General features: G+C 45.5%; 2 protein-coding genes across 2 annotated transcripts; both read left to right on the top strand.

Moving 5' to 3' along the window:
* The first annotated feature begins 20,944 nt into the window (after nucleotides 1-20,944).
* Nucleotides 20,945-34,920, top strand: LOC133252681 (zinc finger protein 596-like). Its single transcript, XM_061425509.1, is given in 9 exon segments — nucleotides 20,945-21,383; nucleotides 23,960-24,044; nucleotides 25,965-26,183; nucleotides 27,851-27,933; nucleotides 29,853-29,979; nucleotides 31,162-31,257; nucleotides 32,024-32,115; nucleotides 32,588-33,763; nucleotides 33,766-34,920. Coding segments are annotated over 6 exon segments (1,533 nt in total). The 5' UTR covers nucleotides 20,945-21,383; nucleotides 23,960-24,044; nucleotides 25,965-26,183; nucleotides 27,851-27,921; the 3' UTR covers nucleotides 33,796-34,920.
* Nucleotides 34,921-46,160: 11,240 nt separating this feature from the next.
* LOC133253027 (RING finger protein 11-like) lies at nucleotides 46,161-46,592 on the top strand. Its single transcript, XM_061426184.1, has one exon. It carries the CDS (start codon nucleotides 46,161-46,163, stop codon nucleotides 46,590-46,592), a length of 432 nt encoding a protein of 143 aa, XP_061282168.1.
* Nucleotides 46,593-72,089: the final 25,497 nt, after the last annotated feature.

Genomic DNA, 72,089 nt, shown 5'->3' with positions numbered 1-72,089 from the left:
CTGAATAGCATAGGGAGCACTACTGAATACACTCTAACACACTCTAATACTCTATTCAGGAAAAGAATCTGAAAAAGAAGATACACATTTATGAACAACTGAATCAATGTCTTGTGTATCTAAAACAAACACAACCCTGGAAATCAATTCTACTTTAATATAAAATAAAAACTATATTTAAAGATTAAAAAAGGGGCCATGATAAATGCTGCCACCTTGTGGCTCTATCTGCTAAAAGAAAATGTAAAACCTGGGCTTGTGGGAGATTAATATTTACGAGGCCTGCAGGGCAGTCGAGAAAAAACACCTGCTTTCAAGATATGTCCTGGGGTATGTTATCAAAAAAGAATTCAAAACGGAGCAAACATTCAAGAAGCAAATCTCTCAAGATCTAAGTTTTACTCACTCTGTTAAAAAAAAAAAAAACATGAAAATATGTCAACATTGGTAAATATTAGAGAAATGCAAATCAAACTACAATGAAATATTTCCTCACACCATTAACTATGGCCATTGTCCAAAAGTCAACAAACAATAAATCCAGGAGAGGGTGTGGTGGAAAGGAACTCTCCTGCACTGTTGGTGGGAATGTAAACCGGTAACAGCTTCTGTGGAGGACAGTGGGGAGGCTCCTTAAACAATGAAAATGAGAGTGAGACTAGAGTACTCCCTAACATCATACACAAAAATAAAGCCCAAATAATATAAATATCTAAATATAAGGATGGATACTATGAAATTCTTGAGTAAAATATAGGAAGGACATGCTTTGACATAGATCATAGAAAGATCTTTTTGATCCACCTCTGAGAATAATGACAAATAAAAATAAACAAATGGGACCTAATTCAACTTAAAAGCATTGGCACAGCAGAGGAAACCATAAATACAACAAAAAGAGAAACCCCAGAATGAAACTAATATTAGTGAACAGAGACACCCCTGAGGAATTCATTTATGAAACATACTAACAGCCCATACACCTCATAACAAACAAACAACCAATCAAATAGGGACAAAAGATTTAAAGGAACGTTTCCCCAGAGAAGACACAGAGAAGGACATGGCCATGAAGGACATGAAAAGATGCTCACCAGCTTAATTATTGTTGTTGCTGTTCACAATAAATTTTATTTATTTTTACAGCTTCAACTAAAAATAAATTTAAAAATAATAATAAAAGACAGTTGCACCCCAATGTTCAGGGCAACACGATGTAGAATAGCCAAGACATGGAAGCAATCTATGTGGAGAAGGACAGATGAATGGGTGAACAAGATGGGGTGCATACACACAGAGAATATCACTCAGCCTTAAAAAGGATGACACCATGTCACGTCCAGCAACAAGAAAGGAAGTAGAGATGATCATACTAAGTGAAGTTAAGTGAGACAAGGAAAGACAAATATCTTAGGATATCACTTAGAGGTAGAGTCTAAAAAAGGATACAAGCAAACTTTTTAGCAAACAGAAATGGCTTCGCAGACATAGGAAAAGCACTTTACGATCACTAAAAAGGAAAGATCGTAGGCAGTGAAAAATGAGCAGGTGGATATGAACATATACACACTACTCTTTAGGAAATAATCAACAAGAACCCACTGTAGGATGAAGACCCCTACTCAATGCTGTATAATAAATTATATGGGACGATAACCTGAAAAAGAGCACATATACTGATGCAATGAACATGAACTTGAGCAAACTTTGGGAGATGGTGAGGGACAGGGAGGCCTGGCATGCTTCAGTCACTGGGGTTGCAAAGAATCAGACACAACCGGGTGACTGAATAACAACATACGTTTACGCATAAGTGAATCACGTTCCTGTACACTTCAAAAAAGAAAAACAGCAAACGTGCCACACCACATTGTAAGCTGCCTCTGTGCTGTGCTGTGCTGCGCTGCTCAGTCGTGTCCAGCTCTTTGTGACCCATGGACTGTAGGCCCCCAGGCTGCTCTGTCCATGGGGGTTCTCCAGGCAAGAATACTGGAGTGGGTTGCCATGCCGTCCTCCAAGGGATGTTCCCAACCCAGGGACTGAACCCATATCTCCCGCATTGCAGGCAGATTACCAGCTGAGCTACCAGGGAAATCCAAGTCATCTCTACACCAATATAAAATAAAAATTAAAAAAAAAAGAAAATGCTGACTCTATTTCCCTCAGGCCATTGTGACCTGGAGCCTGGGCAAGCCTGGGTTCCACAAATGGACTGTCTTGGCCTGATGGAGCTGGGGAAGATGCACCAGCCAACAAAACCTCCTTTGGGACCTGAAATGCCCATTCCCCTCTGCACGGACCCACAGCCTCCAGATGCAAGTGGTCCTTCTGAAGTAAGTGCAAGCCTATTGCACCCAAAGGACAGTGGAGCCTCCAGGCTAAGAGATTTGAAAAGTCCCCTGGTCTCCATGTGCTCTGGGCTGGGTTCCCACCTCCAGCCTGCTTCTTCGGGTCACCACACTTACAGATGACAGCAGCCTCTGCAGAGTGCTTTTGGAAGAACTGGGATTTGTCCAGGGGATAGGGGTAAGGAAGAAGGAATGGGACACAACCCCTGGGTGTTTCTTCTGGCACATTCCACTCTAGTTGACAATCCAGGAACAGGACTTTCCCTAAGGTTCTGGTTGCTCCTCTACACATGGACATCACCAGATGGTCAATACCAAAATCAGATTGATTATAATTTTTGCAGCCAAAATTGGAGAAGCTCTATACAGTCAGCAAAAACATGACAGAAAGCTGACTGTGGCTCAGATCACGAACTCCTTATTGCAAGACAGACTAAAAATGAAGAAAGTACGGAAAACCACAAGTGAAACTCGAGCCCTTTCCTGTTTGCTCAAGTACATTTCACTCTTTCTCAGCCCAAGAAGCCAGCTTGCCCTAAGGCTCTGATTGACCCCAGGAACCAAAGGTGGGCCGCCTGCGGACGTTTCCTGTAACTACAACTTGACCACCACGGCTTACTGAAGTTAAGTGATGTGAAGTTGCGCAGTCGCGTCTGACTCTTCGAGACCCTGTGGACTGTAGCCTACCAGGTTCCTCCGTCCATGGGATTTTCCAAGCAAGAGTACTGGAAACTGAAACTCCAGTACTTTGGCCACCTCATGTGAAGAGTTGACTCATTGGAAAAGACTCTGATGCTGGGAGGGATTGGGGGCAGGAGGAGAAGGGGACGACAGAGGATGAGATGGCTGGATGGCGTCACTGACTCGATGGACGTAGTCTGAGTGAACTCCGGGAGTTGGTGATGGACAGGGAGGCCTGGTGTGCTGAGATTCATGGAGTCGCAAAGAGTCAGATACGACTGAGCAACTGAAGTGAACTGAACTATATACCTATTAGCAAGCTGCTAATTAGAGAAAAGAAATGGCAAAAACTGAGACAGTGGCACCAGGCCCCTCACCCACAACATGTACTTTGAGAAATCATTGGCACAAGGTGAGTCATCCTGGGCCATACAGCAATTAACGTGAATATTGAAGAAAGGTAGATTACAAACAAATACATGGTCTCATTAATACAGCTTGAGAGAACATTTCCATGAATAAAACATACCGGTTTGTTGAGCCATTATCAGTTCTGAGTCTTAGGTGGAACCAACTTGAAGAAAGCCAGCTGCTGCTGCTGCTGCTGCTAAGTCGCTTCAGTCATGTCCGACTCTGTGCAACCCCATAGATGGCAGCCCACCAGGCTTCCCTGTCCCTGGGATTCTCCAGGCAAGAACACTGGAGTGGGTTGCCATTGCCTTCTCCAACAGATTAGGTTAGTAGTTCTAATTTCCAGGAAGTTGTGAAATGGTCAAAGAGACCGGAGAGTTTTGACCAAGAAAGGAGAGTTCAGACTGCACGCTCCATCCATCTCTGGCCACTCCCCCAGAGGAGACACTGGGTGCCTCTTGACATTAGCGGGTCAGTATAATTTCCCAACAGGGTTTCTTCCATAAACCATATGAGGTCACCATGGAACTGCAGATTAGGACACAGCTCTCGTTTCACACACGTGCATCTCTTTCAATCAGTCACAAACACAGGTAAACAGTAGAGTTAGTAAAGTACAGCAGAATACATGTTTGCTAGGAGAACAAAGAACTAGAGCTCCAAGTGTCCTTACTTTGTCCTGAAGATTCCTGAACAAGCTCCCAAGATGAAAGGTGGTTGCTGCTACCAGCCATGAACAATGGCTGGATTCTAGGTCATAAATGAAATGTATTCAAGGAGGCGAAACCTGGTAGACACTCCCCTCCAGAGCCCAGGACTGGAGCAGTTCCATCCAGGATGCACAGTGCAAGGCGGGCTATGCAGTAACGACAACAGATGAGACTGTTACACAAGGCTGGTCGGCACAACAGGCTGAGCTGTGGGCACGCAACCAGGCGCTAAGGGACGCCAAAGGGAAGTGAATTAACATCTACACTGACTCAAGGTACTCCTTTGCTACTCTACATGATCACAGAGCCATTTATAAAGATAGGGGACTACTGACAGCAGGGGGAAAGGAGATCAAAAACAAAGAAGAAATCCTTCAGCTGTTAGAGCCAGCCTGGAAGCCTTCCAAAATGGCTGTCATCCATTGCAAAGGCCATCAAAGAGAAACTGATCCAGTCAGCAGAGGGAATCAGTTTGCCAACCAGGCAGTGAAGGAGGTGGCAACCCAACTGAGTCCCACAGTGGGCCCTGAGCCAATCTCCAAGGTCCTCTTGGCATCAGAATTGCCTCCATCCCCAAGCTGTACCAAGGAAGAAGATCAATGGGCTTTAGATGAGGGAGGCACAAAAGGAAAAAAGGGCTGGTGGAAGCTTCCAGACCAAAGACTATTTGTTCCCAGCAACACAGCAGTCCAACTGGTGAACAGCACCATGAGACAACTCACTTGGGAAAACTGCGCTGGAAAGTTTGCTGAGGCATTACTATTCCACTCCTAAGCTCCCAACCCTGCGCCCAGATCAGCGCTAGGTGTGTGACTTGTGCACAAAACAATGCCAGCCAAAGAGCAAGACCCAGCCCAGGGGTGCAGACACCGGGGACACTGCCCTTTGAAGATCTAGAAGTGGACTTAACTGAAGTCAAGCCCTATAGGGACCATAAGTTTTCCTTGTGGTAGTCTGCACCTACTCAGGAGGGGCTGAAGCCTACCCCACGTGCACTGAATGGGCACGAGAGGTGGCCAAGGCCCTGCTAAGAGACATGATCCTGAGATATGGGCTGCCTGTCTCCATAGGGTCTGACAAGGGCCAGGCTTTGTGTCAGAAATAATCCAGACTTTGTCCAAGACATTGGAAGTCAAATGGAAGCTCCACACTGCTTACAGGCCACAAAGCTCTGGGCAAATTGAGCACATGAATCGGACCCTCAAGACTACATTAGCTAAGCTCTGTCAGGAGACCCAGTTATCTGGGGTTGACATGCTCCTCCTAGCCTTGCTCCAAGTCTGATGCACCCCAAGGTCTCAGGCTATTCTCCCTTTGAGATCTTATATGGAAGACCAAGCTTGACCAACAACTAGCTGACCTGGAGATGCCCCAATACCTCCAGGCCCTGGGAGAAGTATAACCCAAGAAACCTTAAAAAGGACTCTCATTCCTTTGGGCAATTGGGTTTATGCCTATCAGCCAGGAGATGAAGTATGGGTTCAAGATTGGAAAAAGGAACCACTTCAGCCAGTTTGGACAGGCCCCCATACGGTCGTCCTTGCAACCCCTACTGCTGTTAAAGTTACAGGCGTCACCCGCTGGATTCACCACACCAGAATCAAGGTAGCAGTGGCTCCCCTCGACAAGGACATCTGGAAAGCAGTTCGAGACCCTGAGAACTCACTCAAGGTCCAGATCCAAGTGACAGCCCTCACCCACAAATGACACCGAGCCCTGCTCCAGTCACGGGGAGCTGACTAGTCAATGCACAGCAGAAGCTTGAGAATTCTGCAGCCCTGCTCCAGCCACATCCCGGCAGCTGGTTGGTCGACACATGATGGAAGCTTGAGAATCCAGTCATTGGGATATAAATGGGCTTCCACGGACACCCCGGCTCCTTTCCTTGATCAACATTACTGCCGTGCTCTTTGCTATAGGAATATCTTCAGCCACTCCCCAGGACTGGAATTTGGCTCAGAAGCTGCTATTAGCTGTCTGCTATCTCATCATAGTGGGGAGTATCATCCTTATTAGGTACCTCTTCTAATCACTCCCCAGTCAGACACCCCCCTTTTTTCAACTAGAGACATCAGAGAGTTAGGGTTATGACCACACCCTGCTGAATGGGGACTGGTTACTCTACTGGCCTTGATGCCTTCTGTGGGTCAGACACAAGAGTATCTTGACTACAATCTACCTAAAGGTAGTGGGATTGTTCCGTAGAATCAAATGTTTTGGGTAACAGTGGTTTATATCCTGCTGAGCTGTAGTGTATTAGAAAGTAAAATAGACCCCACATGTATTTCATGCATTCGCATGACTAGATCAGGTCAGGGGGTCGCTTGGACCTTGCTTTACCATACTCACTTCTCTTGCCAAGGAGATGTCGAAACTTGTGTACTTAACAAAACAACCTATTCTATTTGTCAACACTAATGCCAGACATCCGTTTTGACCCCAGTTCCCCTCCCAGTGAAGACTGGTTAGAGGTTCACCACTTAGAAGGAGGGCTCTGGATGAACCAGACACAAATTACGAATTTAGAAAGCCCATGGTTAGAGGTTCGCCACTCAGACGGAGGCTCTGGGTCAGCCCGACATAGATTACGAATTTAGAAAGCCCAGTGATGGTGCACTTTGATGAGAGTGCTGCTCACAAAAACCCCAGTAACCCCAGTACTCTGAATGGTGGAGGCTTGTCATGGGAACAAGAATGCACATTCAATGACAAATACATGTGTAAGCCAGTATCCCATAACACTGGGTGATATGAAGGCCCCTTTCTTCACAGATTGACCTGGGCCTGTGTCAGATGAGCAACCTGGGAAAATATAGAGGTGACCTGGGAGAATAAGGACAAAGTAACACTCCTCCAAAAGGGAACTGTTGATCCCAAATGTAAGCTGGGGACGTGTAACCCAGTCAATTTCACTGTCTTCAACCCTGGGGACTCAAGATGGGAAGAGGGTCACCAGATCAGCATCTATATTAATAGGAGAGGTCCTGACCCAGGAACTGCATTGCTATTCCAGAGCATTTCTATTCCTCTCTGGATTTCCACACACAGGCTCTTCCATTCTTTTTATGAAGAGACTGAAAGTGGTCCTCTTCCTATTCCAGCCAAAACTAAAAATGTCTTTAGCCCTGGCAGAGACCATAGCCCAGATATTAATGGTTACTTCTTGCTATGTGTGTGGGGGAACTAACATGGGAGACCAATGGCCCTGGGAAGCCAAAGAATTAGATCACTAGAGACCCTTCAACAATTCAGGGGAATTCAAGAAGACCAGGGTCAGAATTTGGCATTTAAAGACTTCTTTAATTGACAAAAACTGTCTGGCATGGTGGGGCCAATTATTCAATGTTCCAGTAGGAAAACTCACTTGTCTTGGCCAAAAATATTATAATATTATAATATTCATACTTCTGGTTGGTGGGGATGCCCAAACTATACAGAGCCTAATCCTCACCCTCTAACAAGCATCCCCCATTTAAAGACGTGATGGGATGACTTGTCCACTGAAGGCCATTGGCCTCGTCCAGAAGGATCATATTGGATTTGTGGGACTAACGCACATACAATTTTACCAGCCAACAGGTCAGGAGCATGTGTATTGGGGACTATCTGTCCTTCCTTTTTCCTACTCTCCCTAGCCTAAGGTGAATCATTGGGAGTCCCCGTATATAAAGACAGAGGCCCCACCAAAAAGCGCAGGTCTCTACAGACTGGAGACTGGAAAGATGATGAGTGGTCTCCTGAACGCATAATCCAATACTACAGGCTAGCTACATGGGCAGAAGATGGGTCCTGGGGCTACCAAACCCCAATTTACACGCTTAACAGAATTATCCAGCTCCAGGCAGGGATTGAAATCATTACTAATGAAATGGCTAAGGATCTTAATTTATTGGCAGAACAACAAACCAGGATGTGTAATGCTATTTATCAAAATTGCCTGGCTCTGGATTACTTACTGGCTGCAGAGGGGGGCGTCTGTGGAAAGTCCAATCTTAGCAACTGTTGCCTAGAGATAGATGATAATGGCAAGGTTATAGAAGAAATAACCAGAAAGATGGCTAACATAGCTCATGTCCCAGTCCAGACTTGGAAGGGATGGAATCCCAGAGAGCTATTTGGGGGATGGTTTTCTTATCTCGGAGAATTCACAACTGTAGTGGAAATAGTCCTCCTTGGGACTTGCCTCCTCTTACCTTGCCCCTTGCCATTATTTGTGAGGACAACTTCCAGCCTAGCTGAGGCCATCGCAGACTGAAGGGCCACCACACACCTCCTAGCCATGAAAGGTTATCAGCCCCTGAGCCAAGAAGATCAAGAGGTTGATGCCTTATAAGATTTGAGGGACATCAAGAGTGGGGATTGAAGAGGAAATTTTAAAACTTAAACCCAGGTAGAAATAACTTCATGCTGGGTCTGCTTCTGTAAGTCAGCTTGCTCCTTGCAAAGTCACATAAGTTACATAGTTTGGGGGGAGGGGCAGGAAATGGAAACTTACAACAATGCTAGGAGCTGAAATTTAGCTCTCTCACCCTTGTCAATTACCCAGCCCCTGTAATCCTGCTTAAGCAAGTTTGTATAAAGGTCAGGCATCCCCCCTGCTGTGTCCTAACAGCTGATCCCAGAGCATGTTGGAAACCCCTAGTTTAAACTAGCCTATTAATAGTCAGCACTGCCCACTAAAGTCTGGTGTCATGCATTGCCTATAAAAACTTTGTAACCCCGTTGTTTGGGGCTCAGAGCTGGAAAGTGTTAACTCCTGTGGACCCACCAGCATAATAAACCTGAGTTCTCCAACTCTCTGAGTGTGGTGCTTGGTTTCTCGATGGTCCAAATTCTGCAACACTTGCAGCAGGCACCAGAGAAATGAATTCCAAACACAGTTGACTTATAGAAAGCCAACTGCCATAGGTAAATGGTCCTCACATGCTTTAAAGAAAAAAAAAAGAAAAGAAAAGAATAAACATACCCAAACCTCCACCACAAAACAATATGCTCAGAATCTCTTAATTGCTGCATGAACGCCAATCAAAAGGACAGTGGAAAATCAAAACACAACACTCACACTTGCCAACATCACCAGTCTAAGGCAATAAATGTGGGAGAGAATCTGGAGGGAAAAGATTCCCCCTAGGCTGTCAGTGGGAACACACATTGGAAGGACAGTCTCCGAATGCCTGAAAACAACTGTCAAATCAGGCTAAGCCTAGGATCTGACATTCCTGCACATTGGCCTATATCCAGAGAACACCACCAATCAAAAGGCACATGCACCCCAACAAACCTCCAGCACTTTTCCTTCTAGGAGCCAAGACACACAGCCTGCAAAGACCCCAACAAGAGATTAAAGCTTAACAAGACTATTTCTCACTCAAAAACAGACACCGAAGTTAGGGAACTATAACACTAGGAGCGGAGAAGGCAATGGCACCCACTCCAGTGCTCTTGCCTGGAAAATCCCAGGGACGGAGGAGCCTGGTTACAGTCCATGGGGCCGATACATAAGCACAGACTCCACAATCACGTAATTGGAGAAGGCACTGGCACCCACTCCAGGACTCTTGCCTGGAAAATCCCATGGACGGAGGAGCCTGTAGGCTCCTCCGTCCATGGGGCCGCTAAGAGTCGGACACGACTGAGTGACTTTACTTTCACTTTTCACTCTCTTGCACTGGAGAAGAAAATGGCAACCCACTCCAGTGTTCTTGCCTGGAGAATCCCAGGGACGGAACAGCCTGGTGGGCTGCCGTCTATGGGGTCACACAGAGTCGGACACGACTGAGGTGACTTAGCAGCAGCAGCAATACTAGGAGACACTGGGATGTACCTTGAAGGATGATAGGTAAAGTGAAGTCAGTCAGGCAGAGTAAAATCCTGATATATGTGGTCTCATCTATGAGGGCTTCCCTCATAGCTCAGTTGGTAAAGAATCTGCCTGCAGTGCAGGAGACCCCAGTTCGATTCCTGGGTCAGGAAGATCTGCTGGAGAAGGGATAAGCTGCCCACTCCAGTATTCTTGGACTTCCCTGTGGCTCAGTTGGTAAAGAATCTGCCTGTAATGTGGGAGACCTGGGTTCGATTCCTGGGTTGGGAAGATTCCTAGAGAAGGGAAAGGCTACCCACTCCAATATTCTGGCCTGGAGTATATTCCATGGACTGTATAGTCCATGGGGTTGCAAAGAATTGGACATGACTGAGTGACTTTCACTTTTTTTTCACTAGGTCAAATGAGAACAGATGTAAAAATCAACAAATTCACATCCCAGAGACTGTGAGAATCCAAAGTCAAACCATTTCAGAATAAATAAATAAGGTGGAAGGCCTGGAAAATTTAAGGGGGAAGTACCTAAAGCAACAACAAATCTGTACCTGTAATAAACCATCCACATGCATTATCTTCCTCTTTCCTTCCTTTCATCCAAATAGACTCAGAAATCCGTAGCTCTAAGAGATAATCCACAATAATTATCTCCTATCTTCCTGCTTTCTAGTCACGGAAAAGTGTTTCTGAGGTAGAAAATGCACGACTTGATGCTCACCACTCTGCTCGACCTCCTAAGGCAAAAAGTCCCAAAAAACCTATGAGATACTCCATAGATGACTTAATACCTGAATTACGCGGTTGTTCAGTGACAATAATCATAATATAGCAAATGGGATTCTGTGCTGCAGGGAGTATTGGCAAGATATTAAAGAAAAGCAGTGTCGACTGTATTAGGTCCGACCTCCCTGACTTGGGATGCTATCCCATCTCTGGAGGGTGAACAGGCTGGGATCCCACTGTTGAATGGGGGTGAGGTTGACACAGCCTGGCAAGGTGACCTACATTGAACACTTTTTAAAGGTATAGTGAGTGCTTTGTCTGGCTGGGACAAGAGTTTCCCGTGGCATCAAGGGCCTGAGAAATTTCAAGGCAAAATTCAGCTAGCCTCAACCTCTCCTGGTGCTTGGAATCCCAGCACACGCCTCCTTCCTGAGCGCGCAACCTCCAAGCACCTTAGCGCCCTCAGCAGTGACCCTGAAGGGATTAGTCTGGACTGGGTGTTTGTGAGATGTGGCTCAGCTGGTAAAGAATCCGCCTGCAATGTGGGAGACCTTGGTTCGATCCCTGGGTTGGGACGATCCCCTGGAGAAGGGAAAGGCCACCCACTCCAGTGTTCTGGCCTAGAGAATTCCATGGACCATATAGTCCATGGGGTTGCAAAGAGTCGGACACGACTGAGCGACTTTCACTTTCACTTATATGGTGGGTAAAACTAGTGAGACTGAGCCCTCGGCTGTCTCCTCAGGATATTCCACTCTTTTTAAGCTCAGGAAGCCAACTGCCCCTAAGGCTCCGGTTGCCCCCAGGAACCAAAGGTGTGAATGAAGAGTGCTGCCGCCTTGAGGACATTTTCTGTAACTACAACATGATCACCCTTGCTGCTGCTGCTGCTGCTGCTGCTGCTGCTAAGTCGCTTCAATCGTGTCCGACTCTGTGCGATCCCATAGACGGCAGCCCACCAGGCTTCCCCGTCCCTGGGATTCTCCAGGCAAGAACACTGGAGTGGGTTGCCATTTCCTTCTCCAATGTGTGAAAGTGAAAAGCAAAAGGGAAGTCGCTCAGTCGTGTCCGACTCCTAGCGACCCCATGGACGGCAGCCCACCAGACTCCTCCGTCCATGGGATTTTCCAGGCAAGAGTACTGGAGTGGCTTGCCATTGATCACCCTTGCTAACAGGCAATTCACAAGGTCTGGGGTTCCCTTAATGACAGTTGCCCTCAGGAAATGTCCTGCAGCTGATTCCAGAGAAATAAATTCCAAACACAGCCAACTTTCAAGAAGCCAACTGCCAAAGGTAAACTGTCCTCCAACCATTTAAGGGAAAAAAAAGAAGGTATAATCACACCAAACCTGCCCCACCAAACAAGATGCTCGGCATCCCTAATTGCTGCTGGAATGCCAATGAAAAGGAGAAGGGGAAATCAAATCCCAACACTCACAATGGCCAGCATCACAAGTCTACAGACAATAAATGCAGGAGAAGGTCCAGAGGAAAAAGAATCCCCCTAGACTGCCAGTGGGAATATACATTGGTAGCAGGCACGAGAATGGACAGTCTGTGAATGCTTGGAAAAAGCCATCAAGTTGGGCTAAGCCTAGGATCTGACATTCCCTCAGCTTGGCCTATATCCTGAGAACACCACCAACCAAAAGGCACAGGCACCCCATCATATACCTCCAGTACTACTTCCTTCCAGTAGCCAAGACACACAGTCTGCAAAATCCCCAACGAGAAATTAAAGCTTAAACAAGATGTGGTACATATATCTGGTAGACTATTTTTTACTCATAAAAAACAGACACTGAAATTAGGGAATCATAACACTGGGAGACACAAGTACGGACCCTGAAGGATCATAGGCAAAGGGAAGTCATCAGGCAGAGGAAGACCCTGGTATATGAGGGCTCATCCAGGTCAAATGAGAGCAGATATACCAGTCAACAAACTGACTACCCAAAAGAGACTCTCAGAACTCAAAGCCAAACAAATGGTATCGGGAAAAAAATAAATTAAGTGAAGGGTCTGGATTAGCGCAAAAGTACCTAAAGCAACAACGAATCTGTACCTTTAATAAATAATCCACATGGACTATCCTCCTCCTTCCTTCCTTCCCTCCACAAATACACAGAAATCTGTAGTCCTAAGAAATGATCCTTAGAAATTTTCTCCTCTCATCCTGCTTTCTAGCACAGAAAAGTGTATCTGAGGTAGAAAAGGCATGAGGATCTGATGCTCAACACTCTGTTCCACCTTCAAAGGCAAAAAGTACCCCCGCCAAAACCATAGAGTACCCCACCGATGACTTAATGCCTGGATCAGGCAGCGATCTGGTGACAATTATCACAGTCTGGCAAATGGACTACGCTGCTGGGAGTATTGGCAAGATGCTAAACAAAAGGGAGGGAAAGCAGGGCCTACTGTTCTATGTCCAACCTTCCTGACTTAAGATGCTATCCCATCCCTAGAGGCCGACCAGGCTTGAGTCCCACTGTCGAACTGGGGTGGGGTCGAAACAGCCTAGCAGGGTGTCCCTCGTTGAACACTATTTAAAGGCCTACTGTGTGCTACGTCTGGCTGGGACAAGTGTCCGGCGTGGCATCAAGGCCCTGAGGAATTTCAAGTCAAAATTCAGCTAGCCTCAACCTCTTCTGGTGCTGGGGATCCCAGCTCAAGCCTCCTTCCTGAGAGTGCAGCCTCCAAGCACCTAAGCACCCTTAGCGGTGTACCGTCGACCGGGCTGTTAGTGAGATGCTTTAGGGGGAAGACGTAGTGAAACTCAAGCCCTTTCCTGCCTATTCAGGCACATTCCACTCTATTTCACAGCCCAGGAAGCCAACTTGTCCTAAGGCTCTACTTGCCCCCAGGAACCAAAGGTGGGCATGAAAAACTGCTGCTGCCTGTGGACATTTTCTGTAATCACATGGTCACCGTTGCTAACAGGCACCTCAATTCAAGTGGCCTGGGGTTCCATTCATGACAGCTGCCCTCAGAAAATGACCTGTGGCCAGCACGGGAGGAAAACGTTCCAAAAAATCAACAATCAGGAAGTCAACAGTCTCCGAATGTCTGAAAAAATCTCTCAAGGGAGGCTAAGGCTAGAAATTGACATTCCCACAGCTGAATTTATATCCCAAAAAAAAAGTATCAGTAAAAGGTACATGAACCCAAACGAGCACTGCAGCACTAGTCTCGATAGCTAAGACAGAGAACCAGCAAAGATTCTGACAGATGAATTGCAAAACAGGTTGTGGTACATATCCATGAAAAACCAACACCAAAATTAAGAAATTATGACACTGGGAGCCACAGGGATGGACTTTAAATAATCATACACTAAGGGAATTCAGTCAGACAGAGGAAGCAATAATATACCATGTCCTTTCTAGGCAATATTTTTAAAAAAGAGAGAGAGAAAGATACAAAAGAATGAATGTACAACTCAACAAGAGACTCAGAATTCAAACAAAAGGATCCATGAAAAAAAATAAAACACAGTGAACAGCTGGGAATAAATTAGGAGTTTGGGATGAACATAGACACAGAAATCTGTATCTGTAGTTTATCATCAATAAGTAGTGTCCGACTCTTGCAACCCCATGGACCTGCCAGGCTTCTCTGTCCATGGGATCCTTCAGGCAAGAATACTGGAGTAGGTTGCCATTTACAAGGATTATCCACTTGGGTCCTTCCTGCTTCCCTGCTTGCCTGCCTTTCTCATATACACAGATACCTGTATCTCTAAGAGATTAAGCACAAGGGTTATCCCCTTCCTTCCTTCCTCACTTCCTTGTATACACAGAAAACTGTATCTGAGATTAGATAATCCGAAAGGGCCTGATGCTCAACACTCTGGCTCCACCTTCTATGGGAAACCGCCCTCCCCCCCAAAAAAAAAGCCTAGAGATGCCTCATGGATATGTGACACCTGAACTGGGTGGCCACACACCGAGAACAAGAGCAACAGTACTCCAACACAGCACTGGCCTGGCGTGAAAGGAGAGGACAGAAAAGCAGTTCTGACTTGACTCCCTCTGATCTCCCTAACTGGGGCTGCTATCCCATCCCTGGAGCCCGAACAGGCTTGGCGCCCACTGCTGGCCTGGGGTGAGGTCCAGACTGCCTGGCAAGGTGCCCTTCATTGAGCCCTTTTTAAATCTCTGCTGTCTGCTTGGTTCTGCCTGGGACCAGAGTCCAGAGGTAGATCAAGTCCTCGAGGATACTGGAGGCAGTGGTCACCAAGCTTCCATTTTTCCTGGTGCTGGCATCCCCAGCTCAAGCCCCCTTACTCACAATGTAACCTCCTAGGCAGCTTAGCCCCCTCAGCTGGGAGCTGTGGCCCCCACTAGGATTAATCTGGGGGTTAAGGGTGTGAAGCTTTAGAGGGAAGAAGTACTGGGACAGAAGCCTTTCATGTTTGCCCAGGCACATTCCACTCTATTTCACAGTCCAGGAAGCCAGCTTTTCCTCAGGCTCTGTTTGCTGCAGCAACCAAGGGCAGGTGTGGAGAAGTACTGCTCTTTGTGGACACTTCCTGTGACTGCAGCGTGACACTGGTGCTTCCTGGCACATCTAACTCCCAAGGCCTGGGGCACAGCTGTGCAGCTGCCCTCAGCAAATGTCCTGTGGCAGAGACTGTCGAAATAAATTCCAAACATGCCTGACTGTCTAAAAGTCACTTGCCACTGGTGTCAGGGGACTTCCACTTTAAGGGATCCAATATGTTCTTCTTTTGTGTGCTGTTTCTCAAGGACACTCTATTCCTTATCAGTTCCTGGAAAACAAGAGCCAGCAGAGCTGCATGCAGTTCTCAGGACTGAGATCATGAGAAGGGGCACCTGCTTGGATTCCCTTCAGTGACCCTTCAGTGACCCTTCAGTGACTCCCTTCACTGACCTTACTTAAATTTAATCTATTCAGTTATGCCCCTCTTACTCAAGATATTGAATGCTTTCTGGCCCTTTGAAGATTGTTATTTGCTTGGCGTTGTTTTTGCTCCATTTTTTTTTTTTACTGCCTAAAGCTGTCTTGTATGAAGATATATAAACATGCATTTCTGCAAATAAACCACCCTTGTTTCACTTGAGACTTGGGTCCCCTGTGTCCCTCTTCTCATCAACTCCAGTCCCCAGGTCCCGGTCTACAAAGACCATGACACACTGGTAAATTTTTCTCACACTCTTTAAAAAGAAATTAAGTAAAATACCACACAGCCTCATGGGACATGATGCTCAGCATTCCTAATTGCTGCAGGAATGCCGAACAAAATGGCAACGAGAAATCAAATCCCACCATTCAAAATGGACATCCTCACAAGTTCACAAACAATAAAGGCAGGAAAGAGCCTGGAGGAAAGGGAACACACGCACACTGTCAGTGGGAATGTACATTGGCAACAGCCTCTATAAGGGACAGAATCTGCAGGAGAGAAAAAAAAACTATCAAGAGCTAAACTAAAATCTGAACTCCTATTTTCATAAAGGAAATATAGAAAATAAAATGTCCACATACAGAGATACACACCCATATTTCACATAGAAAATACAAAAATCTGATTTTCTTGAATGGAAATATACACCCATATTTTCATATAGGAAACATAGAAATTTTGATTTTCATATATGGAAATAGTTCAGTCAATCAGTCATGTCTGACTCTTTGTGACCCCATGGGCTGCAGCACCCCAGTTGTCCCTGGCCATCACCATCTCCCAGAGCTTGTTCAAACTCACGTCCATTGAGTCAGTGATGCCATCCAACCATCTCATCCTCTATCATCCCCTTCTCCTCCCGCCTTCAATCTTTCCCAGCATCAGGGTCTTTTCCAATGAGTCAGCTCTTCCTATCAGGTGCCCAAAGTATTGGAATTTCAGCTCCAGCATCAGTCCTTCCAATGAATATTTCAGGACTGATTTCCTTTAGAATTGGTTGGATCTCCTTGCAGTCCAAGGGACTCTCAAGAGTCTTCTCCAACACCACAGTTCAAAAGCATCAATTCTTTGGCACTCAGCTTTCTTTATAGTTCAACACTCACATCCACACATGACCACTGGAAAAACCATAGCCTTGACTAGACGGACCTTTGTTGGCAAAGTAATGTGTCTTCTTTTTAATATGCTGTCTAGGTTGGTCATAAACTTTTCTTCCAAGGAGTAAGTGTCTTTTTATTTCATGGCTACAGTCACCATCTGCAGTGATTTTGGAGCCCCCAAAAATAAAGTCGGCCACTGTTTCCACTGTTTCTCCATCTATTTGCCATAAAGTGATGGGACCGGATGCCATGATCTTCATTTTCTGAATGTTGAGCTTTAAGCCAACTTTTTCACTCTCCACTTTCACTTTCATCAAGAGGGTTTTTAGTTCCTCTTCACTTTCTGCCATAAGGGTGGTGTCACCTGCATATCTGAGGTTATTTATATTTCTCCCAGCCATCTTGATTCCAGCTTGTGTTTCTTCCAGTCCAGCGTTTCTCATGATGTACTCTGCATAGAAGTTAAATAAGCAGGGTGATAATATACAGCCTTGACGTACTCCTTTTCCTATTTGGAACCAATCTGTTGTTGCATATCCAGTTCTAACTGTTGCTTCCTGACCTGCATACAGATTTCTCAAGAGGCAGGTCAGGTGGTCTGGTATTCCCATCTCTTGAATTTTCCACAGTTTATTGTGATCCATACAGTCAAAGGCTTTGGCATAGTCAATAAAGCAGAAATAGATGTTTTTCTGGAACTCTCTTGCTTTTTACATGAGCCAGCTGATGTTGGCAATTTGATCTCTGGTTCCTCTGCCTTTTCTAAAACCAGCTTGAACATCTGGAAGTTCATGATTTAGGTATTGTTGAAGCCTGGCTTGGAGAATTTGAGCATTACTTTGCTAGCATGTGAGATGAGTGCAATTGTGTAGTAGTTTGAGCTTTCTTTGGCATTGCCTTTCTTTGGGATTGGAATGAAAACTGACCTTTTCCAGTCCTGTGGCCACTGCTGAGTTTTCCCAATTTGCTGGCATATTGAGTGCAGCACTTTCACAGCTTCCTCTTTCAGGATTTGAAATAGCTCAACTGGAATTCCATCACCTCCACTTAGCTTTGTTCATAGTGATGCTTCCTAAGGCCCACTTGACTTCACATCCAGGATGTCTGGCTTTAGGTGAGTGATCACACCATCATGATTATCTAGGTCATGAAGATCTTTTTTTGTATAGTTCTTCCATATATTCTTGCCACCTCTTCTTAATATCTTCTGCTTCTGTTAGGTCCATACAATTTCTGTCCTTTATTGTGCCTATCTTTGCATGAAATGTTCCCTTGGTATCTCTAATTTTCTTGCAGAGATCTATAATCTTTTCCATTCTATCATTTTCCTCTATTTCTTTGCATTGACCACTGAGGAAGGCTTTCTTATCTCTCCTTGCTATTCTTTGGAACTCTGCATTTAAATGGGTATATCTTTCCTTTTCTCTTTTGCCTTTTGCTTCTCTTCTTTTCACAGCGATTTGTAAGGCCTCCTCATACAACCATTTTGCCTTTTTGCATTTCTTTTTCTTGGGGATGGTCTTGATCCCTGCCTCCTGTACAAAGTCACAAACCTCCATCCACAGTTCTTCAGGCACTTAGTCTATCAGATCTAATCCCTAGAATTTATTTGTCACTTCCACTGTATAATTGTAAGGGATTTGATTTAGGTCATACCTGAACGGTCTAGTGGTTTTCCCTACTTTCTTCAATTTAAGTTTGAATTTTGCAATAAGGAGTTCATGATCTGAGCCACAGTCAGCTCCTGATCTTTCCCATTCTATTCAGCCCAATCTCTCTCACCCAATACAAAATCCCACTGTACTGGTTCCTTTACAAGTGTTGACAGAGCCCACCCCAAAATAAAATCTTCTTTACTGTGCTTTGTTGAGGAAAATTCAATTAAGAATTAAGAAGAAAAGAGGGAATTTTTATTGGAGTCATACTAAAGATTATAAACTGGGAAGCAGATTCTCAGAAGCTCTGAGCCTGTTCTGCCTGTTAGAAATTGAGGGCATAGTCATATACATTTTTGAGACAGAGGATCATGCCTCAAAATGATACACTGATATTTTACAGAAAGTTCACCAAAGATACCTAGCCAGGTAAACTCAAACATAGCAAGCAGCAACTCATCATCGCCCCCTACAGAGCCAGAAAAGAACACTATTCTTTTAAATAGAATAAATTTAATTTAATAAAATTAAATTAATTAATAATTTATTAAATAATTAATAATTTATAATTACTTTTTATATATATTAATTTATATTTATATTAATATATAATATGTTTTTTAATTTATATTAATATAAAGTATAATAATTTGTTAATAATTAATTAATTAATTTAAAGTTAAATCAACCCTTAAATATTCATTGGAAGGACTGATGCTGAAGCTGGCCATCTGATTCCAAGAGCCGACTCCTTGGAGAGGACCCTGATGCTGGGAAACACTGAGGGCAGAAGGAGACGCAAGCATCACAGGACTAGATGGTTGGATGGCATCACTGACTCAATGGACATGAGTTTGAGCAAACTCAAGGAGATAGTATAGGACAAGGAAGCCTGGGGTGCTGCAGTCCATGGGGTCACAGTTAGACATGACTTAGTGACTGAAAGTGAAAGTGAAGTCGCTCAGTCGCGTCCGACTCTTTGCAACCCCAAGGACTGTAGCCTCCCAGGTTCCTCCATCCATGGGACTTTCCAGGCAAGAATACTGGAGTGGGTTGCCATTTCCTTCTCCAGGGGATCTTCCTGACCTAGGGATCAAACCTGGGTCTCCCGCATTGTAGGCAGATCTTTTACCGTCTGAGCCATCAGGAAAGTCCAACTTAGTGACTTAATAATAATTGCTAGCTTCAGAAGAAAAGGGAAAAAAGCAATATTGTGGTTGAGCAGGCACTCCTATCTTTGAGGAGCTCTGGCTAATGTGCATGCAAATTCACAGGCACATTATGGAGGGAGAAGGCCCAAACAAACACAGAGAATTTTATGTTTACAAATTTTATTTTATCAGCTTTAACAAATGTCACTGATGTTTCTTCTTTAACACTAACAGTATTTCATGACAACTTTTTCTGACAACATTATTTTCCGACGTTTCCAACAAAGAAAGGTCCATCTAGTCAAAGCTATGGTTTATCCAGTGGTCATGTATGGATGTGAGAGTTGGACCATAAAGAAAGCTGAGCACCGAAGAATTGATATTTTTGAACTGCGGTGTTGGAGAAGACTCTTGAAAGTCCCTTGGACAACAAGGAGATCCAACCAATCCTAAAGGAAATCAGTCCTGAATATTCACTGGAAGGACTGATGTTGAAGCTGAAGCTCCAATACTTTGGTCACCTGATGCAAAGAACCGACTCACTGGAAAAGACCCTGATCCTGGGAAAGATTGAAGGCAGGAGAAGGGGACGACAAAGGATGAGATGGTTGGATGGCATCACCGACTCAATAAACAAGAGTTTGAGCAAGCTCCCAGAGTCGGTGATGGACAGGGAAGCCTGGCCTGCTGCAGTCCATGGGGTCGCAAAGAGTCGGACACAACTGAGCGACTGAACTGAACATTATTTCAGATAGCCGTGGGAATACAGATAAGGTCAATGTGAAAATACAATGTATTTATAAATCAATGACTTGAATTAGGAGATTGTCCACACTGTCATGGACATGACATGAAGTCCCCGGTGGTGAGCTCAGGGCTCGTGCTGCCTCCCTGGTGAATGGGGACAGAAAGGGAAACCCTGTTCTTTTTGGTTTCCATCGCCAGCGCAGACCACTTCCAGCGCAGGGAGGGCAGGAACCGCAGGGCCCAGCTGGGCCCAGCCACGTTCCCGCCGGAGGCCGAGTCCTGACAGGAGTCTCCAGGAGCGAGAGGTGATTTCAACTTAACCCGTTTTCCACACGGTAACAGGGAAACATCCCAGAATTCACTAGGAAAGGCCTCACAACTGTCAGCTCCGACCTGGAGTTGCTCGAAACACTTATCCCGAAGCCAGGAGGAAGCAGCCCCAGCGCCCGCACAGCCAAAGGCTGAGACTGAGATGTGTGAGCCCGCACCGGCCCGGCGGGAACCCGCGGAGGGCAGGGCGGGGGGAGTCTCCGGCCGCGCCCACAATGTCCACCGAGAGGACACGCCCCACACCGCTCCAGCCGCCCACCGCGCTCAGGACACGCCCATCCTGGGCGAGGCCTTCCGAGGCTCCGCCCAACCCCGGCCCCACCGCCCCCTTCGGCCACGCCCCCCCTTACCCGGAAGCGGGTGTCGGGAGCACAGGGCCTCTCGGTGGGTGCTGTCCTGGGCACTTCTCGCGCTCCTCGGCCCCGCCCCACCCCTTCCTTCACACCGGGGCCCGAGTCCCTGCCGACGTCACAGACCCGCTCTCGCGCCGCTGGCCCGGGGCTCCCTGACACTCGCGAAGCCGGGAGCTCCGCTGCCGGGTTCGAGTCGCATCCGTTTCCGGGTCCGAGGCCATCCTGGTCCGACCTTCCGGCCTATGGTCTCTTCACGGGGTCCCGCCCCGTGTCAGGTCCCCACTCGCAACGTGCGCTCTCGCCCTCTGTGCCTCTCGGGGCCGCACGGGACTCCGCGCCCTCCGGCGGCTCCAGGAATTCGCAGACCCCCGTCTTCTCCAGAAGCGGCCCGGCCCCGCCGCTCGCTCCCCTCGGCGGTCACCGCCTCAGTAAGGCCCCTGAGCCCCCTGGGGAAGGGTATCGGCCCTGTCCAGTGACGCCCCGTGACCTTCTGTCCCAAGTCCTATCCTTTGCCGGCACGGGTACCGCTCCCTCATGGGACAGTGTCCTCCTGGGCAGAGCATCTTTGCTCCATTCCATGGGTGTCGAGTGGGGCGGGCAGGCCGAGACTGAAGGAAGGAGTAAAGGAGAGTGAGGACTTGAAAAGCAAAATAGAGGAGGGAGGGAGGTGGGTGCAGTGGGACTGGAGAGACAAAATACCGGTAAAAAAGGAAAGTGACTGAATAAGTAGCATTGTGTGTGAGGTGTGAAAGTCGCTCAGTCGTGTCCGACTCTTGGCGACCCCATGGACTACAGTCTAGGGGATTCTCCAGGCCAGAATACTGGAGTGGGTAACCTTTCCCTTCTCCAGGGGATCTTCCCAACCCAGGGATCGAACCCAAGTCTCCCGCATTGCAAGCAGATTCTTTACCAGCTAAGCCACCAGGGAAGCCATAAGAGGCATTATGGTACATGAAAACAGACAAAAAGGAGATCAATACGGAGATGGCCAAGGACAGAATGGAGGCGGGGACTTTCACCCGCAGTAGCAGTTGGGGAAAGTAGAAGGATAGATTCCAAATTCATTCAGTTCAGTTCAGGTCAGTTGCTAAGTCGTCTCGGACTCTTTGGACCCCATGGACTGCATGTGCTCAAACTCATGTCCATTGAGTCGGTGATGCCATCCAACCATCTCATCCTCTAAAATTTTCCAAATTACTTTAAGTGTATTGTGTCAGATTCAAATCATGAGACCTTGGTCCTTTTCTTGTCATTATTGTGTACTAAAAGTATTCTCTGGTGCTTAGTAAATAATTTGTACACTATTTCATGTGCAGTTGGTAGGGATATTAATGATTTTTGTCTTAAAAGTCAGTACCAGGTAGTTTAAACTAGTGGTCCAGTGTTCAACAGCATTCTTTCTTCTGTATGTGAGTTTTTAATTTATTGGTCTGTGATCTACAGTTTTCAACTAAGTATATGCTCTCTTCAAATTTCTTTAATTTTTTTGTTTGTTTTGCAAATATTGAATGATAGGCTGGATGATTCTAGAACTTGTTCTCACAGATCTCATTTGTTCATGATGAGTACATTACTCAGAGCTGTTTCCATACCTGAACGTTTGTGTTTCCCAATGCCGTTATTTAAAAGTGTTCTTAATGTTATACTTTTTATATAGTCATAGAATTGTGTATTTTGATATCTATTGTGGAAAATAGAAATTAAATGGTTTTAATCAAGATGATTACAACCATGAAAGACAACTTGCCCTTGCTCAGGAAAATGAAATGAGATCTGGAATCTTTAGGGGCAGGAGTGAGAATGATCCTGGACCACCCGGTGCCTGTGAGGCCAGTCATGGTTCCTCTTTCCTGTTCATGTGTCTTTCCACATGCCCCAGGATACATTCTCGCATAGTCAAAAGGCAACTGGTAGGGAAAGATCAAGAGTGTTTAAGCACAAAACAGAGGTATTTCTCCAAGGAGGATGTGGCACTTGGTTCAGGAAAGGGAACTTGGAGGAGAAAGGGTGATCCACTTTGGATGTTAGAGAGTGAAAAAGAGCCTAGGAAGCTCAGCAACAGGAGAGGAGGAGACCTCTTCCCATCCTTATCTGGTGATGCTGTGCTCAGCAGGTGCTGGAAGACACTGTGAGGATTGACTTGAAAGGGAGGGTTGTACCAACTTGCCTTCCCATATCTGCTGTGTGATGTGTGGGCTTTACAGCATAGAGGGGCAGAGAAACTTAGCTGTTGATGCCCATGTAGGAGTTTATTGGCCCTGTTCCCTAATAGTTCAGCAGATGCAGAGGACCATTTTTTCCAAATGTTTAATTTCTCCCCTACATGTGTGGTTGTGGCCAGAAAGGGGAGAAGTTATTTGAAGACATGAATGGCACATTCCCAACACTGAAGAGTGACTTCTGGCCTGAGCAAGACACTCAGAGTAGGGGAAAGATGAGGAGTCAGGAGTAAATCTTTATCTGGGAAAGCTCATATTATCTGTTGCTTGATCTGCCCTCTCTTTCCTGTAATGCTGTTCTCAGGACTTGCTAAAATCTGACTCTCAGATGTCCTGCCTAAAACGTTTTCTCACTCATCTATGGCCTCTCCTATCTCCAGACCAATTCTATCTCACTGTCACCCAGTGACATGGAACTTGGGACGTGGTTCCATTTGGGGGATCATCATGAGCAATGCTGCATGCCCAGACATTGACTAGAGACAGGAACTGGACACCATGCAGTCAATAAGATTGCCAGTTGGGACTGCATAGGCACAAGAGGTGGATGTAGACCAAGATGAAAGAAAGTTGTGGAGAGGGGAAAAGTGTTCTACCTGGTTGTACAATGTAGCTAAAGCTTAACAACATAAATCTTTTTATTTGGCCTGTAATTAGAGACTTAGCCATGACAAATTAAGGTGGCATTTCATCCACATCATGTAGTATATTTTATTCTGTAATTGTTTAAAAACACAATCAACCCAAAATGTCTAATAGTAAGAGGATTTTAACATTGTTCACAGCACACCTGTCCCAGGGAGATGTTGGTGTTCATGGATTTGTAAAGAATTGACTTGTCTGCAGATACTGAGTGTTCCTCCTCTTTGGGTAAGTTGTGGTTTTGTTGCTGAGCCAATAGATGGCACATTTCATTTTGTAACAGGTTTTGGCACCGTTCTCTGCACAAAGTACGCAGTTGCCAAGAAATCCTCGTCTGTCTGTCCCCTCGTGCCTTAACCAGGATTCATTTAAATATGTGTGTATAATTGTAGATTTGGATAAAATGACAACTCTTTGTTCCTAATTTCCATTTTACTAATGATTTAAGAGACTGAGTAAAGGTTATTCTTTATAGACATGTATATATAGAATGAATTTTCCTACTTATTTTTCTAATTTATGGTTTAGTTACATACACACAGACACTTTGATAATGTTGATGCAATGAAACCAAATCATGGCCTTTGCTTTTTTTCCCTTCGTAAGGTGTCACCTGTTTCACAGTATAAAATATTACGTTCATTTAGTCCTAATATATTGTTTAATATTGTTTATTTCAACTATTTAATTTGAGCTATTTTAAAGTTTCAAATAATATAGGTTCAAATGTAACTTGACTGATCTCCAGGTGTTTTTGTTTTTTGTTTTTTTTTTTCTTTTCACAGTTATTTTGGCTATATCCTCATCCCAAATCAAAACTGAGACAAAAATCAACTTTTCGGATGTTTCTCATTTTTTATGTGAAATATTGCATATGATTTTTGGAGGGTATACTTGATTTACAATTTTGTTTTATATGTACAGCAAATTGGTTCAGTTATACATATATATACACGTTATTTTTCAGATTCTGCATATGACTTTTAAATTTGAGTTGCACCACATTTCTGCAGTCACAGATTTTTTTGTCACCATGTCCTCTAGTCTAAGAATTTGGTTTGGCAGACTTTGTTCATGTCACATTTATGTCCTTAAAAAGTTTTAAAATTTCTTTGCATGAGTTTGCAAATTTATTTGAAGTTAGAGTCATAGTATTTGGCTATTATACATACAGACTGGCTTTCATGTGTTTACTTAGGTTTTAAACTATTGTTACTAAATAGGAAACATTGATTTTAGTACATTAGGGTTGGATTTGTCCACTTTAAAAAGTATTATTAGGTATGATAGTTAAAATGGATTCTTATATATATTTTTTTAGTTTGAAATCGTATCTTCCAAAAATCATTACAGTTTCAGCTCCTTGATACCATTTTTGAATTTCATCTTTTTCCTCTCTTTTCTGGGTTCTGTCTCAAGCACCTGCACTGATTTCTAGGATACTTCTTACTTCTATTTTGGCACAGCCTGGTGGTTTCTTACTTCTATTTTGGCACAGCCTGGTGGTTTCCAGGCATTGGGAGGAGAGGGGAATGGGGACTGGTTGTTTAGTGGGTGCAGAGTTTCAGTTTTACAAGATGAAGAACATTGAAGATGGTTGCATAACACTATGAATGTATTTGACACCACTGAACTACACACTTAAAAATGGCTAAGATGATAAATGTTATGTGTATGTTTTATTTTACAATTTAAAAAATTAAATTCTGTGTACAATAAAAATCAGTCCTGAAACTAATCATTTATTCTGGAAATCCTTAAATTTTGTGGATTGCAGAGTTTTTCAGTTATTAGGATAACAACTAGGTCTGACTTGAAGAGACATACACTGAGCTTTTTCTTGCTTGGGAGTAAAAATGAAAGATATTTCTTTGGATAGAGATTTACTCAGCATAAATATTTACACTTATGCAGAGTCACCACTCTTCTGTCCTCAGTCTGTGAATATTGTTGTTAGATTACAGATCCTCTTACAAATAAAACTAAAGAGGAGGAAGGATTCATTTGCTGCAGATTCTCAGTGCTGCCCAGAACAACCAAAATCATAAAACACTGAAGTCTGAGAAAAGGCATAAAGTTTCCTTTTGAGACTTTTAGAGGACGCAAGAACTTAAGAATACAATTTGTTGTCCTTAATTTCATCTACAGGGTCTGCCTAATTTCCTGATTTTATCTTGATTGGGACCCACTTAGTCAGATACTGTCCTTTGGAGTAAAACACTGATGAGATTATCAACAGCATCAAAAGAGAATTCATCAATATGATGCATTTTCTGGAAAGAGAAAGATGCTCTGAACTCTGGAATGTTGTGGCAGTGTCCTCAGTGAATATTTGGCTTTACTGGGTTTTCCGTCTGTTTAGTTCTGGTGAGTACTGGAGACCATGTTCACCAAGAGTGAAGTATTCATTTTGGTGGGAATTCAATGAAGGGATCTCTGAGGACCTGACACTCAAACAGATTGAAGGAAATAAGTATGGGGTAGCAAGTTGTGTTTATGTATTTGAGTGGGAATGAAGGATGCTAGTGAACAGTGTAGAAGTAATAGCAATGCTAAACTGTATTTGTGATGTTCTGAGACAGCATCTAAAATGTTTACCTTTGGATGTCTGGTGGAGAAATTGAAAAGATTAGAGACTAGGTAAAGAGTAATATTTGGGGAGAATGAGAGATGATGTACTGAGATGTAGTTCATTTCTAGTATATATTAGTTTTGGGGGGGAAAAAGTGGTAAGCCCAGAAATGGAATTCAAACATGAGTTTTGTCACTTTCAATTTAGAAAAAGTAATGGAAGGAATCGAAGTAACTGTGTAAATATGTAGGCATACTTGGGCAATGCACATAAATAGAGAAAAATGAAGGAGGTAGGGTGGAGTCTTGAGATCTTCCAACAGTATCACTTGAGAAGTCCTTGGTAAGTGATACAGAGTTAGAGTGACAAGATTACTCTGAAGACTGTAGACTAAGAGAAAGTTAGGGAAAGTATGTTCCCCAAAAGAGCTTGACTTCCCATGCGGCTCAGCGGTAAAGAACCGCCTGCCAAGGCAGAAGACACAGCAGATTTGGGTTCAGTCCCTGCCCTGGAGAAGGAAGTGGTAACCCACTCCAGTATTCTTGCCTGGAGAATCTCATGGACAGAGGAGCCTGGCAGGCTTCAGATCATGGAGTCACAAAGAATTGGACATGACTGAGCACACACACACATTGCAAGTAGGTGCCGTTGATTCCTCCAAATAAAATAAGTACCTAAAATAATTAACCCTGTCAAAATATATTCTTAATTCTCTTAGTTCACAACTAAATGCAGAAGAAATCTAAAAGTGATTGTCACTGGAAATTCTTGGAAGAGACAGTGATTCCAGATGAGTATATGAGGGGCTGAGAAAAGCAGGGATGTTTCAAGGAACTAGAGGGGTGGAATGGAGCTGGAGAAACAGTGCACAAAGTAAGAATAATTAAACCTGAGAAGTTCATGGTGGTTACTCAAGGTGGAGACACACGTGGCATGAGTCATTGATCCCTGTGATTTGGAGTTAGGAGGGAACTGGACACTTCTGAACATCGTGAGCGAATTAGCATACCAAACTCAGTGGTGTCCACGTTCTACTCTAAACTGAGGGTGTTTCTACCTTCTTTGGGCTTCCCTGATAGCTCAGTTGGTAAAGAATCCACCTGTAATGCAGGAGACTCCTGTTTGATTCCTGGGTCAGGGTAATCTGCTGGAGAAGGGCTAGGCTACCCACTCCAGTATTCTGGCCTGGAGAATTCCATGGACTGTATAGTCCATGGAGTTGCAAAGAGTCGAACATGACTGAGTGACGTTCACTTTTATGCCTTCTTTACTAAGAACAATAGCCATGCCTTCTTACTTTTGATCCTAGGAGAGCTCTACCCGTATTTTGCGTGGAGCACACTGCATGTTTCTTTTGGTTGTCCTGGGAGCTACTTCCAGGTGAAGGGCTGGGGCTTCATGACAAGTGAATATGGAGGTTGCAGACAGCTGAGAGGCTCACGACTTTTTTCTTCTTCCTCAGCTCTGCTTCCTGTTGCCTGGACTGTGTGTAAGTGAAAACCCAAAAGACAGTTGGCAGCTGAACTAGTTACAATGGAATCTCAGGTGGGTAGGAAATTACTCTTTCTACTGAAATTGGCAGTAGAAATTGCTTTCTAATCTCTATCGCCATTGCTGGTGGTGGGGTATATGCTCAGATTTGTCCGGCTCTTTGGAACCCCACGGACTGTAGCCCACCAGGCTCCTCTGTCCATGGGATTTCCCAGGCAAGAATTCTGGAGTGGGTTGCCATTTCCTTCTCCAGGGGATCCTCCTGACCCAGGGGTCCAACCCGAGTCTCCCTCATTAGCAAACGGATTCTTCACCACTGAGCCTTCTGGGAAGCCCTATTGCCAGTGTATGGACATAATTCTCCTACAGGCACACATGTTCTAAGTGCACTTGAGAGGTTGTTCAAGGATCTGAGCTTCAGTTAAGTTCCCCGGAATTCTGGAATGGTCATGTTGGGTCAAGGACTCATCAAATGGTCATTCCTTCCCAACATTATAGTAAGATATTCCAGTCTTTATTAATGCCATGTATTCAAGAAGAGATAAGAGAGGTTTTCTTTTCTTCATGCAGCCCATGGCCCACTTGGCAAAAAAAAAAAAAAAAGATTGTCATTAACCATTTTATTAACTGTGATGGGCTTAGGATTGAGATGAATACAGGCAATGGAGATGAGTAAGAAGGAAAACGTTGCAACCCACCCACTGGAGAGACAGATGTTTCCACAGATGACATTGGTGAGTCCAGTGTTAGGTACTGAGGGAGTGCTGACTAGTGCTAAGAGAAAACAAATGATTATGCAGGAGAAGGCAATGAGGAGTCATTAACTTACATTTTTTCAAATTTAAACTTCTTAAAATTTTGATAAAGTATATTTGTGCTTTTCAAAATCTTCTAAAAAAGAAAACTAAATTTTCATTATTACCAATGTCCCAAGTCATAAATTTTTCCCTCTTTGTAATTTCTGCTTTTTCACATTTCATAACTGGAAACAGTGTATAGAGAATAGTGTTTTCTTAATTTGAGCTGTGATTCAGAAGAAAGAATATAGGAGGTAGAGTACTACTTTAAGCCCTGAGGAAGTTTTCCGTGAATGAAAGAGGCCAGAGCAATCAGGTGGCTTCAGATGTACTTGAGTAGAGAGACAAGACAAAGAAAGAAAAGGACAATAATAACTGATATTTGGAGATCCCAGGGTAGTTGAGAAAGGGAGACCTCAGACATAGGAAGGTCGGGATAAGACTGTCCTTCCCTGCAGAAGTCTCAGACCTGTGGTGTGAGCTGCTGACTCATTTACCCTCAGCTTTGTAAGATGAAAGGTGGTACCTGCTGATCCCAAGACCTGTATGAATGCTAATCAGTTAGGCAGAATTCTGGATGTTGCTTCAATATTCTCTACCATTTCCTGAATAATAAACCTAAAAGTTATATTTAAGAAATGGCTGCTAGATAGCCCATCACACATTAAGTCATTAGATCTTTCAGAACTGATGACACATTATTAAAAACCATTTCACTGAGGAAGAAACTGAGGCCATATAGAGCAATAATCTAACCACAGTCATGTTTTAAAAGGGGCATATCATGGATACGTCATCCCTTGTGATGATTCTTAGATTTACTTGAAATTGAATTGAAGACTGTTCAGTTTTCAAGTGGAAATTTTATAATCATGATTTGGAAGTTGTAATTATAAATCTATTGGGAAATCTCCACGGTTTGTTACACCATGGAGATTAGTAACAAAAGACTTGTATTGTCTTTTTATAATGAAGTTTTCTGTATTCAGAGTGTGTGTGTCTTCGTAGGTTGCTGAAAGTCAGAGGTTTGTGTCAACGATGAGAATGATTTGATTGGACCCAAAGTACTGTTTGAGATTCTGTACACTCACCTGCCACTTCCTTAGTGCCTTATACCTGTACTGTCCTCCCCTGGCAGAGATGGCCGTGTCTAAAACGATTTCTGTGATGTTTTAGGAATCAGTGACCTTCCAAGATGTAGCTGTGGACTTCACCCAGGAAGAGTGGGCCCTCCTGGACACCTCCCAGAGAACACTGTTCAGAGAGGTGATGCTGGAGAACATCAGTCATCTGGTCTCAGTTGGTTAGTCAGTTACTCTTTAATGACTGGTGTATGTATTCATTCAACAAGGATGGAGGAAAACTTTCCCATTTCTCACTCCAGATTCTGTTTTGACTCTTTATCATAACTCTTGGAACTACCTTATCAAAATTTTCTTTAATTTCTATATTTTTGGGGGCTTCCCTGGTGGCTCCCCTGGTAAATAATCCACCTGAAATGCAGGAGACCTGGTTTGATCCCTGAGTTGGGAATATCCCCTGGAGAAGAGAAAGGCTACCCACTCCAGTATTCTGGCCTGGAGAATTCTATGTACTGTATAGTCCATGGGGTCACAAAGAGTCAGACATGACTGAGTGCTGCTGCTGCTGCTAAGTCGCTTCAGTCGTGTCTGACTCTGTGTGACCCCATAGACGGCAACCCACCAGGCTCCCCCATCCCTGGGATTCTCCAGGCAAGAACACTGGAGTGGGTTGCCATTTCCTTCTCCAGTGCATGAAAGTGAAAAGTGAAAGGGAAGTCACTCAGTCGTGTCTGACTCTTAGCAACCCCATGAACTGCAGCCCACCAGGCTCCTCCATCCAGGGGATTTTCCAGGCAAGAGCACTGGAGTGGGGTGCCAGTGCCTTCTCCACACGACTGAGTGACTTTCACTCATTTCACTACTTATGTATAGTTTGTCAATCCCACTACAATGTAATCTTCCTTACACAACTTTGAGTCTTCGTTGCTACTCAGTCTCTGATGCTCAAGCAATGGTGGGAACTCACTATTTTTGTATGGGTAAATAAATGTGATTTCTTAAAATTTATTTTACAGCAAGGACTGTGGTTTGATCAGATCACAGTGTTAAAAATAATAGATATATTGTTTTCCACATAGAACTTAGATTTTTCTGGTGGAAGTTGTATGTATTGGATTCTTTGGATATATAGTATTAAAGCACTGTGAAATGAAAATATTGCAGATTCCATAATCTGTCTTTGAACTTGGGCATGGGCATTAGTGGTGATAGGTCATTAATGTCTTTGGGAACAAGTTGAAGAGTTATCATTTTGCCAGTCAAAGCCTGTACATGTTGTTTTCAACATACTCTTCTCTGTTCTGACCTTTAGAGGTTACTGTATTCCTCATTAGTCTGCTCTGTGATCATGCACTGTTATGAGCATGGAACTCAAAATCCACATATCTTTCTCCTACAAACAGGTAATCAGCTTTACAAATCAGATGTGATTTCCCATTTGGAGCAAGGAGAGCAACTTTCAAGAGAAGGGTTAGGCTTCCTGCAAGGTCAGAGTCCAGGTGAGTTCCAAGAACCTGTACTTCAATAGGAGGAGGAGCCTGGTCAGTGAGTGAATAGGCCCTAAGAAATCAAGTGAAAGTTGCTCAGTCGTGTCTGACTCTTTGTGACCCCATGGACTGTAGCCTGCCAAGCTCCTCTGTCCATGGAATTCTCCAGGCAAGAATACTGGAGTGGGTAGCCGATCCCTTCTCCAGGGAATCTTTCGAACCCAGGTCTTCCACATTGCAGGTGAATTCTTTACTGTCTGAGCCACCAGGGAAGCCCAAGAAAACTGTTGGGTAGCCTGTCCCTTCTTCAGGGGATCTTTCTGACCCAAGGATCGAACTGGGGTCTCCCGCATTGTAGGCTGTTTTTAAAATTTAGACAGTGTCATGGGGAAGCATTTTTCAGATGTTATCATACATTGAAGGCATCAATTTTCTATTCACAAGGCTTTCTGCCATTGTCCTTGGCTTTACACAAGGTGAAATTTGTGTACCCACTGGAATTAATAAACATTCACAAAACATCCCTTTTCGTGGTCCTGTTCTATGAATAGGATCTTCTCTTTTCTTCCCCAACTTGCCATATTCATTTTATCTTCCTCATAATTCAGTCCTGAGAATGACAGTTGTTACATGTGTTTCTTCTCTGTTTACAGTATTCCCTAATTTGACATTCTTTCCCATCTGTGTGTTAGTATTTGAAACAGACACAAATGAGCATTGAGTCACTTCAACATTTTACTTCCACTGATATCATTATAGTAATTTATTTTTTTTCTAGTCATTTCAGATAGAGAAGATGATCCAAAAAAACAGGAGATGTTATCTATGCAACATATCTGCAAGAAGGACGCACCTCTAATTAGTGCAATGGTAAGCTTCACAAGTGTAAATATGTTCCTCCAGATGAAGACCTGGGACTTGAATAAGTTGGAAATTTGGCATACGTACCTGGTTTAACTAAAGTTGGGATCATGGACTTCCACAGGAGAAAATTTTAGTTAGTCTGGTTTTAAGGAAGAAAAGATTAACCAATAGTCAGAACTATAAACAGTTTATAGTCTTATAAACAGACAGTTATGTAATTATGGATTATATTCCTAAACACTGAAACATAATAATGTCTTTAAAATTAAATAGGTATCTCTGCAGTTGGGATATTACAAAAGGTAAATCTATGCTTGCAAGAGAGTAATAGCTCATGTTTATGTAAATATTAAAAATACAGAAGCAATTTTAACTGGAGTCCATCACTGAATGATTACCCTAGAATTTATATGTAGAGAAAGGAAGGAATAAATAAATTGGGCAAATTTGTAACAATCTGTCATTTCATTTCAAAAAGCAGTGGTCTCACACTCAAGAGGATCCTTTGGAATGCAACAACTTCAGAGAAAAATTTACTGAAATCTTACCATTGACTCAGTATGTAATACCTCAAGTGGGAAAGAAACCCTTTATTAGCCAAGATGTTGGAAAAGCCATCAGTTACTTGCCATCCTTTAATATACAGAAGCAGATTCGTTCTAGAAGTAAATCATATGAATGTCATCAAAGAAGGAATACCTTTATTCAAAGTTCTGCCCATAGGCAACACAATAATACTCAGACTGGAGAGAAAACATTTGAATGTCATGTATGTAGGAAAGCCTTCAGTAAAAGTTCTAACCTTAGACGACATGAGATGATTCACACTGGAGTGAAACCACATGGATGTCATTTTTGTGGAAAATCCTTCACTCATTGTTCTGACCTTAGAAAACATGAAAGAATTCACACTGGAGAGAAATTATATGGATGTCATCTGTGTGGCAAAGCCTTCAGTAAAAGTTATAATCTTAGGCGACATGAGGTGATTCACACCAAAGAGAAACCAAATGAATGTCATCTGTGTGGGAAAGCCTTTGCTCATTGTTCTGACCTTAGAAAACATGAGAGAACTCATTTTGGGGAGAAACCGTATGGATGCCACCTGTGTGGGAAGACTTTCAGTAAAACGTCTTACCTTAGACAACATGAGAGAACTCACAATGGAGAGAAACCATATGGATGTCATCTATGTGGGAAGGCCTTCACTCATTGTTCTCACCTTAGAAAACATGAGAGAACTCACACTGGAGAGAAGCCATATGAATGCCATCTATGTGGAAAAGCCTTCACTGAATCTTCTGTCCTTAGACGACATGAGAGGACTCACACTGGGGAGAAGCCATATGAATGTCACCTGTGCTGGAAAGCCTTCACTGATTCTTCTGTCCTTAAGCGACACGAAAGAACTCACACTGGAGAGAAACCATATGAATGTCACCTATGTGGGAAAACCTTCAATCACTCTTCTGTCCTTAGACGACATGAAAGAACTCACACAGGTGAGAAACCATATGAATGCAATATATGTGGTAAAGCCTTCAATAGGAGTTATAACTTTAGATTGCATAAGAGAATTCACACTGGAGAGAAACCATATAAATGTTACCTATGTGGAAAAGCATTCAGTAAATATTTTAACCTCAGACAACACGAGAGAACTCATGCTATAAAGGTAATAAATGAAGATTCACCACCCATACCTTCAAAGTATAAACACTCTTGAGGACTCACACAATGAAGAAATACTATGTTTATTTTCAATGTGTAAGAGTCTTTATTCATCCTTATTAATTAACTAAAGTTAATTCACAGTAGACAGAATCCATATGTATGTCACCTGTGTAACAAAACCTTTAGCAGTGGACTCGTGGGAGAACAAACTGCAAATGGAATGAATGTGGAGGAATCTTCATCCTCAGCTGTAACTGTTAAATGGATAAATCACATTTCAGAGAAATTCCAATAATATATCTGTAATTAGTGTAGAAATACCTTTGGTTATGTTATCCTTTAAGTAAACCACAGAGGGGAGAAACTGGACCTGTAATCACTGTACTTGTTTACCTTAGCACCACTCCTGGCACGCATCTGAAGATTCGGTGTCAGGTAACTGCTAGTGGAAACAAACTAGGACATGAAAAATATGGAAGGCATTTGGAGTATCCCCTTCTGGAATGCCTGACATACATGTAATGAGAAAAGTGCTGCCCCTCCTAGTGATGCATGAAACACCCAGAAAGCAGGGAGAGCAGAAGCAGCCATGGTCCCCTGATCTTGCCCAGATTGCCTTGTCAACAGCCATGAATCCACAGATCCCCAACTGGGAGTGAGATCCAGGAGTTCAGCCCCTCCCATACACAAACAGAAGGCTCAGAGAGGGGAAGGTGGAGCTTCCTTCCGCCAGGGTAACGAGAAGGCCTGGGCCTTGGTACCCATTTAAACATGTCTATTACCTATGTGTCACAGGTGGCAAAACTGAAAACACAGATGTTTGTAATCAATTTATCCCATGTTTTTCTGGGACATACATATGGACTCGAAGGGATGGAAAACATACTCCACATAAATGGAAATCATAAGAACAGAGGTAGCCATGTTTACATCAGACGGACTAATTAAAAACTGAGTTCATCAAGAGGATATGTAACATTTGTAAATATGCCATACAATATAACACCCGGACTAAAGTGCAGAAAATACCTTATAGTGATCAAATAGAGGAAGCATTCCAAAATAAAGGGAGATAAGATGAAGGAAAGATTTGTATTTTATTGTATTGTATAAAAAATATAACTAAGATGAATCAGAGTGCACGTGTTCATGTATGTCTATATGTGTGTGTGCACAATAAAACTACAGAATATAAAACAGTATGTGAAGTTACATGAAAAATTGGTCAAGTAGGAAAGTTAATTTACATGTCAAATAAAATGCATTAATCAGTCATCAGTGACATGGAAAGAGGAAAACCATATTCATCTTTTCACATGCATAAAAAGTAATGTAGTGTAAAGTCCTGTTTAAAGCTGAGTGAAAAGCCCACCTCCTGGTTGTGGATGAGAATAGCTTTAGGCAGTGGGTAGCTTACCGATTCAATGGACGTGAACTTGGGCCAACTCCAGGAGATGGCGAGGGGCAGGGAAACCTGGCATGCTGCAGTCCATGGGGTCCCAAAGAGTCTTGACACAACTTGGCGACTAACAACAAAGCTTGCCAAACTATCAAAATATGAATACAGCCTAGTTTGAATCAGCAAATGAACTCCAACTTGCCCAAAGCAGAGGAAAACTTAGACTTCTGCAGATAAATCATTCTGCTCAGAAATGGCCACTAAGAATTCCTTATGAAAAGAGTGTATCTTGAGATGGATGAGGGCTCAGGGAAGGCCATGAGTGACTGAGCAGATGTGTGAGGCAAGATACAGGAGAGAGATTAGCAGGCCCTGGGGAAAAAGGACACGTTAGGAAGAGAACACACCAACCAAAAGAGACGATGCTTCCTAAGAAGCACTCCTGACTCCTGCTCTTCTCATCTGAGCTCTCTAAGGCAAGATCAGCCTTAACTGGTCACTCTTGGGAATTGAAAATACATCTTTCAACATACCTCGTTCCTGTGACACAAGCATATACATAAGGACAAATTCTCCTTGTGGGTGTGATGGTCATCCGCTGTCCAGTAAAACACTGGGAACTCAAAGTCTATAAGCATGGAACCCACAGATCGGTTTTTCTGTCCTTCAGTTCCCTTTGCTAATGAAACCCACATGTTGCTTGGCAGCAGTGGGTATAAGAGAGGGACTGACCTACCTGTGAATTGGAGACACTGAAGATGCTTCTAGTCCCTGATGAACAGCATATCCAGGAAAGGATGGGCAAAATTTTTCATTTGCCCTAATTCTCCCACCCAATCCTAGCTCCTTAATCCTCTACAGTGTTCTTTTCATTCTCCAAGCCCAGTTCACATAGCCATGTGGCCCCTCCAAATGGGAAAGGTAGTATTGTTCTCTGCTTAGCTTTAAAAGTCTTGGTCCAGATGACACCCGCACTGAGCACTTGCCTTGAAGCAGCTGAGGCATATTCTAGATAAAAGATATTCATCCTCAAGCAGCACCCTTTAATAACTAAACAGTGTCTCCCTTTGCAGGCACACTGTAAGTGAGAGTCCTCATTCATAAGTAAGTAGGAGGATAAGAGAGAACCCAGACCCCGGGGTCAGAACCCAGACCCACACCCTGGGCATCTCTCTCGCAGTGTGAAATTTTGCTAGTTTGGACTCTTCCTCTGAGGTCACATTTGCAGGACAGAGAAACGTTGCTACTTCACTGGAGGTTGTCGTGGGGAATTATGGTTACTGTGCCACCAGGCAATTGTTTCATAAATAAAGACCTTCCCTTCTGGACAGGCCAAGCTCTGCCTTCACATCTGCAGTGGTGATGTCACCAAGCCTCTGCTGTGAGTGAACTCCTGCCATGGATGCTCTGCCCACTCTTGCTCTGACTGTCCTGGCCCCACTCTCCTCGGACACGCTGACCTCGCAGCTCCTCATTAACTGTCTCCCTGACTTGGGCTCCTATTGTTGCCACATAATTAAACTATGATTTCCTTTTCCACTTCCATCTCTTCAAACTTGCTCCCCCATACCTCTGAGCTGTGGGTCAGAGCGAGCTTGGGCTGGGAAACAGGGCTACTGGGCTCTGAGGTCTGATCCAGGCTCCAAGCCTGTAAGTGGCTTCTGGCCACCCCTTTGTGCTCCAGTACTGTGCTCTGTCTCCTCTCATCACAGCAGAGATGGGCAACTGGGGGTGTCCCGGCTCCACACATTCTCAGGTGCTGGATGAGAGAGAAAGGACCTTGGCCTTCAACCCCTGCCAAGGGGTTTCCTCGGACCGCAGGGGGCCCTATAGCCAGAGGAGGCTGCTTATTGAAACCTGAATGGATGCAGTGGAGAAGGGGCTGCATGTGTCCCTGTGGCTGGTGGGGTGAAGGGGGTGGTCCTGACACTGTTAAAGAGCAGGCAGCCTGGTCCTGTTTACACTGTATGTGTCCTGGGATGGGACACAACCAGGCTGCAAGCCCCTCCCAGCCCTCCTCGTGGGGTCAGTACAAGGCTCTCTGGCCAGTTCTCTGAGGGGCAGAGAAGACCAAGGAAGACAGCGGGGTGTGGGGATGCTTGAACTCTAAGCAGTCCCCAATCCCCAAACCCTAGAAGACTAAAGGCAGATAGAAGAACTTCTAGAAGGATTGGAGGGAGTGGGGGGGTGGGCTGCATCTAGGGAGTGGGCGAGGAGGGAGATGGGGGAGGAGCTTGAGGGCTGCAGGGAGGGTGGGAACTTGATGGGCCCTGTTTGTGATTGATCGCCTGAGTGGACACAGGCCACGAGATCAGCAAGGGGACCCGCCCCTCTGGTCTTCCACCCGGTGGCCTCAGCGGTCACCAGGGGCAGGGCAGCAGCCCAGGTGCAGAACCCCTCCCCTGGGGAGGAGGCTCCCCACCCCCACCCTCCCGGTCGCCCCCGCCACACAGCACTGCTCTGACCAGGCACTGACGCGCTCCAGGTAACGCATCCCCAGACAGGCTTCGCTGCGCTGGCCAAAGCCTAACCAGATGAAGAATTTAGTTCTCTTTGAAAACATTGTACTTTAGGCTAACATACTAATGTAATTTGTGGTTTAATAGCAGTTTATTTAGATTTTAAATACATCAAAGGCTAAAAACTACAACTTTTCCACCACTTTATACCCAGCACCCACAGCAATGCCTAGCACTGCCTCATTCATGGTCAGTAACATCAGAAAAAAAATCACTTTGTCGGTTCTACTTTCCTCTTTCTCGTCCATCCATTGCCTCCCTAATATTGTCTGTCATGTGTTTCTTAAAATACAATAATACCCTGTTGAATTAATTCACAATTAATTAAACTCATCTCACAAACTAGCAAAGTAATGCTCAAAATTCTCCAAGCGAGGCTTCAACAATATGTGAACCAAGAACTTCCAGATTTAGGTGGATTTAGAATTGAAGCTGGACTTAGAAAAGGCAGAGGAACCAGACGTCAAATTGCCAACATCCGTTGGATCATTGAAAAAGCAAGAGAGTTCCAGAAAAACATCTACTTCTGCTTTATTGACTACACCAAAGCCTTTGACTGTATGGATCACAATAAACTGTGGAAAATTCTTCAAGAGATGGGAATACCAGACCATCTGACTTGCCTCCAGAGAAACCTGTATGCAAAAAAAAAAAAAAAAGAAAGAAAGAAACCTGTATGCAGGTCAGGAAGCAACAGTTAGAACTGGGCATGGAGCAACAGACTGGTTCCAAATTGGGAAAGGAGTATGTCAAGGCTGTATATTGTCACCCTGCTTATTTAACTTATATGCAGAGTACATCATGAAAAATGCTGGGCTGGATGAAGCACAAGCTGGAATCAAGATTGCTGGGAGAAATATCAATAACCTCAGATATGCAGATAACACCACCCTTATGGCAAAAAGTGAAGAACTAAAGAGCCTCTTGATGAAAATTAAAGAGAGTGAAAAAGCTGGCTTAAAACTCAATATTCAGAAAACGAAGATTACGGCATCTGGTCCCATCATTTCATGGCAAATAGATGGGGAAACAGTGGAAACAGTGTCAGACTTTATTTTTCTGGGCTCCAAAATCACTGCAGATGGTGACTGAAGCCATGAAATTAAAAGACGTTTGCTCCTTGGAAGAAAAGCTATGACCAACCTAGACAGCATATTAAAAAGCAGAGACATTACTCTTCCAACAAAGGTCATATAGTCAAAGCTATGGTTTTTCCAGTGGTCACGTATGGATGTGAGATTTGGACTATAAAGAAAGCTGAGCACCAAAGAATTGATGATTTTGAACTGTGGTGTTGGAAAAGACTTGAGAGTCCCTTGGACTGCAAGGAAATCAATCCCAAAGGAAATCAGTCCTGAATATTCATTGGAAGGACTGATGCTGAAGCTGAAACTCCAATACTTTGGCCACCTGCTGTGAAGAGCTGACTCATTTGAAAAGACCCTGATGCTGGGAAAGATTGAAGGCGGGAGGAGAAGGGGATGATAGAGGATGAGATGGTTGGATGGCATTACCAACTCAATGGACATGAGTTTGAGCATGCTCAGGGAGTTTGTGATGGACAGAGAAGCCTGGTGTGCTGCAGTCCATGAGGTTGCAAAGAGTCGGACATGACTGAGTGACTGAACTGAACTGAAATAATTCACTCCATTCCAAAGGGAAAATCTCATTCACAAAACCAAATGCAGTTATATCATTAATTCACTCAGTGGTTTCCACATGCCTTTGACGGAGAACCTCTGGACCTGTCATGACTCTGGGCCCAGAACCCAGTCCTGCTGCCCTGCCCAGGCCAGCACCCCCACCTCTGCCCCACAGCCCCACCGCCAGCCTGCCCTCAGCTCCCGGGCACAGCGGTTCTGTTCACCACTGACACTTTACCCAAGTTCTGACACCATGGGGGGAAGAAACTGTAAAACTTTAGTCCTATTTCCAACTGCTGAAATAAAATTTTACTAATTTCACTACTGTGTGTTTATTATTTTATTCCCCAGCTCCACAAATGTTTTCCTTCAGAATCATGTCTAGAGGGTATTTTTGTTTCCTTAAATTTTCCCTTTTAAACTAGCCTTTAAACTCCAAAGTAGTTGAAAATATGTCCTTCCTATATTTCAGGCTAATTCTTCCTAAATGGCATGGGCCTTGTTCAGAGTCTTCTGGCTTATATATTAATTTCTAGGAAAAAAAAAAAATCATTTGCCTCACGAATGCTACAGCTTAAGTCAGGCTGTAAAGACACAGGAACATAAAAGCGAACCATGTTTGTTGAGCATAGATGACACGAAATGGTTGCTATGAATACAATACACCCTACAGGGTTTTATAAAATGATCTGCCTGGAATCAAATATCTGTATCTAAAATGAAAACCGCTAGCAAGCTAGCAAGCACAGGCAGCTGCGACAGCGCACAAGAGTGGCCGAGAGGAGGTACCCCATGCCTGAGGTCAGGGGCCATGGCTGAGAGGAGCTACCCTATGTCCCAGGTAAGGAGCAGCAGCTGCACTTTGCTGGAGCAGCCGTGAAGAGATACCCCACATCCAAGGTAAGAGAAACCCAAGTAAGATGGTAGGTACTGCGAGAGGGCATCAGAGGGCAGACACACTGAAACCACAATCACAGACAACTAGCCAATCTGATCACATGGACCACAGCCTTGTCTAACTGAATGAAACTAAGCCATGCCATGTAGGGCCACCCAAGATGGACAGGTCTTGGTGGAGAGGTCTGACAGAATGTGGTCCACTGGAGAAGGGAATGGCAAACCACTTCAGTATTCTTGCCTTGAGAAACCCATGAACAGTATGAAAAGGCAAAAAGATAGGACACTGAAAGATGAACTCCCTAGGTCAGTAGATGCCCAATATGCTACTGGAGATCAGTGGGGAAATAACTCCAGAAAGAATGAAGGGATGGAGCCAAAACAAAAACAACACCCAGTTGTGGATGGGACTGGTAATAGAAGCAAGGTTCGATGCTGTAAAAAGCAATATTGCATAGGAACCTGGAATGTCAGGTCGATGAATCAAGGCAAATTGGAAGTGGTCAAACAGGAGATGACAGTGAACGTTGACATTCTAGGAATCAGCGAACTAAGATGGACTAAATTGGTGAATTTAACTCAGATGACCAATATATCTAATACTGTGGGCAGGAATCCCAGAGAAGAAATGGAGTAGCCATCATGGTGAACAAGAAAGTCCAAAATGCAGTACTTGGATGGAATCTCAAAAACAACAAAATGATCTCTGTTCATTTCCAAGGCAAACAATTCAATATCATGGTAATCCAAGTCTATGCCCCGACCAATAATGCTGAAGAAGCTGAAGTTGAACAGTTCTATGAAGACCTACAAGGTCTTCTAGAACTAACACCCCAAAAAGATGTCCTTTTCATTATAGGGGACTGGAATGCAAAAGTAGGAAGTCAAGGAACACCTGGAGTAACAGGCAAATTTGGCCTTGGAGTACAGAATGAAGCAGGGCAAAGGCTAATAGAGTTCTGCCAAGAGAACGCAATGGTCATAGCAAACACCCTCTTCCAACAACACAAGAGAAGACTCTACACATGGTCATCACCAGATGGTCAACACTGAAATAAGATCAATTATATTCTTTGTAGCGAAAGATGGAGAAGCTCTATACAGTCAGCAAAAACAAGACCGGGAGCTGACTGTGGCTCAGATCATGAACTCCTTATTGCCAAATTCAGACTGAAATTGAAGACAGTGGAGAAAACCACTAGCCCATTCAGGTATGACTTAAATCAAATCCCTTATGACTATACAGTGGAAGTGAGAAATAGATTTAAGGGACTAGATCTGATAGACAGAGTGCCTGATGAACTATGGAATGAGGTTCGTGACATTGTACAGGAGACAGGGATCAAGACCATCCCCATGGAAAAGAAATGCAAAAAAGCAAAATGGCTGTCTGGGGAGGCCTTACAAATAGCTGTGAAAAGAAGGGAAGTGAAAAGCAAAGGAGAAAAGGAAAGATATACCCATTTGAATGCAGAGTTCCAAAGAATAGCAAGAAGAGATAAGAAAGCCTTCCTTAGTGATCAATGCAAAGAAATATAGGAAAACAATAGAATGGTAAAGACTAGAGATCTCTTCAAGAAAATTAGAAATACCAAGGGAACATTTCACGCAAAGATGGGCTCGATAAAGGACAGAAATGATATGGACCTAACAGAAGCAGAAGATATTAAGAAGAGATGGCAAGAATACACAGAAGAACTGTACAAAAAAGAGCTTAATGACCCAGATAATCATGATGGTGTGGTCTCTCACCTAGAGCTAGACATCCTGGAATGTGAAGTCAAGTGGGCCTTAGGAAGCATCACTACAAATAAAGCTAGTGGAAGTGATGGAATTCCAGTTAAGCTATTTCAAATCCTGAAAGATGATGCTGTGAAAGTGCTGCATTCAGTATGCCAGCAAATTGAGAAAATTCAGCAGTGGTCACAGGACTGGAAAAGGTCAGTTTTCATTCCAATGCCAAAGAAAGGCAATGCCAAAGAATGCTCAAACTACCGCACAATTGCACTCATCTCACACTCTAGTAAAGTAATGCTTCAAATTCTCCAAGCCAGGCTTCAGCAATACGTGAACCATGAACTTCCAGATGTTCAAGCCGATTTTAGAAAAGACAGAGGAACCAGAACTCAAATTGCCAACATCCGCTGGATCATCAAAAAAGCAGGAGAATTCCAGAAAAACATCTATTTCTGCTTTATTGACTATGCCAAAGCCTTTGACTGTGTGGATCACAATCAACTGTGGAAAATTCTGAAAGAGATGGGAATACCAGACCACCTGACCTGCCTCTTGAGAAACCTATATGCAGGTCAGGAAGCAACAGTTAGAACTGGCCATGGAACAACAGACTGGTTCCAAATAGGAAAAGGAGTACGTCAAGGCTGTATATTGTCACCCTGCTTATTTAACTTCTATGCAGAGTACATCATGAGAAATGCTAGGCTGGATGAAGCACAAGCTGGAATCAAGATTGCCGGGAGAAATACCAATAACCTCAGATATGCAGATGACACCACCCTTATGGCAGAAAGTGAAGAAGAACTAAAGAATCCCTTGATGAAAGTGAGAGAGGAGAGTGTGCCGAGGTCCAGCCCCGGCTTATCCAGGGAGTTCGAAGCGGGGACGGCATCGGCGAGGATCAGGATACAATAGCTTCAATTAGATATTAATTAGAGATGTAAAGAGTAATAGAATGAGGATAGCTCAGTAGGAAAATTCAGTGGAGAAAAGAGGCTGAGTAGCTTGGTTTACGCGGGAGACCAATAAAACTTCAAGACAAGAAGTTTGCACCACTTACATAGGCTGCAGGCGTCCTTCCGTTCTCCCGAAGGAGAGGAGACACTGAGGCCTCCCCGGTCGGATCTTAGAAGCCCAGGCAAAATTAGTAAGCTTGGTGGGTTCCGTGCTCCAGATGGAGACTCGGCCAGAGTTTGAGAGAGAGAGCGACATGGGGAGACTGGTATTTCGAGAAACTGATCCCAATTCTTTATTTTCCATGGTCTACTTTTATACACTGAGATGTTATGCAAAAGTCACATGGGGTCAGCAGTCCTGACTTTTATCAAAGTCAGGTGCTTCATACAAATGTATACAGAGGTCTTAGGGGTATTACATCATCTTCTGGCCAGGGGGCCTGCTGACAATTTATGACCCTCTCCTTGTGACAGCGGTCAGTCAACCAGGACACTTATTTCTCCAGGGGTGATTATTCTTAAAAAGACTCCACCTTCCGAAGGTACCAGATAAAGTTACATTCCTATAGGGTGAGGGTGTAGTGGGTTTTAGTTAAGGAAAGAATTTACTTAACCTAAAGTCTAACGTGATGGTCCAACGTGATTAATATCAAAGGTTAATACTTATTTCTTCTATATATTCATTAATGTGTGTAAGGGCAGGGGATGTGGAGACTTAGCAACAAACATTGGCTCAACAAATGAAAAACCCTTCACCAATACAATTTCTAATCAGCCCACTACTTATACTAATGGTTTTCTAACTTTTCTAAGGAATCTGTTTTTAGAAGGTTTAAAGCATCTCGTGCCTCTCACGGTTGGGAGGCTGTGAGCAATCACATGTGGCCGGACAAGCCTGTCAGGCAGGCTAGAGAACCTTCAAAGGAGTTTGTAGGTTAAAACACTCTTGTCATGCCCAGGAGTTTTTATTAACTGGAGCTGTAAGTTAATTCCTTCTCCGAAAGAGGTGGTGGGGGACAGCCCCCCGTAAAGTCAGAGGTGTAGGTGAGAGCACAAAGTAGTAAAGTAGGCAGGCTCTGGTTATGGGGGTAGATGCTCGAGGATTTCCAGGGGGACTCCTGAGACTTGATCCCGCCTTTGCGTATGTCGAGCCTCCTTCCTCATGACCTTTTCCATGGGTGGAGGTCCTCACACCGGCTCCCAACAAGAGTGAAATAGTTGGCTTAAAGCTCAACATTCAGAAAATGAAGATCATGGCATCCAGTCCCATCACTTCATGGGAAATAGATGGGGAAACAGTGGAAACAGTGTCAGACTTTATTTTGGGGGGCTCCAAAATCACTGCAGATGGTGACTGCAGCCATGAAACTAAAAGATGCTTACTCCTTGGAAGGAAAGTTATGACCAACCTAGACAGCATATTCAAAAGCAGAGACATTACTTTGCCAACAAAGGTCTGTCTAGTTAAGGCTATGGTTTTTCCAATGGTCATGTATGGATGTGAGAGTTGGACTATAAAGAAAGCTGAGCATTTGACTGATGCTTTTGAACTGTGGTATTGGAGAAGACTCTTGAGAGTCCCTTGGACTGCGAGGAGATCCAATTGGAAGGATCTATGTTGGAGCTGAAACTCCAATACTTTGGCCACCTGATGCAAAGCGCTGACTCACTGGAAAAGACCCTGATGCTGGGAAAGATTGAGGGCAGGAGAAGAAGGGGACAACAGAGGATGAGATGATTGGATGGCATCACTGACTCAGTGGACATGGGTTTGGGTGGACTCTGGGAGCTGGTGATAGACAGGGAAATCTGGCGTGCTGGAGTGAGGTCGGACACGACTGAGCAACTGAACTGAACTGAAAATGAAAAGATCTAGCTTGATTTTTCTTCAAAGGTAATTTATGATTTATTATTTAACCTGTGTCCTATGATTGCCAAATTTTTTAATATTATTGGAAAATAAATGAGTTGAAAAATGACATTACAGGAAGATCAATTATACAACTAGATAATTTATTTCAGGATTCTGCAGTATTTTGAAGCTTGGAGAATATTCTGGTCCTTAGGTACAGCAGCTAAGTGTGATCTGAAGAGACCCACCCCGGATGGTTTTCTCAGACTTAGAGTACGACATGGGGTGCTCCAGAGCCCTGAAAACTGTATCTTTTTACAGCGCCAGCATTTCTCCTTTTGCCATCCTGGCTTGAGAGGATGCTGGTAGCTTAGGTGTTGTCTTGGGAATGAGGAGTAGGATGGTTCTGCTGCTAAGAACTAGTAACAGTCTCTAGCTGCATCAGGACAACACAACCTCACAAAGCAGTGAGGCCACTGGCCACTCACAAAACAGAGATGGCCACTCTGTCTGGCAGACTGAAGGAGCAGAATTCCAGGAAATGCCAGTTTTCCATAATTGTATCATTGCCATGTTCTGTGCCTGGGGGACATACTTTATTAAAGAGGTGGGGTCGATTAGATTTGTTCTGACTGGTATCCAGGTGGGTTACTCAGGTGGCTGCCCTGGATTACCTGCATGATGAGATTATGTGACCCAAAGGGTTCCATACCTGATGAGGTTATATCAATGATGGGGTTAAGCTGCATATAAGAGCTCACCATCTGAAAGGGGCTTAGTTTCTAGAGAGACACTCCGTGGTGACAGTGACCCCAGCAGAGAACTGGCTTTGTCATCTTCTCTATAGATTTGGATCCTGGTAAGCATTCAAGACTCCCTGGTAGCTCAGCTGGTAAAGAATCCGCCTGCAGTGCAGGAGACCGCGGTTCAATTCCAGGGTTGGGAAGATCCCCTGGAAAAGGGATAGGCTACCTACTCCAGTATTCATGGACTTTCCTGATGGCTCAGATGGTAAAGAATCTGCCTGCAATGCGGGAAACCTGGTTTGATCCCTGGGTGGGGAAGATCCCCTGGAAGAGGGCATGGCGACCCACTCCAGTATTCTTGCCGGGAGGACAGAGGAGCCTGGGGGCTAAAGTTCATGGGGTTGCAAGGAGTTGGAAGACTGAGCCACTAAAACAATAACAGAATGGAGCTGATAGCTCTTCAGTCTAGCTAGAGTCCAGACGACAGTTCTTTCCCTGTCAGTTTAGAGACACAGGTAGGAGAAACTGAAGTAACTTGAGTCCTTCTTCTCCAGACCTGGGAACCAGGAGGTGTCCTGCAGAGCCGGCTGTCAGCAGCGGACAGGGACCTCACCCCCAGGCCTGAAAGATGGGGAACTGCATCGGCTCCAGCACCGGGGACGACCGGCCGGTCCCTCGGTTTCCGGCCCCCCTCCAAGAGCGCAGAGGCGGAGACGGCCCGGGGGCGGGGGGACCGCGGGGTCCGGAGCGGCGCGGGGCGGGGGCAGCCCCGCCGGGAGCGCCGCTGACCTTCCGTCGAAGGATCCGCCTCATTCAGAGCCCACCTCGAGACGTGTACGGAAGGGATGGATGCGAGACGAAGACCACCGAGTGCGCGGTCTGTCTGATGGACTTGGTGCCCGGGGACCTCATCCGGCCTCTGCCCTGCAAGCATGTGTATCACCTGGACTGCATCAACCAGTGGCTGACCCGGTCCTTCACCTGCCCGCTCTGCCGGGGGCCCGCGGACGCCGCGCAGCCTTTGTTTGAGGACGCTCTTGAGCCCAGACCCCTGGTGTGATTGCAAGGGACCCATCATTTTTACTGATTTCCATGTTCCGTACTGTGCCCAGATAGCCAGGGATTAGGAATTTAAATCGTGCACAAAGGTTTATTAAAAGTTCCTGGAATGTGGCAGATGTCCGGGAACCGTTTCTAATGTTTTAGAAAGATAGGGAGAAATAGCGGGTGAACCTTGACCAAGTGCTGAGAGGTATAATGACGTCTTAGCATTGTCCTCTTGCTAGAACTGTGCACCCTGTTTCAGCAGCTCTACGTGTTGCATTGCATCTGTTGAACGTCAGGGAAAGATAGTGGTTACTCTTCCTAAATGAAATCAGATTCTTCTCCCCCATCCAACTTAAAAGTTGCTGGCATTTAGGCCACAGTTTTATGAAAAGTTACAGTTTATACAACTGAACTAAAATAAAATCAAAGTATGTATGAGTGAATACCTGAAGAATGTTATTCTCAATTGAGCCTTCTAAATGGTCTTATCCGTTTGTTCTCCATCATTTTGAGACCCTTAACCCTTTCCTCTTATAAATCCAAACCAGGTGAACAAAGTGTTCCAGGGAAGAACAGTCCTGAGCAGGTTTATTATCTGTGTAATCAGGGCGTGTCCAGGCACTTTAGCTGTGTTTGAAAGTGAAAGTGAAGTCGCTCAGTCGTGTCCAACTCTTTGTGACCCCATGGACTGTAGCCTATCAGGTTCCTCCGTCCATGGGATTTTCCAGGCAAGAGTGCATTGCCGGTTCCTTCTCCAGGGGATCTTCCTGACCCAGAAATCAAACCCGGGTCTCTCACATTGCAGGCAGACGCTTTACCATCTGAGCCACCAGGGAAGCCCAAGGGAAGATAGTTCTCCATTAAACTGGAAGTCAGCCAGCTTCACTCCAGTTCCACTTTACAAGCCTTATCAATTTACATTTTCCTACCAAAGCAAATACTTAAAGTTTGAACTTTCAAAATTTTCTACTTTTTATTTGTCTTTATCTCTTATGGTTGTGAAGAGCTAATTCATTGGAGAAGACCCTGATGCTGGGAAAGATTGAGAGCAAGAGGAGAAGGGGGTGACAGAGGATGAGATGGTTGTGAAAGGTTGTTGTTGAATCACGCGAATACACCGGGATTCTTGGCCCCCGGAGGAGAAGAATTCAATCCGGGGCCAGAGACGAGGCTTGATCGCTCAGAGCTTTTGTGTAGTAAAGTTTTATTAAAGTATAAAGGAGATAGAGAAAGCTTCTGACATAGGCATCAGAAGGGGGCAGAAAGAGTACCCGCTTGCTAGTGTTAATAATGAGGTTATATAATCCAAAGAATGTCTGGAGGTTGTAAAGACCTCCTCCGACCTACTCCCATAATTTACATCTTAAGATAACACTGTCCTCAGGCAAGATACATCCTTGTAAAGACCAGGTATACTCCCATAATTAACTTTTTAAAATAACAGAAGGTTGAATCCAAAGACTGTCCTTAGGCAGGATACATTATTGGTATATAATCCTAAGGAATGTGGAGAAAGAAAAAAAGTTTGTCCTTTTTTCCTCCTTGAGAATTCCAGACCCCTCTCTCTTTGGGGACCCCTAGACTCCCTATCAACCTGCCTAGGAAATGACTCTCTCAGTTGGATGGCATCACTGACTCAATGGACATGAGTCTGAGCAAACTCCAGGAGTTGGTGATGGACAGGGAGACCTGGTGTGCTGCAGTCCATGGGGTCGCAAAGAGTCAGACACGACTTAGGGACTAAACAACTCATGGTTGTAGCATCATAACTCACACCCATGTTACATTTTTGTGCAGGGGATTTTTTCTTTTCTTTTTCGCTGAGCTGCGTCTTTGTTGCAGCTGAAGGGCTCTCTCTAGCTGTGGCAAGCGGGGGCTACTCCCTTCTTCTGGTGCACAAGCTTCTCAGTGTGGTGGCTTCTCTTGTTGATGCTGGCTCATGGATTTAGTTGCCCCGAGGTATGTGGGATCTTAGTTCCCAGACCAGGGATCAAACCCATGTTTCCTGCATTGGCAGGCGGGTTCTTAACCACTGGATAAGTAGGGAAATCTCTGATGCAGTGGATTTTAAGAGGTAAATTTGCAGGTGGGTGCTGTTGTTCCCACTTAAGTCACTGAATATTGAATAAGTCATTGAAATAATTCTATGTAATAGATTCTGGTGACATTTGGTTGCTAAGAGAATCTACAAAAAAAAAACAAGATAAAAAAGAGATGAGGGTGTGATACCGCTGGAGACCCCAGTGCAGGAGGGAGTCAAGACTGTTCAGAATGACCCCTGCAGAGGTTTGACTTGGATTTGCAATGATGATTTAGAACCATGGAGCAAACTGAAGCTTCTGATCGCTGTGAGCTAGCAAGCATATACACCTCCATATTTTCCTCATTTTTATCTCACATGAAGGTGTTCCTACATCATTCATCAGCAGTAATAGTCTTATTGAACAATTTGCTCTGGAAACGAACAGAGATCATTACGTTGTTTTTGAGATTGCACCCAAGTACTGCATTTCAGACTCTTGTTGACTGAGGGCTACTCCATTTCTTCTAAGGGAGTCTTGCCCACAGTAGTAGATATAATGGTCATCTGAGTTAAATTCACCCATTCCAGTCTATCTTAGTCCGCTGATTCCTAAAGTGTCGATGTTCACTCTTGCCATCTCCTGTTTAACCACTTCCAATTTACCTTGATTCAGGGACTTATCATTCCAGGTTCCTGTGCAATACTGTTCTTTACAGCATTGGATTTTACTTCCATCACCAGATACATCCACAGCTATTATTTTTCCTCACTAGGGTCTGACTCCTCTAGTCCTCACTGGGCCCTGATACAGGTCCTCACTACAGCCTGACCATTGTCTTTATATGACCTGACACAGCTCCTCACTAAGACCTGATTCTCATCCTCACTAGGGCCAAACACTTGTCTTCTCCACATCCTGACACTCGTCTTCTCTGGATGCTGACTCTGGTCCTCTCTGTGCCTTGAGTCCTCTCCTCACTGGGCCCTGACTCTGGTCCTCACTGGGGCCTGACCATTGTCATCACCATGGACTGACTCTGGCCCTCAACAGGGCCTGACTGTCAACGTCACCATGGACTGACCCTTGTCCTCACTAGGGCCAGACTCTCATCACTGTGGACTGACTCTGGTCCTCTCTATGGCCTCACTGATTCTCACTACAGCCTCACCCTGGTTCTCAGTAAGCCTGTCCCTGGCACTCACTACAGCCTAGCCCTTGTCCTCTCTATGGCCTAACCTTGGTCTGCTCTTTGAACTGACATTTTCCAGCCAATGGCCTGACTCTTTGCCTCACAATTGCCTGAATCTTTGCCTCACTTTGGTCCGACTATTTACCTCACTGGGTCCTGACTCTTTCTTCACTGGGGACTGACAGAGATCCTCACAGGGCCCTGATTCTGGTCCCCAAAGGCCTGACTTTGGTCCTCACTATGACTCCTCACAAGCACCTGACCCTTCTGCTCACTAGGGCCTGACTCTGGTCCTCACTATGGATCACTCTGTGCTCACTATGGATCACATTGTCCTCTCTGTGGATCACTCTGTGCTCACTACTGATCACTCTGCTCATGGTGGATCACTCTGTCCTCTCTATGGATCACTCTCTCTCTGTGGATCACTCTGTCCTCTCTATGGATCACTCTCTCCTCACTGTGGATCACTCTGTCCTCACTACAGATCACTCTATGCTCACTATGGATCACTCTGTCCTCATTACAGCCTCACTCTGTTCCTGTCTATTTCCTGACACTGCTTCTCGATGTGCTCTGACAGGCTCCTCACTGTGCACTGTCTCTGGTCTCCCTGGGCCCTGAGTATGGTCTGCACTGAGCTCTCACACCGGCTTTCTCTATGGCAACAGTGGTGCTCTCCTACTGACTCTGGTCCTCACTGCGCCTGACTGCCTCACTGGGCCCCGAGTCTGGTCCTCACTGGGTCCTGACTCTAGTCCTCTCTACGACCTGACCATGGTCCTCTCTATGACTTGACTCTGAACCCACTACTGCTTAACTCTTTCCCTCACTATGGCTTGACTCTTTGCCTCACTGGGCCCTGACTCTGGCCCTCACTGGGTCCCGAGCCTGGTCCTAACTGGGTCCTGATTCTAATTCTCTCTATGGCTGACTCTGGTCCTCCCAACGGCCTGACTCATGCCCTGTGTATGTCTTGACTCTCCTCTCTGCCTGACTCTTTTCCTCAGTGAGCCCTGACTCTGGTCCTCACTGGGCATGTCTCTGGTCCTCACTATGGCCTGACTCCTGTCCTCACTAGGGTGTGACTCTCACCCTCACTAGGGCCTGAATCTTGTCCTTCCTTCAGCCTGACTCTTTGCCACCCAGCTGCCTAATTTTGCCTCACTACGGCTTGACTCTTCACTTCACTCAGGCCTCACTCTTTGTCTCACTGGGGCCTGACTCTTTTCCTCACTGGAGCTTGACACTGGTCTTCACTGGGCCCTGGTTCTGTTTCTGACTATGGCCTGACTGTGCTCATTGCAGCATGACTTTCATCCTCATTAGGGCTGTCTCTCGTGTTAACTAGTGCCTCCTCTCGTCTTCATTAGGATCCATCTCCCACGGTCTTAGTGACTGACTCTCGCCCTCACTAGCCCTGGGTCTGATTCTCTCTGGGCCCTGATGCTGGCCGTCTTTACAGCCTGACTCTGCTCCTCTGTACGGCCTCAATCTTTCCCTCACTATGATCTGACACTTGGGCTCACTGGGCCTGTGGGACCACACTGACTGTGGTCCCCACTGGACCCTAATTACAGTGCTGACTACCGGCTGACTCTGATCCTCACAATGGCCTGAATTGACACTAGTCCTCACTAAGGCCTAATTATTTGCCTCACCATGTCTGACACTTTGCCTCACTGGGCCTGAATCTGGTCCTCACTGGGCCCTAACTCAGGCCCACACCCCTGACTCTGGTCTCAATGCAGCATGACTCTCGTGAGGACACGACGTCATTACTGTGGTCCTCACTCTTTTATTACCTGACACTGCTTCTCAAAATGCCCTGACTCTGGGCCTCACTAAGCACTGACTCTGGACATCACTGGGCCCTGAGTCTGATCCCCTCTGTGGCTTGACTCTGGCCCTCTCTATGGCCTAAATCAGTTCCTCTCTACCACGTGACTCTGGTCCTTTCTGCAGTCAGACTCTTTGCCTCACGATGGCCTGATCCTCTGCCTCTATGGTTCCTGACTTGGGTCTTCACTGGGCCCTGAGTCTGGTCCTCGCTACCCCCTGACTCTGGTTCCCTCTGGCTTTGCACTATCCTCTGTATGGCCTGCCTCTTCACCTCAGTGGGACCTGACTCTGGTCCTCACTGGGCCCCTGAGTCTGATCCTAACTCATCCCTGACTCTGGTCTTCACTAGGGGTTGGCTCTCCTCCTCAATAGAGCCAGACTCTGGTCTTTTCTATGGCCTGATTCTTTGTCTCCCATCTTCCTGACTTTTTGCATCACTACGGCCTTACACTTCCTCACTCAGGCCTGTCACTTTGCCTCACTGGTGCCTGATTGCTGTCCTCAGTGGAGTCTGACATGATTCCTCATTGGGCCCTGACTCTCATCCTCACTAAGGCCTGTTTTTTGCTCACACTAGAGTCTGACTCTTGTCCTCACTACATCCTCATTCTCGTCCTCAATATAGTTTCCCTCTGGTCCTCCCTGCAGCCTCACTCTTTTCTTCTCTATTACCTGGCTCTTCTTCTCACTATGCCCTGACTCGGGTTCATACTCACTGACTCTGCTCACTTCAGCTGATTCTGGTCCACAACGGGCCCTGAGTCTGGTCCTCTCTATGGCCTGAATGTGGTTGTCTCTACGCCCTGACTCTGGTCCTCACTACATCTTGACTCTGGAACTCTCTGCAGCCTGACTCTGCCTCATTATGATCTGGGAACTGACTTGGGTCCTCACTGGGCCCTGAGTCTGGTCCTCTCTACAGCCTGACTCCGGCCCTCACTATGGCCTGAATCTGGTCCTCTCTACAGCCTGAGAGTGGTCCTCTCTAGGGCCTGACTCTTTGCCTCACCATGGCAGGCATTTTGTCTCACTGTGCCCTGACACCGGTGCTCACCATGGCCCTGCTGCTGATCCTCACTGTGCCCTGACTCTGGTCCTCACTGTGCCCTGATGCCAGTCCTCACTGTGCCCTAACGCCGGTCCTCACTGTGGCCCTGCTGCTGATCCTCACTGTGGCCCCGACCCCAGTCCTCACTGTGGCCCTGACCCCAGTCCTCAATGGGCCCTGACGCTGGTCCTCACTGTGACCCTGACACTGGTCCTCGCTGTGCCCTGACACTGCCTCTAATGTTCCTGGATGCCTTTCCTTTATGTTCGGACACTGCCGCTCACTACATCAAGATGCTACTCCTTCCCTATGCCCTGACAATGCCTCTCACTCAGCCCTTAAGCCTTACCTCTCTCTATGCTCAGACACTTCCTCTCACTATTCACTGATGCTTTAACTCTCTTTAGTCCCCAGCATTCAGGTTTTTGAATCCAGCATTCAAAAAACTAAGATCATGGCATCCAGTCCCATCACTTCATGAAAAATAGATGGCTCCAAACGCAGTGCAGATGGTGACTGCAGCCATCAAATTAAAAGACATTTGCTCCTTTGTCAGTTGTTTCATTTGCTATTATTTTCTCCCATTCTGAGGTTGTCTTTTCACCTTACTTATAGTTTCCTTTGCTGTGCAAAAGCTTTTAATTAGGTCCCACTTGTTTATTTTTATTTTCATTACTCTAGGAGGTGGATCATAGAGGATCTTGTGATTTATGTCATAGAGTGTTCTGCCTATGTTTTTCTCTAAGAGTTTTATAGTTTCTGGTCTTACACTTAGGTCTTTAACCCATTTTGAGTTTATCTTTGTGTATGGTGTTATGAAGTGTTCTAATTTCATTCCTTACATATAGCTGTCCAGTTTTCCCATCACCACTTATTGAAGAGACTGTCTTTGCCCCATTGTATATTCTTGCCTCCTTTGTCAAGAATAAGGTGCCCACGGGTGTATGGGTTAATCTCTGGGCTTTCGAGCTTGTCCAATTGGTCCATATTTCTGTTTTTGTGCCAGTACCATACTATATTGATGACTGTGGTTCTGTAGTATATTCTGAAGTCAGGTCCATACCATTTCTGTCCTTTATCAAGCCCATCTTTGCATGAAATGTTCCTTTGGTACCTCTGATTTTCTTGAAGAGATCTCTAGTCTTTCCCATTCTGTTGTTTTCCTCTATTTCTTTGCATTGATCGCTGAGGAAGGCTTTCTTATCTCTTCTTGCTATTCTTTGGAATTCTGCATTCAGATGTTTATATCTTTCCTTTTCTCCTTTGCTTTTCACTTCTCTTCTTTTCACAGCTATTTGTAAGGCCTCCCCAGACAGCCATTTTGCTTGTTTGCATTTCTTTTCCATGGGGATGGTCTTGATCCCTGTCTCCTGTACAATGTCACGAACCTCATTCCATAGTTCATCAGGCACTCTATCTATCAGATCTAGGCCCTTAAATCTATTTATCACTTCCACTGTATAATCATAAGGGATTTGATTTAGGTCGTACCTGAATGGTCTAGTGGTTTTCCCTACTTTCTTCAATTTCAGTCTGAATTTGGCAATAAGGAGTTCATGGTTTGAGCCACAGTCAGCTCCTGGTCTTGTTTTTGCTGACTGTATAGAGCTTCTCCATCTTTGGCTGCAAAGAATATAATCAATCTGATTTCGGTGTTGACCATCTGGTGATGTCCATGTGTAGAGTCTTCTCTTGTGCTGTTGGAAGAGGGTGTTTGTTATGACCAGTGCATTTTCTTGGCAAAATTCTATTAGTCTTTGCCCTGCTTCATTCCATGTTCCAAGGCCAAATTTGCCTGTTACTCCAGGTGTTTCTTGACTTCCTATTTTTGTATTCCAGTCCCCTGTAATGAAAAGGACATCTTTTTTGGGTGTTAGTTCTAAAAGGTCTTGTAGGTCTTCATAGAACCGTTCAACTTCAGCTTCTTCAGCATTACTGGTTGGGTTAGGGTTAGGGTTAGCAGAAGATATTAAGAAGAGATGGCAAGAATACACAGAAGAACTGTACAAAAAAGATCTTCATGACCCAGATAATCACGATGGTGTGATCACTCACCTAGAGCCAGACATCCTGGAATGTGAAGTCAAGTGGGCCTTGGAAAGCATCACTATGAACAAAGCTATTGGAGGTGATGGAATTCCAGTTGAGCTATTTCAAATCCTGAAAGATGATGCTGTGAAAGTGCTGCATTCAATATGCCAGCAAATTGGGAAAACTCAGCAGTGGCCACAGGACTGGAAAAGGTCAGTTTTCATTCCAATCCCAAAGAAAGGCAATGCCAAAGAATGCTCAAACTACTGCACAATTGCACTCATCTCACACGCTAGTAAAGTAATGCTCAAAATTCTCCAAGCCAGGCTTCAGCAATATGTGAACCATGAACTTCCAGATGTTCAAGCTGGTTTTAGAAAAGGCAGAGGCACCAGAGATCAAATTGCCAACATCCACTGGATCATGGAAAAAGCAAGAGAGTTCCAGAAAAACATCTATTTCTGCTTTATTGACTATGCCAAAGCCTTTGACTGTGTGGATCACAATAAACTGTGGAAAATTCTGAAAGAGATGGGAATACCAGACCACCTTCCCTGCCTCTTGAGAAACCTATATGCAGGTCAGGAAGCAACAGTTAGAACTGGCCATGGAACAACAGACTGGTTCCAAATAGGAAAAGGAGTACATCAAGGCTGTATATTGTCACCCTGTTTATTTAACTTATATGCAGAGTACATCATGAGAAACGCTGGACTGGAAGAAACACAAGCTAGAATCAAGATTGCCAGGAGAAATATCAATAACCTCAGATATACAGATGACACCACCCTTATGGCAGAAAGTGAAGAGGAACTAAAAAGCCCCTTGATGAAAGTGAAAGTGGAGAGTGAAAAACTTGGCTTAAAACTCAACATTCAGAAAACGAAGATCATGGCATCCGGTCCCATCACTTCATGGGAAATAGATGGGGAAACAGTGGAAACAGTGTCAGACTTTATTTTTCTGGACTCCAAAATCACTGCAGATGGTGACTACAGCCATGAAATTAAAAGACGCTTACTCCTTGGAAGGAAAGTTATGACCAACCTAGATAGCATATTCAAAAGCAGAGACATTACTTTGCCAACAAAGGTCCTTCTAGTCAAGGCTATGGTTTTTCCAGTGGTCATGTATGGATGTGAGAATTGGATTGTGAAGAAGGCTGAGCACTGAAGAATTGATGCTTTTGAACTGTGGTGTTGGAGAAGACTCTTGACACTCCCTTGGACTGCAAGGAGATCCAACCAGTCCATTCTGAAGGAGATCAGCCCTGGGATTTCTTTGGAAGGAATGATGCTAAAGCTGAAACTCCAGTACTTTGGCCACTTCATGCGAAGAGTTGACTCATTGGAAAAGACTCTGATGCTGGGAGGGATTGGGGGCAAGAGGAGAAGGGGACAACAGAGGATGAGATGGCTGGATGGCATCACTGACTCGAGGGACATGAGTCTGAGTGAACTCCGGGAGTTGGTGATGAACAGGGAGGCCTGGTGTGCTGCAATTCATGGGGTCACAAAAAGTCGGACATGACTGAGTGACTGATCTGATCTGATCTGAAGTCAGGAGAGTTGATTCCTCCAGTTCCATTCTTCTTTCTCAAGACTGCTTTGGCCATTTAGGGTCTTTTGTGTTTCCATATGAATTGTGGAAATTTTTGTTCTAGTTCTATGAAAAAATGCCTTTGGTAATTTGATAGGGATTGTCTTGAATATCTAGATTGCATTTGATAGTATACTCATTTTCACAATATTGATTCTTCCAACCCAGGAACATGGAATATTTCTCCATCTGTTTATGTTGTCTTTGATTTCTTTCATCAGTGTCTTATACTTTCTGTACACAGCTTTTTTATCTCATTTTTTAAAGATATAATGTGAATTGTAATGTATATGTGATTTGAGGGCATCCCTGGTGGCTCAGTGGTAAAGAATCTGTTTGCAAAGCCAGGAGATGTGGGTTTGAACCCAAGATAGGAAGACCCCATAAAGAAGGAAATGGCCACCCACTCCAGTATTCTTGCCTGGGAAATCCCATGGACAGAGGAACCTGGTGGGCTACATTCCATGGGGTCGCAAGAGTCAGACATTGCTTAGTGAGTAAACCACCACCACATGTTGTGGGTTTTTCCCCTGCTATACAGCAACTACGGGGTTTCCCAGGTGGTGCTAGTGGTAAAGAACCCACCTGCCAATGCAGGAAACATAAGAGATGCAGGTTCGATCCCTGGGTTGGGAAGATCCCCTGGAGGAGGGCATCACAACCCACTCCAGCATTCTTGCCTAGAGAATCCCATGGACAGAGGAGCCTAGTGGGCTACAGTCCATGGGGTCGTAAACAGTCGGACACAACTGAAGCGACTTGGCCAGCTAGTTATACGGCAACTATATTCACTTATACATTGACGTTTATGTTTTGGGGGTTCTTTTCCTGTACAGGTTATACAGAGTGTTGAGTAGGGTGCCTTGTGCCACACAGTGGGTCCTTGTGGGCTGTTTTATAAATAGTGGTGTATATATGTTAATCTGAGCCAGCTAATTTCTCCCTGCTCCCCAGCTTCTTTTCTTGGTAACCGTAACCGTAACCGTAAGTTTTTTCCTAAATCTGTGAGGCTGTTTCTCATTGGAAAAGAAGTTTGTTTGTATCCATTTTCAGATCCTTTCCAGAAGTGATATCATATGATACTAGTCTTTCCTTGTCTTTCTTCTTCACTTAGCATGATCATCTCTGCTTTGATCTGTGGCTGCCAATGGCATTATTACATCCTTCTTGATGGCTGAGTAATGTTTCACTGTGCTTGTGTACCCCATATTTTTTATCCATTCATCTGTCCGTCTACATTTAGGTTGCTTTCGTGTCTTGGCTATTGTATCTAGTGTGGCTGTGATTGTAGGGATGCAAGTGTCTTTTAAAATTTTGGTATTCTTCAGATCTACACCCAGGCATGAGGTTGCAGGGTTCCATGGTTCTTGTGCTTGTGGACTGTGGTGTTGGGGAAGAATCTTGAGAGTCCCTTGGACTGCAAGGAGATCAAACCAATCAATCCTAAAGGAAATCAACCCTGAATATTCATCAGAAGGACTGATGTTGAAGCTGAAACTCCAATACTTTGGCCACCTGATGTGAAGAACTGACTCATTGGAAAAGACCCTGATGATTGATTGAAGGCAGGAGGAGAAGGGGATGACAGAGGATGAGATGGTTGGACAGAATCATCAACTCAATGGACATGAGTTTGTGCAAACTCTGGGAGATGGTGAAGATCAGCAAAGCCTGGTGTGCTGCGGTCCATGGGGTGGCAGCGAGCAGGACACTGAGCGACTGAGCAGCAGCACGGTACTTGTTTGTTTAGTTCTTTAAGGGACCTTCATGCAATTCCCAACAGCAATGTAGGAGAGTCCCCTTCTCTGCATAGCTGCTCCAGCATTTATCACTGAAGATTTTTTGAATGGCCATCTGAGTGGTGTGAGGCGATATTTTCTTGGCTGTTTTGTTGGTTGTCTTTCTCTAATAACTAGTGGTGTTGAGCATCTTCTCACGTTTAACGGCCTTTCTTGTTGTTGTATGAGCTCAGTCGTGTCTGATTCTCTGCGACTCCATGGACTTTAACCTACCAGTTTCCTCTGTCCTTGGAATTTTCCAGGCAAGAATACTGGAGTGGCTTGCCATTCCCTACTCTAGGAGATCTTCCCAACCCAGGGACTGAACCTGTGTCCCTTGCATATCCTGCATTGGCAGGCAGATTCTTTACCAACTGAGCCACCCGGGAATTACCCTTAATGGCCATGTGTATGCCTTATTTAGAAAAATGTCCATCTAGGTCTTTGGTTCACTTTTTTAATTGAGTTTGTGGTGCTTTTATTATTTTGATATTGAGTTATTCAAGCTCTTTGTATGTTTTGGAGATGAAATCTTGATCTCCAAATGAAGATCCTTGCATTGAAGAAGAAAACTTAAAACTTATAGCTAGGAGTAGCTTCATACTCATTCTGCTTCTGTGAGATATGCTTGCTGTGCCGAGAAAGGAACAAGCTGACATGGCGATCAGTTAGAACCGTAAATTGTTCTGAGAAGTCTGGAATGTTCTGCTTCTGCTTCTATGAGTTTCTGTTTAGAAACCCCCTGCATGTGAGCAGCTCCCATGCTCTGTGACTGCCCATAGCCCACAGTAACCAGGTAAACGATCAATCTGTGTGGAGAGTAACTGTGTGCACTGACCCTATGAGAGTGAAGCCCACTCTGAGCTCAGGCCCCAGAACTTCGGAGCTTAGCTCATCTGGGATGGCCAGCTTACTAAACCTGAGTTCTCCAGCCCTCCAAGTGTGGTGCTTGGTTTCCCGACGGTCCGACTTCTGCAACAGTATCTTCATTTGCAAATACTTTTTCGCATTCTGGGGGTTGCCTTTTTCTTTTATTTAGGTTTTCCTTTGCTGTGCAAATGCTGTTAAGGTTAATTAGGTCTGATTTCTTTTCTGTTTTTTCATTACTGTAAATGGTGGATGAAAAACACCTTGCTATGATTTATGTCAAAGCATGTTCTGCCTTAGGAATTTTATAGTATCTGTCCTTTAGTTCACATGTTTAAACTGGAGTTTATTTTTGTGTATGGAGTCAGGGATTATTCTAATTTCATAGTCATTTTCATCACTTAAGGAAGCCCCACACTGTACTTGTTAGGGAAAGTAAAGAAATAGTCCTGCTTAGGCTTCAGAGACAAAGCGGAGCAGGCCTCTGACCTTACTTCTAACTGCCTGGACACTGCCCTGACTATGGGTGCCCTGATTGCCTGCTGTGAGTGCAAGACTTGCAGCACCACAGATCAGTTCAGTTCAGTTACTCAGTCGTGTCCGACTCTTTTCGACCCCATGGACTGCAGCACACCAGGCCTCCTTGTCCATCATCAGCTCCCAGAGTTCACTCAGACTCATGTCCATCGAGTCAGTGATGCCATCCAGCCATCTCATCCTCTGTCGCCCCCTTCTCCTCCTGCCCTCAATCTTTCCCAGCATCAGGGTCTTTTCCAATGAGTCAGTTCTTCGCATCAGGTGGCCAAAGGATTTGCATTTCAGCTTCAGCACCAGTCCTTCCAATGAACATTCAGGACTGATTTCCTTGAGGTTTGACTGGTTTGATCTTGCAGTCCAAGGGACTCTCAAGAGTCTGTAAAACACCACAGTTCAAAAGCATCAATTCTTCTGCACTCAGCTTTCTTTATAGTCCAACTCTTATATCTATACATGACTCCTGGAAAAAACCATAGCTTTGACTAGATGGACCTTTGTCAGCAAAGTAATGTCTCTGCTTTTTAATATTCTATCTAGGTTGGTCATAGCTTTTTTTCCAAGGAGCAAGCATCTTTTAAAATAGATAAAATAGGGGACAAATCTTGAGATTGTTGAGTCCCTGGATGGGGGCTGGCTGACTAAGCCCCAGGCTTAACAGCATTCCAAGTTTTACAAGACAAAACAAACAGCATTAACATGAAACCCGAGCTGAAATTTCCTCACAGATTGATGAAGATATCCCAGTTTGTATCCTGGGATTAATAGCAGGAACCCTGAACTTCGGTCTTTGAACTCTCACCCAGAGAGTGGACCTCCCGCCTGAGATCTTTTCCCAGTTGGGACTCCAAGTATGCTGTGACATGGGACTTCCCTGCCCTGTTTGAGTCTGGATGTTTGTCAAAATCCAATTTGGTGATGTATCCTCTGCTGTTTTTATTTCTCTTTTCTTTTAGTGTTGGTATGTTGAAAGTCGGCTAGATAATTATCTAATAAATATTGGTATTATTTATTTGTATAGAACAGGTGGCTTATTTTGTTTAACAAATTCTTTGAACCTGAAACGAAAGTGAAAACTTTCAGCAGAACAATAGCCCTTCACCTTCTTGCCCTCACCCCCCGCACTGTGGGGAGGTTGTTTCTATTTTTGATGGAGCCACAGGAGCTGTTTGTGTGCACTGCAGACCAATTCGTTGTGGGTATCTCTGCCAATATTTTTATTCTGAGGGTTGTCTTTGTCTTTCCTTTAAGGTTTCCTTTGCTGTAAAAATGCTGTTGAGATTAATTAGGTCCTGTTTTCTCATTTCTGGTTTATTTTTCATTATTCTAAGAAGTGCTTGCAAAAAGTACTTGATGCCATTGATGGCAAAGTGAGCCCTTCTGAAATATTCCTCCGAATTTCCTAGGATCTGTGCCTACACTTGGAACCTATACTCCTTGGAGTTTCTTTTGGTGTATGCTGTTAGCAAGTCTCGCATCTCACCCTGTTTTTCATGGTGGAGGAACCTCCACAGTGTCATCCGTCGTGACTCTTCCCAAGTTCCATCCTCAGCCTCAGTGGGGTGGCTCCCTTTTGTCCACACCTCCTCCACAACTCACTGTGCGGTTTTTGACAATGGCCTTTCTGACTGGTGTGAGGTGACACCTGGTGGTGCCTTGGATTTCCATTTCTCAGACAGTGATGTTGACAGCTTTTCATGGGACTTGATAAGAACAGTGTGATTGAAACTTGCCTGTTGAAACTGGCCTTTTGAAGGTCTGCCCACGTTGACTCCCTCTCCGCTGACCAGCCCTGGGGCACGCTGTGAGGGGAGGTGTTTCTTAGGGCTGCCCCACCGGCCTCGTGAATGTGGAGTGCACATCTCACAGCTTTGCAAGCGGTTTTAGGGCAGGAAACCAGAAGGCGACCGCGTGCCTTCAGGCCTCACGCTGCTTTTTTTCTGCTGTAACTCACTGCTATTGTGTTTGGAGTAGAGTTCATTCGCACTGTCCTGTCTGTTTCATCTCCAAGAACTTGACTCGGTTCCACTTACACGCTCACCTGTTCTCTTTTGGGTTCTTTTCTCCTATGAGGTGATCACAGTGTGTTCTCTAGCCTTTCCTGTGGTATTCAGTAGGTCCTTTTGGCTTCTCCATTTGATATCTATTAAAGTGAAGAGGTTCATTCCAACCTCTTAATTGCTTCCTCTGCCCCAACATTTTCTTTCTGAGAATCATAAGCTGGTTTCGTAAGTTTGTGAGACTGTTCGTCTTGTGTAAATGAGTTTGTTTGTATGATTTTTTAGATTCCACCAGTCGGGGGTATCTTATTTTAGCATAAACCATCAGGTGTATGCTATTTTTCTCTCTGACTCGCTCCCCTTAGCATTCCAGTCTCTGGATCCATCCTTGCTGTGGCCACTGGCACCATCTGTGCTGCTTTGCGACTTAGCTGGATTCTGGTGGAGAGGGGTACTTCTTAGACTTCAGTTTCTGTTTGTAGACAATTGGTTTGATTCTGATATCTTGGCTCTTGTAAATCATGCTGTCCTGAAAACAAAACAGGAGTGTGCCTGTCATCTCAAATTCTGACTTTCTCTGGACCCAAGCCCAAGAGTGGGAGAGTAGGAAAGCCCGATCAGAAGTGTCGACTAAAATTTACAGTCACAACCTGGAGGGAGATTATTTTATTTGGTGGGAGCGTTTAGGACGCTGAGCCCAGGAGATAGCATCAACAGCTCTGTGAAAACTGCTGCAAGGAGGCAGGAGGGAAAGTCAGGCTACACGCAAATTTGCAGCAAAGGCAGTCTAAATATCAGAGATCAGGCATCAAATAGGAATTCGGCATTCTATGAAGGAAGATGCAAGCCTGGGCTCACCTATCTCACACGCACCTCAGCTATCTGGGGTGAATCCTGTTTCCTTGCTCACCTTGTTTCTTGCATTCCCCAGCTCCTCAGCAACCGCCCTGAGGGGTGCAGCCATTTGGGGAGCCCTCATTCACATTTGAAGGCCAGAAATCGCTGATGGCTGTGACATTTCTTCTTTATTAATATGGCCAGAGGTATTTTCATTTCACAGGAGGTTCTCCTATGCTTAGGTTTTTTTTTGTTGTTTGTTTTTAAAGAAATTCCTTTGCTACTTTGCATATTCCCTGTACCCAATTACATCCCAGCAAAGAGGGAAAGAGGATTCCCTTTTTCTCTAAGCCCTCTATGGGACTTAGTTTCAGTAGATCTTTTTGATTCTGGTTTTTCTGAGTAGTATGAGGTGATTCCTCATGGTGGGTTTGATTGGCCTCGTTTTAGGAGGCAGTCATGTGGAGTATGTTTCCAAGTGCTCTTGGACTTTAGACAGTGTGAGTACAATGTACCTCTTGAAGTTGGGCCCTGTTTTGAATTCTTTTTTGATGATTTTCCCAGGGACATTACTTGAAGGGCAGGTGCCATTTACAGCATCTCAGGCCTTCTGAATAAAATTAGGCTTCCCTGGTGGCTCAGTCAGTAAAGAATCTGTCTGCTATGCAGGAGACCTGGGTTCTATCCCTGGGTCGGGAAGGTTCCCTGGGGAAGGAAATGAGAACCCCCTCCAGTGCTCTTGCCTGGAAAACCCCATGAACAGAGGAGCCTGGCGGGCTACAGTCCTTGGGGTCACAAAGAGTCTGACACGACTGAGCCATGAAAACACCACAGGCCTTCTGAATAGTAAGACTCCTTGAGAACCGGTTTTAAAGTTGTTTTACTGGATCTAGCCACAAGGTGGCAGCAGTTCTTAATGCTCAACTCTGGTTCCTTGGACAAGCAGAGCCTCAGGCAGACTCCTGTGCGCGGATTGTCAGAGCTGAATACTTTGGCCACCTGATGCGAAGAGCTGACTCATTGGAAAAGACCATGATGCTGGAAAAGATTGAAGGTGGGAGGAGAAGGGGACGACAGAGGATGAGATGGTTGGATGGCATCAGCGACTCGATGGACGTGGATTTGGGTGGACTCCAGGAGTTGGTGATGGACAGGGAGGCCTGGCATGCTGCAATCCATGGGGTCACAAACAGTCGGACATGTCCAAGCAACTGAACTGAACTGGGCCAGGAGAAACACCAAACGCCCAAAGGTTTGTATTTCATTGCTTCTTCCCCCTTACCCTTGATCCACAGAACACGTCCTAAGTCCTGTTCCCTGAGTTGGGAAGATCCCCTGGAAAAGGAAATGGCAACCCACTCCAGTATTCTTGCCTGGGAAACCCCACTGACAGCAGCCTGTCGGACTACAGTCCACAGGGTCTCAAAGAGGCAAACGTGAGCACACATGGGCTATGGGGAACGAAAACCTGCTTCGGTAACACGTTACTCAGAATTAAAAGTCACAAAATCTGTGAATTCCTAATACCCAGCCTGCTGTGTGTTAAATGCAGAGAAAATGCTCCTATTTCTCATTCAAGTTGGGGAGCTCACTGAAAGGGTTTGCTGCCCACACCTAGGGGCAGTTCAGATGCTCACCTTGGGGTGTAAATAAATAAAGCTCAGATGAATCCATGGTAAATGTTACAGTGTAGAGGGATTAAGTTTTATTATTCACTTTGTGGCTCCAGTAACTATTTGCTCCAGGAAAAACATAAACAATTCTGAATAATGAACACTGGGTTTCTGATCAGCTATATCTTCTGAAATTCAGTTTCTCTGATGGTTCCATGTGGCTTCTGAAGGGAGAAAATTGTGAGCACACAAAGAACCACTCCGACCCGCATCCTAGTGAACAGGCGAAGCCAGTGAGAGTGTAAAGGAGAAAACAGACCACTGCAGGTCCTGGAGATGGGCCGGTCTTCCTCCTGTCCCCAGCAGCATGTTAAAGGGCACAGTTCAAGGGTGAGGTTAAGGGTTCCATCTCCCGGCTGTCTTCTTGGAAGCAGGACATCGATCTCTCCTGTGAAGGTACACTCTGGGAGCTGAGGCCTGAAGGTGGAGGGCTGTAGGCCCGAACATCAAAGTGATTAATCTGACCAAGCTAATGCGATGATTTCACACTTGAGTCGGGTGTTGCGAGTATGTCGCCTATCTCCTACTGGTATAAAGCTGATTGTTGTCTGTTAATGTCTCTATTTGATCATGGTCAACTTCAACAGGTCTCCCCGAATGAAGAGCATCCTACAGCGAGAAATCCCCAGCATAAAACTTCACAGACCACTTTGGACACATTGAAACAGTGTTGGCTCCGGGGATTCCTGGAGCCGAAAAAACTGGAAGAGGCTGGAGCCTCTGGAGAGAGCTCGGTGCTGGGACACCCTGACCTCAGATGTCTGGTCTCCAGGACTGAGAGAGGACAGGCTTCTGTTGTTCAGAGCGTCCGTGTGGTCGTTTGTCACCGCTGCCCAGGAAGCCCATGCAGCTGGTGGGCGGCTCCCTGCCCCGATCTAAAGCCTCCAGCCCATTAGGGGCAGCCCCCTGCACCTATGCCGTCTGCACGAATCCGTGAGGTTCATGCTGAGCGCTGGCGCTCCTGCTCGGCACAGGCATTTTGGAGGGTGTGGGCAGACACCACCACGTGCCCAGCCCCCAGCCAGGTGCCAAGTCTCTAGTGCGCTCCCTGGGGGGACGGGTAAGGGCTCTGCCCTTGGTTGCTGGGGGAAGAGACTCCCCAGACACCCTCGAGGGAGGCGGGGCAGGAAGGTGGTGAGTGGCCGGCTCAGGGCCCCGCCCACCCGGGCAGCCCCACTGCGCCTGAGGCGCGTCTCGGCAGTGAGCACCCAGCCTGTGCTGAGCCCAGGAGCCTCCCAGCAGGTCCCGAGGTGGCTCTGAGACCCCGCCCCTTCCTCCAGGTCTACTAGGGGGACACCCCTCCTCCCTGTCACTCCAGGAGCCCTGAGACCCCCGCCCCTTCCTCCAGGGCTAGTAGGCAGTTCCGGAGCCGATCTGTGAGTGGTTCTGGAGTTTGCAGGCGGAGCCCTTGTTGCTGTGCTCCCCTCCCCACACAAGCATCCAGAGCAAGCTGTCTGCCCTGCTGCTTGAGCGACTCCCCCCACCCCCACCCTTACCCCCCGTATTCTCAGGATATGATCAGAGGATCTGTAGCAGCACCTGAAACCTCCTTTAGTAGGGGTGTCCTTGTTCACAACTCTCCAATCCCCACCTTTAGCAGGAGTTAACAGAAGTCTTTAAGTTACAGGGTCCAGAGAGAAGACAGGAAGCTACAAACAAAACCAGATGGAACCAATTAGTGAAACGAGAATCCGGGTTCAGGCTGCGATGTCAACGAATGATCTTCCACGGACATGCAGAGACACACAGGGGCAGAGTTTCATTTCAGAGAATAGAAGTACAGGGCTCCCAGAAAAGACACTGGGAGGGGGAAAAGAGTTCCCTAAAATGGTGAGAATCAAAACAGTTTGTATCTTTACCAATATTGACCCACCTGTTCGTTTTTGGTTGGCTTAGGGTCCTGATGTATGTAATCCCTGGCCAATCAGTTTAAGAATCATCATGTCAGTCTGTCAATTTTATGGCCCCCTTTTTTTTATCTCCCAGTTCTTGAATTTTCTTATGATATTGAGTCTCCATCCCCCGATCTAAATTTCTTGTGACATCAGGCCATTATCTCAGGACCAGATGTTTGTTCTAAACGTAATGGACCACCTGGTGTTTTTCTCCTTGGTCAGTTTCCACTTGTCCTGTCATGGGTTTGGGTGTTTGATGGCCTTCACATCAAGGGGACATGGAGGCATTCTCTTTGAATCTCAAGAAACTGGAACAGCCAGTATGGTTATAGATTACTGGAGCAAAGTGCTTACGTGAAACATAAGTGGAGATTGGAAACAGATTTTTAGAAGAAACTGAGGCTTTTTTTCCTTTTGACCCTATACTACACTGACTACCTAATATTTTTCTACTTCACTAGGACCAAGATGAATCTGACCTCCAGCAGACCCCGGTCTCACTGTGTGTTCATTTTAGTGTATTATTGATGTAGGAGATAGATGGGCTCCAGGCTAGACATTTATAACTGGCCTCCTGTTTGCATTTCATGGGGCATGAAAAAGTGGGCTTCAGGCTGGATGCTTACAACTGTTAGCATTTCTGAGAGAAGAGATAGGTGGGCTTCAGTCTAGGTATTTACAGTCAGCCTCCTGTTTGCCCTCTGAAATGGAAATAACAACAGAGAGTAAATAGCCAGTGTTTGTCTCTTGTAAACACCTTAAGGTAATAGTCACAGCAAGGACGAAGAGAGGGCTTCAGAAATTTAGAATTCAGACTTTTGGGACAAGGGAGACACTGCACATGCACAGAAAGGCTTCTTGGGTCAGAACTCAAGAGAGAATGCCAGGCCAAACGAGTCTTGCTCCTCCCAGGAGGCTTCAGTTCGAGATCCATCTTGGCTAAGGGGCAAGTGTGCACCCAGGGGAGGCTCCCAGGGTAGGTCAGGTGTGGGAAAAGAAACCAGGTAACTGGCCTGAAGGAAGACAAATACCCGGAAGAACTGCCCTAAATGACTGCTATAAATGACTTGACCACGCCTCTTTACTGAGCTCCCCCTCACTGGGGGGAATGCCCACACCCTTTTCCTGCCTTGCTTCTATCTTAACAAACTATCTCTCCATGTGCTCTCCCACCTGTTGTTACTTTGTGTCTCTAATAATAAATTTCATACCTCCATTTACAGTTTCTGCCATCATGGTAAAAACATTTTTCACTGGGGGCAAAGATCCAGGGAAAAATAGCTTCTAGCCTCTAGCCCTTGCTGGCCTGGTAGCTAGGATTCCTGGTTCTCATCCAGGCTCCCCAGGTTCAGTCCCTGGGCAGGGAACTAATACCTCACTTCACGCCACCACTCACTGCTTACATGATTATATTAAAAGTGACACACCTGCCTGTGGCCATGACCCAACATGAAGAACCAAAAAAAGGTAAAAAGGAGGTTCGGTGGAGTTCAGTCACTCAGTCATGTCTGACTCTTTGCATCCCCATGGACTGCAGCACACCAGGCCTCCCTGTCCATCACCAACTCCCAGAGCCAACTCAAACTCAAATCCATTGACTCGGTGATGTCATCCAGCCATCTCATCCTGTTGTCTTCTTCTCCTCCCACCTTCAATCTTTCCCAGCATCAGGGGCTTTTCCAATGAGGCAGTTCTTCGCATCATGTGGCCAAAGGATTGGAGTTTCAGCTTCAGCACTAGGCCTTCCAGTGAGTATTCAGGACTGATTTCCTTTAGGATGGACTGGTTGGATCTCCTTGCAGTCCAAGGGACTCTCAAGAGTCTTCGCCAACACCACAGTTCAAAAGCATCAATTCTTCAGCACTCAGCTTTCTTTATAGTCCAACTGTCACATCCACACATGACCACTGGAAAAACCATAGCTTTGACTAAATGGACTTTGTTGGCTAAGTAATATCCCTGCTTTTTAATGTGCTGTCTAGGTTGGTCATAACTTTTCTTCCAAGGAGCAAGCATCTTTTAATTTCATGGCTGCAGTCACCATCTGCAGTGATTTTCGAGCCCAAGAAAATACAGTCAGTCACTGTTTCCATTGTTTCCCCATCTATTTCCCATGAAGTGATGGGACCAGATGTCATGATCTTAGTTTTCTGAATGTTGAGCTTTAAGCCAACTTTTTCACTCTCCTCTTTCATCAAAAGGCTCTTTAGTTCCTCTTCACTTTCTGCCATAAGGGTGGTGTCTTCTGCATATCTGACGTTATTGACATTTCTCTCAGCAATCTTGATTCCAGCTTGTGCTTCATCCAGCCCAGCTGGAAGTTTCTCATGATGTACTCTGCATATAAGTTAAATAAGCAGGGTGATAGTATACAGCCTTGACGTACTCCTTTTCCTATTTGGAACCAGTCTGTTGTTCCATCTCCAGTTCTAACTGTTGCTTCTTGACCTGAATACAGACCAAGGAGGTGGCACCCCACTAACCTGGAAAAGCCCTGCCCTTCCCCTAAATGTACCTGCCTCCCCAGTATTAGCCTCACTCCTCCTCCCTTTGTCTTTACTTTTAAAACCAAACCACTCTCTGCAGGTGGGTGAGAAGTTGAGCTGTGAGCTTTGTTCCCACTTCACCATTCTTTGGCCTCTGAACAAAGCTTGTGCTGTGTTGGTCTTAGCTTTGGTTTCATAATCGACTGCTACTAAGCTGCTAAGTCACTTCAGTCGTGTCGGACTCTGTGCGACCCCAGAGACAGCAACCCACCAGGCTCCCCCGTCCCTGGGATTCTCCAGGCAAGAACACTGGAGTGGGTTGCCATTTCCTTCTGCAATGCATGAAAGGGAAAAGTGAAAGTGAAGTCGCTCAGTCGTGTCTGACTCTTAGCGACCCCATGGACTGCAGCCTACCAGGCTCCTCCGTCCATGGGAGTTTCCAGGCAAGAGTACTGGAGTGGGGTGCCATTACCTTCTCCATAATCGCCTACTTGAGCCCAAATGGAAGAAGTAAACCTTCCCTGTTGAGGCAAAGAGCTCCAGCCAGGCTAGGGCGCGAGCAGGGTCCACAGGACTGACCTCGTGATAGTCTGTGGGGGGCGGTGGTCTCTGCCTGGGGGGCGGGTGGAGGGCGCACCTACAGCTGCCCCCCCACCCACCCCCCATCCCCCACCGCCTGGGGCCTGGACTGCGCTCTCGTCCCCGCCCCGACGCCACCCGACGGCCTGACTCGGTGATGCGGCCGCCGGGCACACAGTCAGGAGAGACCCAGAAGCGGCACCTGGAGCCCAGCAGCACCTGACACCCAGTCCTCACAGGCGGTGGGCGTACTGGGTGTCAGGACTTGGTGTGTCAGGAAACAGAGCCGCTAGAAGCTCATGTCTGCTGTGGGCTTGAAACCCACGTGCAGGGCAAGCGCTCCCGCAGGACCCTGGCTCCGAAGCGCCTGCCCAGGTGAAGGCCACACCGGTGCCTCCTCACCAAGTCCTCCAGGCCTCCCTGGTGGGCACAGTGGGACCCACACCCCACGAGCTCCCCAACCCGGAGCCTGAGGGGCCAATGCGGGCAGGGCCTGGGGATAGGAGCGGTCACTGCACCCACATTGCTCCATGCCTCCTCCCCAGGGCCAGAGGCAAGGCCAAGCTCATGCGCGTCTCCACTGGACCCCCAGGCCCCGCCCCAGGCCCTAACCCCTTTCTGCCCTGTTCTGAGCAAATGACTCATCAGCCCACGCTACCATCAACCCACCAGCAGACTGGGGGGCCGAAGGCCTGAGAAGCCAAGTGACCCCCCCAGAGGGACAGCCTGGGCCACGGAGGCGGTCCGTGCCCACTGCCCCGGGATGACAGCCTGCCCTCAGCAGGCCCCACATCAGCCCCTCCACAGAGCCTCCTCTCAGGGGATTCGCTCACCTTTCACCAGGGCTCGTCCCACATCCCGTGTCTGAGGGCATCTGTAAGGCTGGTCACCCTGAAGCAGGGTCAGTCCTGCCTAGTCCTGCCCCCGGTCCCGTGCAGGAGGCCTCACACCGAGGCCACGGAAGCAGAGCCCAGAACCAATTGGCCGCTGGCGCTGACTGAGCCCTCTCACAGCCCAGGACTGCGAGCAGATGGACTCCAGTCACTCTGCAGCGCCCTTGGGGGTGAACTGGCCACAGGCATGGTTCCCCCATTTTTCATAAAGAGGAAGTGAAGCCCAGAAAGTGTAAGGGGCAGACTTCCAGAAAGCTTTCCAAAAAACAAGAAGCAAACCTTCCAAAGCCAGACTCCTCTGTTGAGGTGAAAACTCCTTTATCAAGTGCAAGTATTTCTTGTTGAGACTTGCTGAAAATTCTTTTGAGATTTGTGGATGAAACATTATTCAGGTCTCATGAGGGAAAAAGTTACAATTTATAACTGTGACATTTTGCAAATGTTTCAACCTCTGCATAGCTAATTATGTCTCCTAGGACTTTTCCTAGATTTCTCTTGACTCTTTGAATTAGTGATGAATTACTTAGAATATTTCTTCTGATTACATATAAAATTAAATCTTACTTCTACTGGGTTCCCCCTCCCGCCCACTTCTTTTTCTAATTATCTGGACTACTCAGAAAGAACACTGATAATCTACTCTACTTTCACACAAATGTATTATATACTTTTTAATGCAAAAATGCCAGACTTACTAAATTCATCTTCCAACTCTAGAAAAGATAATCTTGTAGTCTATTTTATGTTCAAGTTATTTTTATATAGATGTGTGTGCTCAGTCGTTGAGTTGTGTCTGACTCTTTGCGACCCCATGACTGTAGCCCACCAGGCTCTTCTGACCATGGAATTTTCCAGACAAGAATACTGGAGTGAGGGGCCATTTCCTACTCCAGGGGATCTTCCCAACCCTAGGATCGAAGCCACGTCTCTTTAGTCTCCTGCATTGGCAGCTGAATCACCACTAGCGCCGCCTGGGAAGCCCTCACTGTTAGTACACACGCATCGTATTCCTGATTTCTATTTACCCTGTCTCCCTGGGCTTGGTCTCTATTCTTTCCTCCTCATATGTATTTCTTAAAACAGGACTTCTCAGAAATTTAAGGCAGGCTGAAAGATGTAATACAGTTTCTAAAGAATGATGACAAATACACAACATAGAAAAGATAAAGAGAAAAAACGGACATGACAGCGACGATAGACGCCTCTTCGGTTATTAAATCTGTAAGAAAATCTTGCTACACTTTCATCTGGCCTCTCACTTGAAGTTCATCCAGCATGCAAGGCTTCTAGAAACTTTTCCTCGATGTAGTAACCTGGATTGAGGAAGACGTACGTGCTGCTCATTATGCTCTCGATACAATAAAATTAGCCAGAGGGCTTGCGGGACTTCCCCGGTGGTACAGTGAGTAAGAATCCCCCACTGGACGCGGGTTCAGTCCCTGCTCTGGGCAGATGCCACAGGCCGCGCAGCAACTGGCCACAGCTACTGCAGCGCACAGGCCTACAGCGTACGCTCTGCAACGAGAGAAGCCGCCGCGATGAAAAGCCGGGCCCGCGGCCACAGGGAGCGGCCTCCGCTCACCGCACCTAGACAACGCCCCCGAGCGCCAAGGAGGACCCGGTGCGGACAAAGAACAGTTTTTTAAAAACTCAGCCTTGCAGAGAAATTCCCATCAGGCACTACTGCCATGACGCTTCTGCTCGAGGCTAAAGAGGGACAAAAATCCCTCTTCTCCTCAGGAAGGTGGAGCTGGCCTGAAAATCAGCAGATAAGACCCTCAAATCCCTTCCTTCCCAATGAACATCTGCTCCTTCATTTCTGCTGTATGCATACTCCCCCCAGCCTCCTGCTCTCCCCTTGAGAGCGTACTATCTCTTAAGTAAATAAATCCTCATTTTGCTTTCTTGACCTTCCTGTCTCGGAAGACTTCCTGCATTGAGACGGGAACCTTCCACTGAAAACGTCTTTGGTGGATCCAGCCAGGAGAATTCGGCGAGCCCGGCCTGCCTTGTGCGAGAGAGGAGCTCGCCGCCTGACTCCCTACTGCTTGAGGGGGACGTTACAGCAGGATCTGAGCAGAGAAGGGGAAAAGGGTCACACGGCAGGAAGCCACACATCCACAAACAGCAGGGTCCTTGGGCAAAGAAAAGCAGGAGCCTCCAGACGGACAGGAAACCACACATTTTGGGGTTAAATGTCCTGCTGCTGCTGCTGCAGCTGCTAAGTTGCTTCAG

The sequence above is a fragment of the Bos javanicus genome, chromosome 1, assembly GCF_032452875.1.
Source record: "Bos javanicus breed banteng chromosome 1, ARS-OSU_banteng_1.0, whole genome shotgun sequence".
Classification (NCBI taxonomy): Eukaryota; Metazoa; Chordata; class Mammalia; order Artiodactyla; family Bovidae; genus Bos; species Bos javanicus.
The sequence above is the reverse complement of the archived record's forward strand: the minus strand, read 5'-3'. Positions and strand labels throughout refer to the sequence as shown.

Excerpts from the sequence above, each read along its gene's own strand:
- LOC133253027 (XM_061426184.1), top strand. The coding sequence starts at position 46,161 with ATGGGGAACTGCATCGGCTCCAGCACCGGGGACGACCGGCCGGTCCCT.